We start from the raw sequence: 72,089 nt of genomic DNA on the forward strand, positions 1-72,089 counted from the left end.
AGTGATATGATGGCTTGTAATCTGAGTGTATTCTTATGGAATCCGTGAATAACGGCACGGGTTTGGGTTGAATTATGCAAGTTGCAGATGACTGCATTAACTTTAGCTGGTCTTGCAATGTTGCTGTATTTATGAACTTTCATGTGATTCAATCTGTTATTCAAGTAATAAAGTAATACAAAACATTAATGCCTGGCAAACTGATCCTACAACTCTGGATCTCATTTTTCTTGCTCTCTCATAATGTATACTATTTCTTTTTTGTTTTTTAATTCTTCTTTTAATTAGGTTTTTGTTGTTAAATATGGTTGTCATTGTCACTGCTACAGGACATTAATAAAATTTTCTTGTTTAACTTCTTAATAATTTTTTTGAATGAGTTAATATGACTACCGCGAAATAGTGGTCTTATTAACGTGCACATTTTGTATTCCTCTGTGATACTCAGTGAAACTACTGGACTGGGGGGAAGAGGGCCACAGAACAGATGCTGAAATAGCATCGCTAAGGGCAGCTTTTACACAAGAAGTTTCAGTGTGGCATAAGCTTGACCATCCTAATGTTACTAAGGTGACACTCAAACTCTAACCTTTTTATGTGGGAAAGATTTAAGACTTCTTAGATGCTACTGCTTCTGCATGAAACTTAATTGTCTTAAATGCTTGGTCACAACATATCAAAGGGGCTAAAAATTTTGTGGTTCATCTACTAGTAATTTCCAGCATATGCTACCTTTTATTCAGCTTATACTCTTTTCACTACTTCACTAACAAAGTGCGAACATATTGCTGGTAGAGCAGTTCTGTAACGGCTAGTTTGGTGGTGATTTAAGTATTGCAAATCATAGCTTACTCAACATTTAGACGTAATTTAGAAAAAAGATACCTAATTAGTAATATCCAAATTAAAGTAAGATAATTTGTTTTTGATAACAAATATGAGAGATGGTGGCTTCTAAAGCAGGAAAGTAGATTGTGGTCGAGAGACCAATTTAGCATGTGGTTCTTGAAGTCAGTAGTGAGAATATGGGCATAATTTTCGAATTCACCCTTTTTGATGACCAAGATAGATAGCAGGTTCTGATTAGTAGTATTGAGAACTATGCGTGTCATTCTCTTGTGACCTCCTGAATTTGAATGATGACAGGCTTTGTACAAAAGTGTTCTTATCTTTGTGTTAGAAATTTGAGTGTTGCACCATTCTGTCAAATTGCTGAAGCTAATGCTTTCTTTTTAATTCAGTTCTGCAACTTTGGCATAATGATATTGTTGAGCATCTATGTATCTGTTTAATTTGTTGTCTTGGAGCACAAACTCAAGCAGTTGTCATTATTGGTATTAGTAGCTGTTGATACTAAATCAATCAACAATGTGATACCTTCCTGAAAAGAGTAGAGCAAAGGAACCAACTCATCTAATTCTATAAGCGCGTAAATAACAACATAATTCTTTGAGTTGATAATGGTAGGTTGAGATGACTTTTCTATAATGAAGATGGAGAAAATGCTGATCTTGGGAAGTTTTGCAAATTTTTGACCAGCAAGGTTGATGGACGGAATTAGAATTTCATATCAACAAGGTTGTTAACAGTACAATATGCAAGGCGCCACTACCTAACTTTTCAGTGAGAAAAGAGAAGGCATATTACATGTTAGGTCAACTTGAATGGATGAACCTTAAATTCCAACTATCAGGATGCTAGGTGGTCAGGAATTTGCAATAATATCTTCTTGAATTTTGTCCCAACAAGATATAATTTGATAGTCAAGTTCTGCTCTCTGATATTTGATGTGCTTTAGCTTTCTCTTCGTATGCAGAACACAAATATCTTGATTCTCAAAACATCTTTGTGAGGATAAAAAAACATCATATGTGTTATTTCTGGTTTAAGCAAATGAAATACAAAATTCATTCATTGATTACAAGAGACCTTTATAGTGAAGGTGAAAGAATGATGCCTGAAGGACAGTTGAGGGTGATGCGGAGCATGCCTGTATCTTTTGTTGGCTGTAACAAACAACTGCAGTTTCCATTTACAGTTAATTTTACAGGCTGCTGTTTACAATGATTTACTATGTGCCTCTGCTGTTTGGATGTCTAATCTGTAGTGCTGTATTTCTTACACAACATAAAGACCATTGGATTATGGGCAACTTCAAATGTCCAAAGTCCTTCCTCATATCTCAGCATACTAACTGATTTTGCTTAGATGTACCCATATCTTTCTAATAAACTGTTTATTTCACATAAAACATCTAATATCTCTCCAATTTAATGCAGTTCATTGGGGCAACTATGGGCTCTTCTGGGCTCAATTTACAAACAGAAAATGGTCATATTGGCATGCCTAGTAACATATGCTGCGTTGTTGTGGAATACCTTCCGGGTGGTGCCTTAAAATCTTACCTTATAAAGAACAGAAGAAGGAAGCTGGCATTCAAAGTTGTTGTGCAGATGGCACTCGATATGGCCAGAGGGTAATAGGAACTTTGACTGTCTCATGTCTTTCGAACACCCCTGAAATATATATTACCATTTACCATTTATCTGAGTAAAGGTCAAACATTTGAACTTTGTAGGTTAAGTTACCTTCACTCGCAAAAGATTGTGCATAGAGATGTCAAGACAGAGAATATGCTATTGGATAAGACACGTACAGTAAAAATTGCTGATTTTGGGGTTGCTCGCATTGAGGCTTCTAATCCTAATGACATGACTGGGGAGACCGGAACCCTTGGATATATGGCTCCTGAGGTAATTTTGGAAGTGGAGTAGGATTTACTTTTCCACACTATCCTTCATTCACCGTCAGTAATCTGTTTGGTCATTTTCTTCTTTTGATGGATTAACCAGACTCAGCATACATAAAGCTTTTTCCTGCTACTCTTACTCGCAAAATGTTCCCTCTTTTTCGCCAAGATCCATTTCTCCTTTTGATCTGTATAACTATACATACTACAGAACACAATTTTTAGCATTAATTGTTCAAAATAAGCTAAATCTTTTCCTAGCATCCTGGGTAGGGTGATGGGAGGCTAGGGGAAATAACTCCCCTAAATCTAGTCAATTGGTGAAAGTGTTTCAAAAGAAGGAAATATAATGTTCAAGAATGAGAACGTTGAAAGGTAATAATAGTTGTACATAATCACTATTACTGAATTGTTGAATGCTAAAATTATAGGTTCTCAATGGCAATCCATACAATAGAAAATGTGATGTGTACAGTTTTGGCATATGTGTGTGGGAGATATATTGTTGCGACATGCCATATCCTGACCTCAGCTTCTCAGAAGTAACTTCAGCTGTGGTTCGCCAGGTAAACTCTCCAACTTCCTAGCACTTCTTGGACATAAGTAATGACATATGAAGCAGACAGATAGATCATGGAAGAATATATAGTTCTTGGTTTCTTATTGCTTATATGCTTTTGTCACCTTATTTAACTTTGGTTTCCCTTGTCCCACGCAGAATCTAAGGCCAGATATACCAAGGTGTTGCCCAAGTTCCCTTGCTAATGTAATGAAGAGATGCTGGGACGCTAACCCTGACAAACGGCCTGAGATGGATGAGGTAGTATCTCTGATAGAGGCTATTGATACATCAAAAGGCGGAGGAATGATTCCTGTTGATCAACAACAGGGTTGTTTCTGTTTCCGAAGGCATAGGGGACCTTGAAGCTTATATCTCACGCAGACATACAAAAGTAGGTAAATTCCATCTCAATTTCCAAATATTTGACTAAGGAAGTGAACTTGTAGAGCCAGAGTATTTGAACAGTTCTATTGAGAAGCTATGCTGAATGCATTTTTCTCTTGGTTTGATGTAAAGCTTACACATTTCTGTTTTCTTTTTCCTTATAATACATATTCCCAATCTTTCTTTTTTTTCCTCTTCTTTTCTATTTGATTACTGTTTTTTGTTAGTCTCTCTGTGTTTTTCCTTCCATTTTTTAGTCGCGAGTCGATATCATAGTAGCCTAGTTATATTCTGTGATTGAACATAATTCCTAAGAACGTTAGAAAAAAAATAATTAGCCAAAATCTAATATTCACACAATGAAATAAGTAGCTTAAACTGTATCTACATTGAGATAACACTCTCTAATAAATGTTGTCCGGCAACTTACAGAAAAATGCTAAGTGACCTGCCATAACGTGTTAAGTCAAGCTGGTCCTATCAGTGCATCAACCTTAAAATTCTAAATTAAACTAATCTAGAATTACAATTTATTTTTATTTTCCATTTAAGAGGTCAGTGGGAGAGTGATCAATCTCCAACTTAGCCACAGTGGCCGTATTTTAATGAAGAATCGAAAAAAGCGCGGGCTGACTTGACTTGACTTGGAGATCTGGGACCTTGGGTTAGTAATGCATGAGGTTTCTTCCGCCAGCAGCTTTAGGCTGTTCCCTGATTTCTTGGAAGTTCAATTTCACTTGGCTTTCCATCATCGTCCCAGTTGGTGGTTTTGTAATATCTTGCATAAAGGAAGAGCTGAATTGCTCCAGATAACATTCCCAGACCATTGGGTATCTATCATTAATTTGAAGGGGGAAAATATACAGATTAATTCAAAACGTTATTACCAACCATTACAATAATATCTAGTGTAATCTCACAAGCAGAGTCTTGAAATAAATAAGTAAGAGTGAATATAATTAATTACCAGGATGTAAACATCAAATTTGAGGAATGCATAGGCGAACCAAATACCTCCATTGCAAAAGTTAGCAAGTGACAGGTAAAATGGCATGAATTTCACACTCTTGGTGCTGATCACTCGACGCTATATATAATTCATATTGTCAGTGTATATAACATAAATTGTTTATCGTAAACTATATCTTAGAAGAAGAGAGATGGATAGATTAATACCATGACGGTGAGGGGCGAAGCGTACATAGCAATATTCATAACGACAGCCAATATACCGACTAGCATAGATCTGTTCTTGGTTCCATGAAGGAAAGTAAGCGTAACGAAAACGAGGATCCCAAGAAGGATTATTTCAATTACCAAAAAAACAACAATCTTCTTCTGTTATACATAATTAAAAAAAAACATGTTAGTTCAAATTACAGTAATTTACAAGGCAATAATATGAGTAACATTATATTGATGAGTACGTACACGCTTTGGCCACTCGGAATAGATGAAGAAGGCAATTACATATACTAATTCAATAAAGAGACCAATGCCATTAATAGTGACAACAAGAAGGCTGTCAGGATGAACAAATGGCATTCCATAAAATACCCAAACTGCACAATTCAAAGCAGTTACAACATAAGGATCTGGTTTGAATTGCATCACCGTCTTTGCTTTCCATATTTTTATGAACGTTGGCCTGCATGCATGTGCACACCTCGATTAATTTAAACTAAATTGATCGCTAATTAATCATAATAGTGCACATTATGCTAGGTGATCGACTTACATGGGGGATAAGAAGAGGAAGAATGATATAACATTTCCTGCATGAAGAATTATTGAATAGATTAGACATAATATTAGTTAGAGATCATTATAAAGAATTAATGAATAGTATGATAAGGCACGGACCGATAATTCCAACAATCGTCCGTACTGTCTCTGTATTCACCATTTTATCTAGATATCTAATTAATGTTGAAAGAGGAGATTAATTAAAACGATCGACGAATGCAACTTAAAAACTAATTGGTGAATTCCAAGGCATGAAGATCATATTTAATTTGTAAATGGATTTGAAACCTCAGTTGGTGAGGATTGTTAAAATCTTATATCTTGATGAATTATTAAAGGAAAGCTATGGAATTCTTAAAGGAATTTATACATGAAGAATGGATGACCAAACATTTCTCAGTTGGTTACTAGTGAGAAAAAATAGTAAGAGGTCAGGTGATAATAGCTTATTTTGTGGCTATATACATGCAATTTTATCTACAAATTTAACAAGAACCATGTGACTTTTCTTTGTTTGAGGATTTTGTGGTAATGCTAGTGAATAGTGACCATAATTTTTGCGGGTATTATCCAATTATTTATCAAGTAATTAATCTTACTACCATAATTTATGGTCACTACACTCACTACTAATCACTACTAAAAGTAGTGACCATAAATTGATTTATTCTTCTCTTATTTATTCCATAATTGAATACCATAATCTAGGAAAAAGAGGCGAAACCACCGATGATTAAGGAAAATGTCATCTTAACGACGTTATTTAATTTACTATTCAAATTATTGTGTGTTCTGAAAGTGACAAGGCTATTAATGTCTTTGATTTAACCCTTCTGAGAAAAGATGTATATAGACTAAATTATTCTTTATTTTAACTTGCACATTAAAATGCTAAACAACATGTAGACCAAACATTGTTTGTGGCATTTCTAATTTTTTAAAGTTTGCCAAATTGTGTCTACGTTGATAGTGTCTTTGATTTAACCGTTCCGATAATAGATATTTATTGAATAACTTATTCTTTATTATAACTTACAACATTAACAAGTTAAACAACATGTTGTCACGACCCGAATCCGGGTGTGATGGCACTCATCTCAACCCACCGAGATAAGTCAGCCTAATACCCAACGAAAGTAGATGCGGAAGAAAAAGAAAAGAATCAAAATTTAACTTAAGCGAAAACACGTAAAACAAACTCAACATCCCTCAAGATTGGTTGTCACGTGTACAAGCCACTAATTTATTATCGAAATACGAAAAGAAATACAGTCACAATGTCTTTGTCTCTAGAATAGGACTAAAACATAAGAAAAGAGCAAGAGGTGTCCGCTAGATAGATGTGACAGCTACCTCGACACTCGGAATGATAGCCTCGGATGTAGTAGAAAATGCTAGAAGATCAAGCAGGTCCGGGCTCACAACCTACACAAGTGTGGAAGCAAGGGGTGAGTACCAAACAACACGGTACTCAGCAAGGGGATAACTAAAACTAAGCAAAGCTTAATAGATACAAGTACTCCTGTCCTCCCAACCGAACCTCCTTAACTACAACCTGCATAAAATCAGCCCAACTCTACACTTGTACAATAACAACCGTAATACAGTCCACAAATACTCATCAATAGTCTCGTCAATGAATCATACCAAGTCAAGTTCAGCACACAGAGCAATATGGGGGTAAGCACAAAGTCACAAATATCAGAAAGGTGCAATGCAGTGCAATGAAATGATGCATGTCTGTCCTATCGGTACACATCCGCTGAATCACAGTCCGGAACCTATGGGGGACATTTCTGTCCATGTAACCTGCCACGGAGCGTGTGGCCCGTCCCCTCAATACATATATCCTGCCACGGAGCGTGTGGCCCGACCCCTTTATTTGATATCACCTGCCACGGAGCGTGTGGCCCGACCCCTTTGTTTCATAATACCTGCCACGGAGCGTGTGGCCCGACCCCTTTTGTTTCATATCATTTTCAGTCTCAACACAATATGTCAGAACCAATGCAATCAATTCATGTTCATATAATTCACGATAATAACATGACAACAACAATAATTGTTTTCCTATCTCACATCAACATAGTCATTTCACATGTCCAAAATCACAACATATCAATTCCATCAATACATGTCATTAGATCACCATTTTATACCCCTCATCTCCATTTTTTTAAGGTCAATCATACAGTCAATAACCCAGTCCAATTTTCATTACTCCCTAATATATATGACACGGAAATACAAGCATCTATAAGCTTAAACTGAGGTTTAGAAATTCACTTGCCTCAAATAATCAAGCAATTACTTCGGTACTTGAGCCTTCCCTTTTCGTTGGGCCTCCAAATAAACGTAATCTAGTCAAATAAATAATCTCAATAAGAATTCAAAACTACATTACCCATATACTAAATGTCTGGCATAGGCATAAAAATCCACCCATGTCGATAATCAAGTCCTAAATACCAAATCTAGGGTTATGTCTCAATTTCTTTAATTAACATAACCCAAATGGTATTCATGTACTATAATACTCCTAATATTTAATTACCTAACTTAATGTATCAAAACTTAATTTGTAACATGATGATCAAAAGCAAAAAAAATAAAAAATCTAAATCGGAGACGAATTGCACTAACCAAAATGTTGTTCGAGCAACTGCACACTACATCACTATAATAATACATTTTTATTTTTTTTGCTTTTACATTAATCCTAATAATAGAAGTAATCATTGGCCATCACTAACATAACTCAATGATGCCACTATCATCCAAATTTTTTTCCACAGTCCAAGACATATATGAATCCGTACACATGTTTTTTTTTTTTTCTTTTGCAACTACTTTCTATTCTCTTTCTTCCAAAATCAAATATTATTATACTAACAGTATGACATTCTGAAGCCATGTACCAAACAGAGAAATTTAAGCATGAGTGATGAAGTACCTGAAATTTGATTTGATTTTTTTTTTTTGTTCTGTGTTCTAGGTCGCGCCGCACAGGAGTTACTCGTTGTTTTCTTTTTCTTCTCTTTTCTAATAATTAATTACTAAAAGTGATATAAACCTACTAACTCTAATTTAATAAATATGGAATAAGTGGTACAGGATGTTAAATATATTATCACTTCAGTCCATTAATTACATGAGTTATCTAAATTCACCCCTCTATTAAATAACCATGGTTATCAAATAGTCTAAATTTGTAATTTAAATTTTTGCGGAGAGAGTATTTTATGGAAGAGAGATGATTCATTCTTAAAATGACCAAACGGGTCATTACATTATCCACCACTAAAAATCATGTTCGTCCTCGAACATAAAGTAGAAGAAGGTACCTGAAGCTTCGAAAAGCTGGGGATATCTAGCGCGCATATCAGCCTCTGTTTCCCAAGTCGCCTCTCCGACGGAACGGTGCTTCCATTGTACCTTCACTGAAGCTATCTCCTTGGTTCTAAGCTTACGAACCTGCCTATCTAGAATGGCTATAGGCTCCTCCTCAAATGTCAAGTCTGGACCCAATTCCACTGAATCGAGTGATAACACATGAGACTCATCCGGAACATACTTCCGAAGCATAGAAATATGAAACACGTTATGCACAGCCGATAATCTAGGTGGCAAGGCCAATTTATAAGCCACCTCTCCAACTCGTGCCAAAATCTCAAATGGGCCAATGAATCGAGGGCTGAGCTTGCCCTTCCTCCCGAACCGCATCACGCCCTTCATGGGAGATACTCGAAGCCAAACATGATCACCCACCATAAACTCCAATGGTCGAACTCTCCGATCTGCATAACTCTTCTGCCTACTCTGGGCTGTCAAGAGTCTACCCTGAATTCTACGAACTTGCTCCATTGCATCTCTAAGCAAGTCTGTGTCTAAGGAGTCCATCTCAGCTAAGTCAAACCAGCCAATAGGAGATCGACACCGCCTACCATACAAAGCCTCAAATGGAGCCATCTGGATACTGGAGTGATAACTATTATTATAGGCAAACTCCGCTAGGGGCAAGTGCTGATCCCATCTAGCACCAAAATCAATAACACAAGCTCGGAGCATATCCTCCAACACTTGGATCGTCCGCTCGGACTGACCATCAGTCTGTGGGTGAAAAGCAGTACTCATATCAAGTCTAGTGCCCAAACCATGCTGTAATGCCTGCCAAAAGTGCGAAGTAAATACTGAACCTCGATCCGAAATGATGGATACTGGGACACCATGAAGCCGAACGATCTGACTAATATACAATTGGGCTAGTTTATCCGCCGTGTACCTTACCTTGACCGGAATAAAATGGGCGGACTTGGTTAGTCTGTCAACCACCACCCATATAGAGTCGTAGCCACCCACGGTGGGAGGTAAACCCACAACGAAGTCCATGGTGATCATTTCCCACTTCCAGGTGGGAATAGGCATCCTCTGACTCACACCCCCAGGCCGTTGGTGCTCACACTTTACCTGCTGGCAAGTCAAACACTTGGATACGAACTCTGCGATGTCCTTCTTCATTCCACACCACCAATAGTGCTGGCACAGATCATGATACATCTTGGCCGCTCCTGGATGGATGGAATACCTTGAACAATGAGCCTCTTCCAAAATCAATCTAGTCAGGTCACCCACCTTAGGCACACAAATTCTGCCGCCAATCCTCAATACGCCTTCCGAATCAAGTACCGCCTCCTTAGCTTCACCTCTCAATACCTTATCTCGAATGATACATAGCTTCTTATCCTCAAACTGTCTTTCCCGAATCTGCTCAACCAAGGAAGAACGAGCCTCCACCAAGGCAAGGACACCACCATCCTCTGAAATCTGCAACCGGACAAGGTTATTAGCCAACCTCTGAACATCTCTAGCCAATGGTCGCTCCTCAACTCGGATCGCGGAAAGACTCCCCATACTAGAGGACTTCCTACTTAAGGCATCCGCCACTACATTGGCTCTTCCTGGGTGATACAAAATAGTCATGTCGTAGTCTTTCAGCAACTCGAGCCATCTACGTTGCCTCAAGTTCAGATCCCTCTGACTGAATATATACTGAAGACTCCTATGATCGGTGAAGACCTCGCAATGCACACCGTATAGGTAATGACGCCATAACTTAAGCACGAAAACCACAGCCGCTAACTCCAAATCATGAGTAGGATAGTTTTTCTCATGGGCCTTTAACTGTCTCGAGGCATAGGCAACCACTTTCCCCTTTTGCATTAACACTCCACCTAAACCAACACCGGAAGCATCACAATATACAGTAAATCCCACACCTTCCTCGGGTAGTGTCAAAATAGGAGCCGAAGTCAATAAAGTCTTGAGCTTTTGAAAGCTCGCTTCACACTCGTCGGACCAATGAAAATCCACAGCCTTTTGAGTCAATCTAGTCAATGGAGCTGCAATAGTGGAGAAGCCCTGCACGAACCGTCTATAATAACCGGCTAACCCCACAAAACTACGAATCTCAGTAGGAGAAGTAGGCCTTGTCCAACCTCTGACTGCCTCAATCTTAGCTGGATCCACTCTAATCCCCTCTTTGGACACCACGTGTCCTAAGAATGTAACAGAATCAAGCCAAAATTCACACTTGGAGAACTTTGCATACAACTTTTCTTCTCTCAACTTTTGAAGTACCAACCTCAAATGGCGGACATGATCTGCCTCGGTCTTGGAATATACCAAGATGTCATCAATGAATACTATCACAAAAGAATCTAAGTATGGGCGAAACACTCCATTCATCAACTCCATAAATGCTGCGGGGGCATTCGTCAACCCAAATGACATCACCAAAAACTCGTAGTGACCATAACGAGTCCGAAAAGCTGTCTTAGGGATATCTGATGCCCTAATCTTCAACTGATGATAACCGGACCTCAAGTCTATTTTGGAAAACAATGCCGCTCCTTGTAGCTGATCAAATAAATCATCAATACGGGGAAGAGGATATTTATTTTTAATAGTTACCTTGTTCAACTGCCTGTAATCGATACACATCCTCATAGTCCCATCCTTCTTCTTTACAAACAGAACCGGTGCGCCCCAAGGAGACACACTAGGGCGAATAAACCCCTTACTCAACAAGTCTTGCAACTGATCCTTCAACTCCTTCAACTCAACTGGAGCCATGCGATATGGAGGAATAGAAATGGGTTTAGTGCCAGGCTCTAAGTCAATAGCAAAATCAATATCCCTATCCGGAGGAATACCAGGAAGATCAGTAGGAAATACATCAGAAAACTCCTTAACCACTGGAACAGTATCTATAGGAGGTGACTCAATACTGGTATCCCGAATAAAGGCCAAATAAGACATACACCCTCTATCAATCAACCTCTGAGCACGAATATATGAGATAACCTTATCGGGATAGGAGCCACTAGTACCCTTCCACTCAATCCGCGGGGCACCAGGTATCGCTAAGGTAACAGTTTTAGCATAACAATCGAGGATAGCACGATGGGGAGAAAGCCAATCCATACCCAATATCACATCAAAATCTACCATCCCCAGAATAATCATATCTACCCAAGTATCATACTCGGCCAAGGAAACAAGACAGGATCGATATACTCGATCCACCACTAAGGGTTCACCCACGGGTGTAGAAACATGAACGGGCACAGACATACGATCACATGTCAAATCAAAGTTAGATGCAAAATAGGCAGACACATAGGAAAATGTAGAACCTGGATCAAATAATACAGATGCAGGTCGATGACAGACTGGGATAATACCTGTGATAACGGCGTCGGAAGCCTCAGCCTCGGGTCTCCCTGGAAAGGCATAACACTGAGCTCCCCTACCACCTCCGACCTGCCCAACACCTCTACCTCCTCCCTGAGGGACTATAGCACCACTAGCACCCCTACCAGGAGTACGACCACCTCTACTAGTCTGGGCTCTACCTCGACCTCTGACCGACGACGCTGGTCCTCTAACTGAAACTGAAGAACTAGGCTGGGTTCCTCCTCGACCCTGAGATGTACACTGCCATGAAAGATGATCTGGATCACCACAAGTATAACATACTCTTCCGTGCGAAAACCTCTGCGATGAACCTGCAGAACTTGTATAACTACCCCGGCTCATCGGCCTCTGTTGTGACCCCGGGTAACTCTGACCTGTACTGTAGGACCCACGAGGTGTCTGACCATCCTCAGAAGCTGGCATAGATGCATGAACTGGTCCTCTACGCTGAAAGGAACCACCTCCTCTATAGGACCCTCTACCTCCAGATGAGGTACCCGAAAACTGACCAGAAGCACGGACCCTCTTGGGGTCCCCGAACTCCTCTCTCTCCATCAACTCCGCCTCCTTGGCAGCACCCACAATGGACTGGAAAGAAGCGCCCTCCCGGGCCGGTCGAAAAACTGCTGTACGAATAGTATAGTTCAGTCCTCGCACAAATCTGCGAATCCGCTCTGTCTCATCAGGAAGGACAGCCATGGCATGTCTGGACAACTGGTAGAAACGAGTCTCATATTCAGCAACTGTAAGTCCTTCCTGCCTCAAATTCTCAAACCGTAATCGGCTCTCTTCCTTCACACTCCAGGGGATGAAACGGTCATAAAAGGCACTAGCAAACTCATCCCAAGTCATCTGGAATGACCCAACTGGTCTGGAACTCGTATATACTCTCCACCACTCTCTGGCTGGTCCACGCAACTGTAGTGTAGTATAACGAACTCCATGAGTGTCAGCTAACCCTACTGTCTCCAACAACTCTCGACACATGGTCAAGAACTCGTGTGCATCCTCAGTCTTTCCACCCTGAAACTGTGGGGGGTCCATTTTTCGGAACCTCTCATATCGGCGTTGCTCGTCGTCAGTCACCATGAGCACAGGTGCAACTTGGGCTCCTCCTACCTGTACTCCATCCTCATCCGCTCTAGGGCCCGTAGGTGGCTGGTCCACCGGACCCTGAACAATTGGAATCTGATGCTGCCGTGGGGTCTGAGCTCCTACTCTAGTCTGAGAACCCTCAGGTGTACCATTCACCCTCACACTCTGATTAAATCCTTCGAGTGCATCCAATACTCGTATCAAAGTGGCCTGAAGCAATGGTGCAGTAGCAGACTCTGGAGGGACCTGTTCCTCTCTACCCTCAATCTGTGGCTCAAGAGAAGCCTCTCTAGCACGACCTCTAGCTGGCGCCGCCCCTCGGGCACGACCTCTGCCTGCCGCCACACCCCGACCACGGCCTCTAGTTTGGCCTCTATCCCTACCCCTAGTTGGGGTTCCAACATCAACCTCGGGAAGTGTCTCCCTTCCTCTACCTCTAGCTGTAATTCTGGTCCTGGCCATCTATCAGAAAGGACACGCAAAAATTCAGTACCAACACAACACGCATGATACAAAGTGAAAGAACAAAGGGAAAATTTCCTAAAAGTCCTCATAGCCTCTCGAAGATAAGTACAGACGTCTCCGTACCGATCCGCAAGACTCTACTTAAACTTGGCTTGTATACACGTGAGACCTATGAACCTGGGGCTCTGATACCATCTTTGTCACGACCCGAATCCGGGTGTGATGGCACTCATCTCAACCCACCGAGATAAGTCAGCCTAATACCCAACGAAAGTAGATGCGGAAGAAAAAGAAAAGAATCAAAATTTAACTTAAGCGAAAACACGTAAAAGAAACTCAACATCCCTCAAGATTGGTTGTCACGTGTACAAGCCACTAATTTATTATCGAAATACGAAAAGAAATACAGTCACAATGTCTTTGTCTCTAGAATAGGACTAAAACATAAGAAAAGAGCAAGAGGTGTCCGCTAGATAGATGTGACAGCTACCTCGACACTCGGAATGATAGCCTCGGATGTAGTAGAAAATGCTAGAAGATCAAGCAGGTCCGGGCTCACAACCTACACAAGTGTGGAAGCAAGGGGTGAGTACCAAACAACACGGTACTCAGCAAGGGGATAACTAAAACTAAGCAAAGCTTAATAGATACAAGTACTCCTGTCCTCCCAACCGAACCTCCTTAACTACAACCTGCATAAAATCAGCCCAACTCTACACTTGTACAATAACAACCGTAATACAGTCCACAAATACTCATCAATAGTCTCGTCAATGAATCATACCAAGTCAAGTTCAGCACACAGAGCAATATGGGGGTAAGCACAAAGTCACAAATATCAGAAAGGTGCAATGCAGTGCAATGAAATGATGCATGTTTGTCCTATCGGTACACATCCGCTGAATCACAGTCCGGAACCCATGGGGGACATTTCTGTCCATGTAACCTGCCACGGAGCGTGTGGCCCGTCCCCTCAATACATATATCCTGCCACGGAGCGTGTGGCCCGACCCCTTTATTTGATATCACCTGCCACGGAGCGTGTGGCCCGACCCCTTTGTTTCATAATACCTGTCACGGAGCGTGTGGCCCGACCCCTTTTGTTTCATATCATTTTCAGTCTCAACACAATATGTCAGAACCAATGCAATCAATTCATGTTTATATAATTCACGATAATAACATGACAACAACAATAATTGTTTTCCTATCTCACATCAACATAGTCATTTCACATGTCCAAAATCACAACATATCAATTCCATCAATACATGTCATTAGATCACCATTTTATACCCCTCATCTCCATTTTTTTAAGGTCAATCATACAGTCAATAACCCAGTCCAATTTTCATTACTCCCTAATATATATGACACGGAAATACAAGCATCTATAAGCTTAAACTGAGGTTTAGAAATTCACTTGCCTCAAATAATCAAGCAATTACTTCGGTACTTGAGCCTTTCCTTTTCGTTGGGCCTCCAAATAAACGTAATCTAGTCAAATAAATAATCTCAATAAGAATTCAAAACTACATTACCCATATACTAAATGTCTGGCATAGGCATAAAAATCCACCCATGTCGATAATCAAGTCCTAAATACCAAATCTAGGGTTATGTCTCAATTTCTTTAATTAACATAACCCAAATGGTATTCATGTACTATAATACTCCTAATATTTAATTACCTAACTTAATGTATCAAAACTTAATTTGTAACATGATGATCAAAAGCAAAAAAAATAAAAAATCTAAATCGGAGACGAATTGCACTAACCAAAATGTTGTTCGAGCAACTGCACACTACATCACTATAATAATACATTTTTATTTTTTTTGCTTTTACATTAATCCTAATAATAGAAGTAATCATTGGCCATCACTAACATAACTCAATGATGCCACTATCATCCAATTTTTTTTCCACAGTCCAAGACATATATGAATCCGTACACATGTTGTTTTTTTTTTCTTTTGCAACTACTTTCTATTCTCTTTCTTCCAAAATCAAATATTATTATACTAACAGTATGACATTCTGAAGCCATGTACCAAACAGAGAAATTTAAGCATGAGTGATGAAGTACCTGAAATTTGATTTGATTTTTTTTTTTTGTTCTGTGTTCTAGGTCGCGCCGCACAGGAGTTACTCGTTGTTTTCTTTTTCTTCTCTTTTCTAATAATTAATTACTAAAAGTGATATAAACCTACTAACTCTAATTTAATAAATATGGAATAAGTGGTACAGGATGTTAAATATATTATCACTTCAGTCCATTAATTACATGAGTTATCTAAATTCACCCCTCTATTAAATAACCATGGTTATCAAATAGTCTAAATTTGTAATTTAAATTTTTGCGGAGAGAGTATTTTATGGAAGAGAGATGATTCATTCTTAAAATGACCAAACGGGTCATTACACATGTACACCAAGTTATACAAATCTCAGTTTGTCTTAGCATTGTTTCTCTATGGAGAGGCTATGGGTGTGTTAATGTCATATCTTGAATAAATAAAAAAATATATGTAGTTTTTAGGTGTCATCTAGAACAAAGCACTAATATCTTACATATGGATGTTCTGATTTGTGTGAACATTATCATATCATTTCGCCTAATCAAGCATTCAACAATTGAAAACCCTTTAAAGGAAAAGCAGGGATGATAGCATTCCCTGCATAAGAGAAATGGCGGATTTATGCAGTCAATTTGAGTAACATGATCTTTTCCAGTACCATATGCGAGTAGACACTATTGGTACATACATACTATTTTCATGCGCTTTCAAAAATGTTCTTAAACTATTTGAAATGAACAAAAATATTTTTCGTTTATAGTTTGATCCAAAAATGTCTTTAAACTATTTGAAATGAACAAAAATGTCTTCAGTTTATAGTTTGATCCAAAAATGCCCTTATCGTTAATACTTTGGTCCATAAATGCTCTTATTGTTATTAAATGGGTCCAAAATGTCCTTATTGTTATAAAATGGGTCAAAATGCCATTTTTTTTAGAAAAAAACAAATCTTGTTCTTTATAAAAATATTACTTTTAAGGAACGTTGTTCTTGTTTTCTTTCTTTTTAAACCACTTTGAGTAATAAAAATGCAGAAAATTATTTTATTTTTCGTAATCTCTTTTATCAATTAAAAAAGAATAATTTCATGTACTCTAAGTTTTAAAAGATAATGTATGCCATATATATAAAATTATAATAAATTCATCATTAATTTTTATTCAAATAACGATAAAAATAATTATAATAAAATAAGAAATATTTTTATTTTTTATTTTTTATTTTTTTCTAATTGAAGTCAAATAAAAATTTGCTAATAAAAGAAATATTATTAGGAAAAATATGTGTTCAAAAATAAAACAAATAATATATTTATTTGAAAAAAGGCATTTTTGACCCATTAAATAACAATAAAGGCATTTCTAGACCAAACTATTGACGGTAAGAGCATTTTTGGACCAAACTATAAACGGATGACATTTTTATTCATTTCAAATAGTTTAAGAAAATTTTTGACCATTTTTCCTTAAATAAATAATAAAGCATATATCGTTCCAAATAACAACTTAAAAGTTCACAATCTAAGGGCGGTAAGGATTAAGAGAGGATAAATTATTGCAAATGAGAAGTGTTTGAGGTTCCTTATACAAAATAATGAATTATGAATGTTCTTCAACCATTTCAACTTTAACATGGTAGCTGCATTCCTCACTTTGCGGCAATATATAACATTTCATACTTGACCTCAATTTTAACCTTCATATAAGCTAGTTAAGGCTTCCCAAGAGTTGTTGAATGCTTGTAGTTACATTTTGTTGACGAACATGACTTGCCACCTGACCACTTTCCGTTTTTAGCTTTGTTAAATATGATCGAAAACTCCTCGGCAACTAAAGGGACTTCTTTTTCGGGTTCCTTTAGTTGTCTCTATGTTCATGCATAAGGAGGTCGCCCTAGCGGGCTGCGATTTCATAAAAACCGTAAAGTTGGGTCATTGACATGATAGGAGGGTGTGGAGGACTCATATTAGGGTAGAAGGCTAGTACATAGTCTCGTTATTCTCCCGTATTAGTAGGCGCATTAGCGCACTATAATTTCTTGTGCTCTGACTTCTGTTATTATCTCTATATTACTTTCTGTACTTTGATTACTCTATTTTATCTGTATCACTTTCGTTATTTGCGTTATTCGTTATTTGCTTTCCCATATCGCTTTGAACTTCTTGGCCTTATCTGGCCTCTTTTTATGCTTCTTTTGAGCCGAGGGTCTCCCGCAAACAGCCGTCTTACCTTGGTAGGAGTAAGGTCTGCGTACACTTTACCCTCTCTATACCCCACGTTGTGGGATTTCACTGGGTTGTTGTTGTTGTTGTATCCATTGCCGCTTTGGATTGTAATCTTTTGAATTATCAAAATCCTTTATGTTAATGTTAATTTGTCACAAGTAGTTGTGTTATATTATTATGTTCATATATAATGTGGTTTGATTTTTTCTTTATCTTATTGTTTAGGATGTGTTTTTGTGTATCAATACTAACATAATTTTGACTTTGATATTAATGATGAATTTTGTTCACTATATTTAATTTTTCTCTTAATTGTTAATGTGATGGTGAGTTATCATATTCCTCTTTAAGTAAACTTTTTATCTTAGACTTTTTATGTTTTTTTTAAATGTACTTAATAATATAACCTACACACAATAAGTTATTATTTTTATATATATTTACTATCAATTAACGCAACACAAACGTGCAAAGCACATATACTTAACTAGTTGTTAAGTATAACGATGAAACTCGATCACTACCGAAAAGATAGGAAAAATCAGATAAAAAAAGACAATTTAATTTTTTTGGTGTATAAATATAATAAAACGCAGATATAATTATCCAATTTCTGCAAAATCAAATCGTCAGAAATAAATATATTGTTAGTCCTGTATCAAAGTTTGCAAGCCAGATATAATAAAGTAAAAAAACAGTATTCAAGTTCACAGAATTCATTGTGTGACTATTAAAGAAGTAGTGATACTTCAAACTTCAATAATTTCAGCGAATTCAAAAGCCAGCAACAAAATCACATAAAGACTCAACTTTGTTTGTAAGAAAATATATATAAAAGAGAGAGAAATTCGATCTTTAAAAATGAGAGAAAAATTCTCTATTGATAGACAAAAAAAGTAGTGTGAACAAGTGCTTATTGTGGCTTATCGGAAAGGTCACAACTCCTTGGAAAAGTTATAACTATTTGCAAAAGTCACAACCTTTCAGAAAAATCGCAACTCTTCAAGAAAGTCGCATCTTTTTGGAAAAATCACAACCTTTCGAAACGGTCACAACCTTTTGGAAAAGGCTCAATCTTTCGTAAATATCACAACCTTTTATTTCTCATTCACACCTTTAAAACCCAAAATATATTATCATTTAAAAGAATATCTTGTTGTTTTTGATTAATTATTTGGACTAATCATATCTTGCTGTTGTCGGTTGTGTAGAATCTTCTTCCATCTTTGTTAAGTTTCCATATTTTTATTCATTAATTAAACGGCTGTATCTATCAGGTTATCAAAAAGTATGACTATATATATAATTAAGAAAATTCATAAAATATTATTTAATTATAGGTATGAAGAGAAAGTGTTGAAGAAATGTGCTATTACTGATGTTGAACCTTTTAACTTTTTTGGGCCAGGATATATTGGTTTAATACGGAACACTTGATTGAAACTAGTTTGGGGAAATTTTGGTTTTTGATAATTCAAACAAGACAAATCTCAAGTCAATTACTAATACTCATTTCTTAGAGAAAAAAGAATTATGCTCAATTTTATTTTTACATAAAGACAAGACCCTCCAATCTCCATGCCATTCTTATTTGATCTAATAAAAAGGGCAGCTCGGTGCACTAAAGTTTTCGATATGCGCAGGGTCCGAGGAAGGGTCCGACCACAAGGATCTATTGTACGCAACCTTACATTGCATTTCTGCTAGAGGTTGTTTTCAAGACTTGAACTCGTGACTTATTTGATCTAATAGTGTAATAAAATTACTATATGCTCAACACATTTGAGTGTTAAAAGTTTTCGAGAATCAATAACCGATTCATTTATTATCTCCAACATATTTGCTAGTATATATTTCTTAATAATATATATGTGTGGAGGTCTCTCACACATAATGGAGTGTGACTTATAATTCTCATTGTTCCACTACTCCCTTCCACTTCCTTGATCCCTCAATGCAGGCGACATCTAAAGATCTGATTATATATTCAACACAATTTAGTAGCTTTGTCCAAATTTCTACTTAATGTAATAGAAAATATTTTCCTTAATAACCATTAATAGTGCACCATATAGACCATCAAAAATTTCAATCTGTCTAATAATTAAATATTCAGTATAATTTTATATAATATTATATCTAAAAAGATAAAATATATATAAATTTTAATTTTATCTCGAAAATAAAACTTGACTTGAAAAAAACCACTCTCGCCCAAGAGCGATAAATCAGCCCCATTAACGATTCAAATTTTAAATTTGCATAATACAAAGTAGTAAACAAAAACAATAAACTACAAATTAATTTGCCTACAAATTATGGCATTACTTGACCAAGAAACGCAAGGTTGTTGGTGTGTCACCACCACATAAAACAAAAAGAAAAAAAGGAAAAACTTAAAAATCTCAAAGAGCATGAGTAGTGTCAAGTGTGTATACTTCCAATAACTCTGGCTCCTACTTGATGCTTTTCATCTCCATTAAACTCATTTCCCCCTTTTTATTCCGATCGAAAATTCAAAATCATGTTCTTCACTATGATTGATCAAATCGAATTACTGGCTGATTCCGTATAAAAGGTAATTGGGGAAAATTGAAAATTGGAAAAGACTATGATAATGGAAGTTGTGGTCTCGGTGATGTTGTTGTTAGTGGGTATAGCTGTTTTGGTGTTCATTCATGTTTGTATAGTTGGAAGAGCTTTCAGGAACAGAAATGGAATCAACGGTACCATCTTTAACCCGAGAAATGTGAACAGACATACAAGTATGTGTATGTCACAGGAGGATATAAAAAAATTGCCCTGTTTTGATTACAAAGTGGAAGCTGTGAAAGGGAGCCCTCTGGATTGTGCTGTGTGCTTAGAGAATTTCAAGGTTGGTGACAAGTGCAGGCTACTACCAAAGTGCAATCACACTTTTCATGTTCACTGCATTGATTCATGGCTACAGAAAACAGCTGCTTGTCCAATATGCAGAGCAAGTGCTAAATCAACATTAGAAACAGAGGAACAAAGCAATAATTCTACTCAAGTTGCACTTCAAATCACTTAAAGATAACATTTTATTATTATTTTTTGAAGTTGGGACTGGGAGTAGGTAGTATAGTTTGAAATTTGCTCCCTTGCTTCTGTTCTCTTCTGGAAGAGAGCTAAAAAGTGGCTGATTTATATCATAAATTGTGGAGAAAATTAAGAGATGTTTTAAATCCAGATATTTCTTGCCAGTGTTGTGTGGTTCCTTTCCATAGCCATGTATTTATTCTTTTTCTTCTTACAAATTGTAATGATTTGTTTCATTGTAATTAATGCTATCAGCTATTTAATTGCTATTGTTATTCTCCTCCTGGAAATAAAAAGATAGGGCCCGGAGAGAGTGACCTTTCCCATTAGTTGCCATTTGCCAAGAAAAAAATGTTGAAAGACCACCAATTCGCGGTTGCTTCATTCTTAATTATAGTTTTGGGTTTGAATTTTAGATATTAAAATTCAAATCAAATTAATTGGGTTTTAATATGAATATCAAACACTAAATAAAAAATAAAAAAATTCGCACTATCAAGTATCAAATTAAATAACTTACCAACAACAAATATATTTTGCAGCAAGTTTGATATAGTAACATAAAAAGTAAAGTAATACCAATTCTACATTATCAATCCACCAAAAAGAAAAAAAGGAAACTTTTTTTCATGTAACTTAAATTCATATTTTATTATTTAGGCATAATACATAAATTTGTCCCTAAACTTGATTTTAAATTTTAAGTATGGCCTTCAATTTTCATAATAGACAAATAGGCATTTTAACTAATCGATTCTTAAACCAAAAAAGCACGTGGATTTTTGAGCCACTCAGTGCCTGCCTGGTAATTAAAAAATTTATATGTATTTTATAATTTAAAAAAATTAAAGAAAATGGGATTTTGATTTGAAAAATGAAGATATATATATAAAAGAGATTCATTAAGGGTAAAATTGTCATTTATGCTTTGTTTTAACTGTTGTGGGCCTCGAAAATTATATTTGACGGGCTTGAATTGCGTCTCGATCACGCGTTTTGCCATGTTGAATTCACGTGTTTTTTTGTTTAAGAAATGTATAGTTAAAGTGTCAATTTGTGCACTATGAAAGTTGAAGGTCATACTTAAAATTTGAAAGAAAGTTTAGGGGTCATTTTATGTATTATGCCTATTATTTAATCGCATTTAATTAGTATATTCTATCTAAATTTATCACTTAAACGTGACAATTTGGTGTATACATCTCTAGTTGAGTTATTTTAGTCAAATATGCAATCGAATAAAATATTGGATGAGAGATGTTTCGAAAGTTATATCGAATTTTTTTGGATTGTTTGGGGTTGGGAGGTTAAGATTTATAATCTAATCGTTAGTTTTGTTGATCACACAACGGGGCCTATCATAGCTTTCGTTCTGTGTGTGTGTTAATGTCTAGCAATTGATAATAATTAGTTATTACTTGTAATAATACTATAATAGGCACATAACTTCAGATAGGTGTTTTATGTATTTACACTATGTGCCATTGCGCATGTTTGCGAGAATGTGCATGTTTTCATGTAAGGATCTTAATAGCATAAAAAAATTTCTACACCATCATAAATATTGCTCTATTTTCCATTTTTCATGTCATACTTCATTTAAAGGGTTATGTGTTATCATGAATTAACTGAACCAGATGATATAAAAATTTACTCAAATTCAGAAAGTAAATTTCCAATTCTCAGTCAATGCCTTTTTTCAAAGTTAACCAGATCAACTTTTTTCCAAAATTTATATACCAGGACTGCTTTTATGTTTGTAGCCTCTATAAAGTGAGGCCTTGTGTTCAGCCCATTCTGGGGGCTTCAGAGACATTAGCCCACCTAAAAGATCCTTTTTAGCAAAAGAGTAATGATTGATGGTTAAAATGGCCCAACTAAAATAAGGGTTTAGCTCTGGGTTGTGAAGAGGCCCATTTCTGATTATACCATAGCCAACTCATCATCGTAAAGTAACATGATTTGGTGAAAAAGATATATTTCCAAGCAAAAGTAGAACTTAAAAGCTTCTATATTGATATGAGAAGAGTTGTAACTTATTGTACTTTTTATGTAGTTTTTAAATATTTAAACTATAATTTTAAAATATCAAATTTATTTAATTCAATTCTACTTCAAAAATTAGTTAAATTGACTCTTGAGAAACAAAACATGACAACTAATATGAGATGGAGAGAGTATATTTAAGTCAATCACGGTTTGAAAAAAAACTAAATTACTTATGGTAAGGCAAAAAATGTGTTAATTTATATCTTGTCACAATTTATGATCTATTAAAGATGAGATATGTTTTTGTTTGAGTTGATTTATAGGATAGTCAATCAACTAATAGTTATTATATCAAAAAATTACTTTTTTTATTCCGATTTTTTTCAACAATTAATTGAGTGGTCATCTAAAAAATCAATCCGTTTTTTGCCTCGTCTTAAAATGTCTTCTAGTTTTAAGAGTTGAATAACAAGAGAAATTAAATACGTGGTCATAGTTGTATAAGAAAATATGTTGTCGCAAGACTAAAATCGACTTAACAAAGATGTACAATTGATCTAAATTAAATAGATTATCCATTTATGAAGAATGGTAATATTGACGTAAGAAAATTCTAATAGATAGTGTTGAAAGAAAGAAAAAAATGAGTCAAATGTCAAAATCCTTTGGCACTATTTCCCTACGACATTGAACATTATTATTTGGTTCAAAACAATGCTTAGACAGGGGAAGGGGCCTCCGTCAGAACTAATTGATGGAGAAGTATCTTTATTTTAAATATTTGGGCCATGTTGGTAACAATATCATCTTGACTTGGGAAATTGTGTTATAAGTTTGACTATCTCTTCGATTAGGGGCTTCAGGAATGAGAACACAGATGATGCAGAATTATTATCAGCTCATAATGTGAGATATTGGATTAAGTTCCAAAACCAAAGCAAGCCACCTGAGAGAAATAAATGAATTCCAAAGATCTTTGGTAAATTCAAAGAGGATTTTTCTGTACGTTCATCACAAAATATTTTTAGATCTCAATACACCCAATTCCAGATAGCTGTCAAAAAACATAAGCCAATAATAAGCGCAATCCTCATGTTTAATTGGGAATCACCAGTGCTCCTCTCTTCTCCTCTTGTCTCGACAGTTATACATCATAATCAGAAACCAAACAATGACCATTTTAATAAGATGTCATAAAATCACTGACGCTATTATTATTATTAATATAAATCGTAAGCGACAGATAACATTAAAACCAGAATAGTGTGGACATGTGGTTGCCATAGTCACCATGCCTAGGCATTAACTCCGAAGAGATCTGACTGCATATTAAAGTTGACAGTATGTTCCTTGCATATCTATCTTCTGTTATTAAAATACATTCTAAAATAAAATAATACAACACTGTTTTTGGATATATGTTTGTTTAGTGCTAAAAGTCTAAACAGTAACACTCGATCATCTTTACATTAAATTAAAATTACATAATTTAATCACAAAAATTGCAAATTAAAAAAACACTTATTCTAAGACTTTTTTTTTAACATGACATTTATTTTGAGACGAAAAAAATAGTTGAAAACGTACATAGGTTAGGTGAATAAGATTGATGAAAATAGATTAAAGCATTTTGCGGAAAGTCCAACATGCTGTCAGTTTTACTCACGGAGGATTTGTAAATGTGACTAATATTTGCTCTATCATCCGTGTGGCGTCCGCTTTGTAAATGACATAATACAAAAATCGTGTTATTCAGTTTGGCCTTATTTAATATTTATATTCATTAATTTTGAATATGTATAAATATATATTTAAATTTATATAGAGTTAATAACTAGACACATGTATCCTACAATATAAGTAGTTACGAACATCATTAATAGGAAAAAAAAAATATGAAAAAAACCCCAATAATTCTTTTGAATTTTAAAAAATTCAATTATTTGAACCATGAAAAAAATCCCAATAATTTACTTCATATGGACTAGAAAGACTCTTTTTATATATATAAGAGGATCTTCAATTAGGTGATGTAGCAGTTTCTGATATGAGAAAACACATTTTCCTTTTTTCCTCCTTTTAATCTTATTTTTCACTCTAATAACTTTTATTAAAAACCTGAAAAATTGTGTCTTTCCAATGAAAAAACGTCTGTTAACCATGCAACCGTTCGAATAGTAAGTGGGATTGCAACCGTTCGAACAGTCAGTGGGATTATATAAATAAATTCTTCACAAATATAAATGGTGCAATGTGAAAAAACAGAAAATGGCATAAAATTGACACACACTCATTGATGGCTTTAGCTTTGTTTCCTTATTCTCTCCTCATTCATACACCAAAGCATTTTGAAATTTGATTCAAATGAAAACTGAATCTTATCAGTCTACAATTTCTGGGCATCAAACTTTGGAAATGGATATAATCCGCCATGGTAGATCAGAGAACCAATATTCTACTACAAGTCCTTTTTTTGCAATATAGAACAAAAAGTGCAGTCACTACATACTACTTTCACTATATTTGTGTCAAAAATATCAACGGACAATGCTTTTTCATGCTGGAATAAAAAGTGTCACCGAGCATGGGAATGATACTTTTGACGAACAGAAGACATGTCAAACTCAAGGAGGGTATTTACTGACGAGTTTTCAGGGGTTGCAAAATGGACTTTCAGATTAGTACTTCTAATAGCCATTTAAAAGTGAAGTTTTAAAATTTTCTATTATCATGATACTATTTCTCTTTAATTTTATCCGAATTTTCTATACGATTTTCCAATAGTTGTCATAATAATAAAAATATAGCAGGAGCAAAAAAATAGAAAGCGAAATGTTAGGATTAAAACTGGCAATTATCACAATAGGTAATAGCGGTAACTTGGGTAGCCAAAATAATTGTATGATACATAATGATGACTATTCTCTCTTTTAAGTACTAGAGTATTTTTTCCATTGTACCTATCTTTTACCCTTTTCAATGATCCTTACTATTTTATTTCTACACAAATTCAATTTCAAAGCACTGTCATAGCTATATTACATATGAAACATATTTTATATTTACTTGTATATTCTTGTACGAATAAGACTTAAATCTTTGTTTGACCATTTTTCATATAATATACTAACGGAATTTACAAAGATAAAGTTTATCTAAGAGAGTTGCATCCGGCATCTTGGCCTAGATTTGTGATGATACGAACTTTTATACTATATTCTTAATCTACATTTTCTGGTCTTTTTCCACTCAATTTCTATTAAATTAAATATATTTCCTCTTCTTTTCAAGAGGAAAGTGAAACAATTATAATAATGGAAATAATGAATGCAATTTAAACTTCCACAGATAATTTTGTTGGATATGACTAATGCAATGGTAGGAGGAGCTATTCAAAGAAATAAGATAATTTGTTATTTATTAGCAGAAAATTATGAGGAAAAAAGAGGAATTGGTTTGGTTATTTAGTGGTCAGTGGGTGAACAAGTAGGAAAAAAGGGGTAAAAAGGAATAAACTAGAGTTAATTTCTTATACGGTCACTTAATTTTACTTTCTAACATAAAAGTCATTTAACTAATTATAATTATCTTAAATAGTTACTCAACTATTTTTATTTCGTCTATAAATCACTCAATGACTTTTTAAGATGATTACTATTATTTGAGTGATTTTTCTGATAACAAATAAAGTTGAGTGGCTTTCTTAAATAATTTTCATTAGTTGATTGACTTTTTTGTTACAAAATAAAGTTGAATAACTTTTTGAGATAATTATCATCGATTTAATAATTTTTATTTTATAAATAAAGTTAAATAACTTTTTAGGATAAAATTATTCATTTAGTGATCGCAGAAGAAATTTGCTCGAATAAACGATAAAGAAGGAAGAGGAACAAAGGGAAAAAAGAATCCAGGAAGGAGGGGAGAACAAGAAAAGAAAAAAAGAAAAGAGAACTAAAAACTTTGAAGACGGTAATTTGAAACTCATTATTTGACTCTCTAATTAAGGACACAAAAAAAATATATATTATTAAATATACAGGAGAGAAAAATCATTTATTCAACTTATGTTTGTCAAAATAAATATATTGTAACAATATAGATAATAAAAATAAACTAACCATTGCAAAAATTCTAAATCAAGTTAATGAATTTGTAAAAAGTGAAATTATGTAAACTAGGAGAAAATAGTGTTATGATGTGAAATTTTGCCTTTTAAAAAAATAATAAATGGTAAAATACTGCAAAATCTTTGTACTTTTTTTTTAAAAAATATTATACAGAAATACTATAACATCAAAATACAAAAAGAATTATATTCTAATCAATCTTAGAGAGGATTGCTCGAGTTTTGGTTGTAGGGGCTATTTCGAGATCGAATTTTTAAATGATATCTCTTTTTGATCATTTATTTGATCATTAAAAAGTGAATATAACCTTCAATTATAAAATCATAAAATTACTTATTTATCCGTCTTTTAATTTATTTGTATAATCGCAAAGTGCGGACATCTTTACTAGTAGTACTTAAAATTAACAACCTCCACAGGCAATAGTTTAAATATTATAAGTAAATTATTTTCGACCAGTCGTCATGCTTTTCGACCATTCACGTCGTCGTCATGCTTTTAATCCTTCAAACTATCAACAAATAAACTATACATCATTTGATCTTGCTACCATTCACAAAATATTGTTTTTGATTTAGTCTTAAATTTTTGGAGTTATTATTTTTAATAAATGTCAGTTATATTTCTTTTATATTATTTCTACTTGAATTCAGTATAATTAGGGGTGTGCAAAAATCGAACCGATCAATAAATCGAACCAAAAGAAATGCTATTGGGTTATTGGGCTCTTAATGATTTTATAAAAAAAATTATCGGGTTATCGATTCATTATTGGTTTTTAGTATTGGATTATTGGGTAAACCGAAAACTCATTAAGACAGTAGTGTTGTACTACTTTATTCTTCATAATTATTAAATATTAGTAATAATTTAACATTATAGTATGCTACAGTCTTCACGGTACTTCTACTTCACACTAGGTCGCTTTAGTCTTTATACAAAACCTAAAGATTAAAGAACTAAGATTGTTCAAGATTGTCTTATTTGATTGCTTGGTTTTAGTTTTAGTTTTATTTTGTAATTGTAGCCTTTACAAGTTCGTAAACGTATATAATTTGGTTAACATCAGAAATTCCATATTATGTTTTGGTTGTACCATGTAATTGTAGCCTTCGTACTACATATGCTTTTATTGATGCAATTTCTCATTATCTTTTTTGTTTCAATATATCAAAGCATTTACAGGTTTATCAAAAACTATTAGAGAAGTGTGAACTCATATATTTATTTTATGACCATTTTCTTATTGAGTAAATCGAAAATCGAATCGTTAACGACCAAAAATCGATAAATCAAAAATTGATAAAAAAATATCTTATTAATTTGTTATTGATTTAGCGTATTTAAAACCCAAAAATTAATATTCAAGTCCCATGTTCACAATTTTATGGCCGTGTTAGCTGTGCTAAATGCCAAAGCCGCCTATCCACTACTATGAATGGGTCATGCACAGAGTATTGACTTAAATTATTGAACTAAAATCTCGTGTACTTTGATTTAAATTATCACACAATTTAGAATTCCAAATATTAATTTGTTTCGCCGGAACTCCATTTATTTGCTTACCCAACTTGGAGACTTTGAATCATTACTCTAATTTACTTCATTCGGTTAAAAAAAACAAATGATGTTTTAGGTTTGGGCAAATGAATTAATTCACTTATTACTAAAAGTTAAAGAAGAATTTGACTAAAATATTTTTAATTATGATTTTCCCCCTTTTTTGATAAACATAATTATCATTAATTTGTAGATTGAATTAATAATGTGTGAATGGCTAATTTAGAAAAAGAATTAAATACAATTTTGATTTTATAACAATAACAACAATATATCCAGTAAAATTCCACTAAATGAAATCTGAGATATGAAATAAAGAGGTTATTTTCAAAAAATATTAAAAAACAATAAAGACAACATAACAATAACTATGAAAATCCACAAAGGAGAAACAACACAAACAAACAAAAAAGTACCCCCCTTTTAAAACCAATTTCAAAGGTTAAAACATTAATTATTTTTAACATCACTACCCCCCTTGCTTAGATATCGAAGAGGACGGCCAAAACACGTGCTTGCTATATGTATATATTTAACATCACCCCTGTCTTAGACACATTCAGAGTGAAAATTCAAAAAACCAAAACAAAAAAATGGGCACAGTAGCATCACCACACTTTGTCATATTTCCTTTCATGTCTCATGGTCACACCATCCCACTCCTTCACCTCGCCACCCTTTTACGCCACCGTTTCATCACCGTCACCATCTTCACCACCCCCGTTAACGCCCCCTCCATCCGCAATTTTCTACATGACGTATCCATCTCCGTTATCGAACTCCCTTTTCCTAAAAACGTACATGACATCCCTCCTAATATCGAAAATACGGAGAAGCTTCCTTCCATGTCCTATTTTTATCCATTCGCTAGAGCTACAAAGCTGATGCAGCCGCTCTTCGAGCAGGCTCTATCAGCTTTGCAACATCCGCCTACGTGTATTATATCTGATGCGTTTCTTGGATGGACTCAAGAATCGGCCCAAAAATTTGGTATCCCAAGGTACTTTTTTTTTGGTATGAGTGTTTTCGCAACGACCATGTATCAACTTATTGGTATAGAACGTCCTCATGCTGAACTATTTCACGAGAATTTTACGTTTTCAAGTTTCCCATGCTTGAAGCTCACAAGAAATGATTTTGAACCTCCATTTGGAGACCTTGAGCCAAAAGGTCTAGCCGTGGACTTTATGATAGAACAAGGTACGTATTTTTGCTGATCATAGTATATGATGTTTTAAAATTTTACGTGCTAATATACGTTTTGCGTATTCCAACATTCATACATCCTCAAATATATGTTGAAATTAGGTGATCCACTCTTAAAAATTTAAGGCATTAGAGAGAGATACACTCTTAAGGATCCTTATGTTCCAATTTTTATGTCATTATTTGACAAGGCATAGAGTCTCAATGTTTGACCAAAGACTTTAGAAGGAAAAAAAATATGTATTTTTGAGATTCAGAAGCTAAAATTAATAATTTCTCCTCACAAGGAATTTGGGATTTTGATCATCCACAAATTGTTGTTTCAATATGTGGAGCGTTTTGAAATGAATTAGCCAAACACAACTGAGCTTACTTCTCACAAAAACATTTTTCAAAATAAGTAAATATAAAAAGTTTGATCAAATGAGGTAGTGGACATTTATGTGACTATAATTTATATCACTGTGCATAAATTAAAATTTTTAAAATTAAATTGAAATATTGTAAGGTAACATTTCTTTTAAACCGACTTAAAAAAAAAATAGAAGTTTGAGACTGAATGAGGATATTTATGTTGAACAGCTATTTCCTTTACAAAGAGCCGTGGCATGATCACCAACAGCTTTTACGAAGTAGAACCAAGATTTGTAGACTATTTCAACCAACACCTCGGACCAAAATCATGGTGTGTAGGGCCTCTTTGCCTAGCTAAGCGGCCCATGACAGCAACACTCTCACAAACCGACGAAACATGGATTCAATGGCTCAATAATAAATTGACAGAAAAACAACCGGTTCTGTATGTAGCATTTGGTACTCAGGCAGAAGTTTCCGCCGAGCAAATACAAGAAATCGCAAAGGGACTTGAGTTATCCAACACATGTTTCTTATGGGTGACAAGACAAAAGGTGGTGGAGCATTTACAGGGGTTTGAAAACAGGGTAAAAAACAGAGCATTAATAGTGAAAGAATGGGTAGATCAGAATGAGGTGTTAAGTCACAAAAGCATCAAAGGGTTTTTGAGTCATTGTGGATGGAACTCTATTTTGGAAAGTATATGTGCTAAAGTCCCTATTTTGGCACTACCCTTTATGGCTGAGCAGCATTTAAATGCAAGAATGGTGACAGAGGAAATTGGGGTGGGATTGAGGATTATGCCGAGAAATGGATCAGTTAGGGGTTTAGTGGAAGGTGTAGAGGTTGAGAAAATGGTGAGAGAGTTAATGGAAGGTGAAAAGGGAGAAATGGTGAGGAAGAAAGTGAAGGATTTGGGAGAAAATGCAGAGGAAGCTATGAAAGAAGGTGGATCATCTTGGTCCACATTAGGCCTCCTTATTGATGATGCCTGCGCCGGAAAACTTTGAAATCCCAACTTACTACCTGGGGCGGAGCTAGAATTTAGAGTCTATGGATTATTAATTTGCTATTGAATATATATATTTAATAAATCTTCTAATACTAATACGACTATAAATTCGTACTTATTATTGTAGCTTCATGTTCTCCCCCTGTTGATGTTTAAAGCCTTTGTGCCTAATAATTAATAGCCGTTTGCTTTAATTTGATCATCTAATAAGAAGTTTGCAGTTTATCAATGTTGTATGTATGGTATAGTTGATTATTTATCAGTTGTACAAGATAGGTGGGGATTAAATCTCCCCCTTAGGGATTCTACCCTTCTCACCTTGATTGGTGCGAAGTGGAAGGTCAAAATCTTATGTTGTTAACTTAAGGGTTCTACCCTACTCACCTACATTTAAGTCGAGTTGAGCACTTATTTGAAAATTTCAAGGGAGACTTGAATACTGCCACAATACCACTTGACCAATCAGAAATGCTAAGCAGACAGAAAAAAATAGACACAGATCAGGAAACTGCAGGTAGACTTTTCAACGATTTAGCTCCTCGCCGATTTTTTCCCAATTTGAGCTACTAAATTTACTTTTTAATTTATTATCATTTACTTGGTCAAAGATTCAAAAATATGAAATATTTTCTTTTCGTCTTCTCTTTTTGGTTAGAGTTCTTTATTTTTTTCTAGTTTTTTATATTCTCATCAAACATTAGAGAAACAGCCATTTAATGCTTAGTGAAAACCGTTAGAACAAACTAATCAACGCATGATGCTAAATAATTTAAAAAGAATATTTGCAATTTGGATTTAAAAGAATCTGCATGATGCTAGTTTTTTTTGGGCTATAACTCAGAATTCCAAAGAATTTCGGAACGCAACCTAAGGGACGGCAAGGTGGAAATATTTACACAACCTTTATTTGGTTTCCAGTAGGAAAATATTCTCGCTTCCCAAACCCCACTCCTTTTAAACACATCATGACGATGACATTTTGCTAAGAACACAAGGAATTGGATTTAAGTTTGTGTGCCACAAGTCTCATACTGTCAACAAAAAGGGTGAAAGCTAAGTTTTATCAGTAAAATAAGGAGTACAAACATATGGAAACATCTGAACCCAGAATGGAAATAACGCGGTCCAATGTTGAGAAGAAACCGAATACATGTGCAAATGTAGCTCATTTCTTCTCAGTGTTGCTTTCCAATTCCTTTCTGAGCTGCAGAGAGAAGTCATCGTTCACATCATCATCATCCCAATCATCTTCCCATTGTTGGGTTACTTCTTTGCCTTCCTCTTTGTCCTCCCACTCTGAATTTTATTATATGAAAATCATGACCAGATGTTACACAAAAATTCAGTAGAAAAATAACAGCAAGTTGTCCTAGAGTCCTATCAGGATAACAGATTTTCCAACAAATACATCAACGGGAAAAGGAGAACATAGGACACTTTTAAAGAAATGAAACAAAAGGATTAAAAAAATAAAAATAAAACTCTATTCCACAATAGAGAAGCCCATAAAAAAGTTTAAACACCAAGGTTTTCAGGACTCAAGTGTGACCACAAAAATGCTACCAATATCTAAAAGATGTTACGGTCAACTTTACAAGGCATCTAACTGTTTATTCACAACATAAAGGATATGGGTAACATGGTTAAAGACTCTTTTAACTTAATAAGCTACTTGACTCTCAATTATATCCGTGGAAAATATGATATAGCATGCTGAAGTTTGTGAGGAACATTAATGACAGAAAAGAAAAAGAAAAAGGACCAGATCAGAAAGTGTATTAATTGTCAAGCTTCCACAGAGATAGGTCGTTAAGGAGAATGTTACCAAAGTTTTCATGCAAATCTTTCAGCAAAAACAGAGCAATATTAGTTGATCCATAATGACTAACATTTTTTCCCTTCCAGCTCCATTACCTCACTAGTTTTTTTTCTCATAGCAAACACAAGCATTTATCAATATATTGTTCAGCCAAAGGAATCTTAGAAACACTTGCAAGCAAATATACCACAGCACTAAAAATTCTTTACTTCATTAAGAAAAGAACACTTGCAAGCAATGACCCTCAGATAGCTTAAAGAAGAGACCCATCCATAGCATTTTAATAGGACAAAATAAAAATGAGCACATTAAAGGTGGAAATCAAACTCACAAATCATCAAGAAGGCCCCAAATCCATCTGTCTCTGGGGACCCCCTTCAACGTTAAACCTTAAAAGTCAGCTCCTCCAAACATTACTTAGATGGCAAGCTACTAAGATCATGTTAATTCATGTGGTGGCATAATATTTCTGATCCTTTCTGTATGTCTTTCCCATTAATGATAAAGGTTTACATAAGAGCTCCATGTGATAGAGCTCTGATAGGAAATGTGCAAGTTGCTCAAATTTACTTGAAAAATAAAGATATTATTACTTCTATTCGGTTTTATTTTAGCAACTTTCAATTTCAAGAATCAATAGAGTTGATATATATTTGATGGTACAATTCTCTCTGACATATACCATATGGTTCTTCTTTTTTTTTTTTTTGAGAAGAGGAGAAATAACATATGGTTCTTCTTTTCCAAAATAAGTTAATCAATAGAGAACAGAGACAGGGACTTGGTCAACACATGATCCTCATAAAGAAAATCAGGAAATAATTTATTGGAAAAGAGGGATCATTCTATTTTACTCTGAAATGAGCAAATATCTTGACCAGAGAGAAAATAAACAAGCAACTACATTATAAACTAGCATTACTTATTATTCTACAATAGTTGCAGGAAACTATGTCATAATGATCCTTCAAAAGCCTCCAGCAACACCCATGTTGACAACCAAGATTTGAATCTGGGTGAGCGACATGTACCGCAATTTAGTCACCTCACCTAGAGTCGGGGGCGGATCTATGTGCATCCGAGGGGGTGACATGCCACTCTGTGGTTTCGGTTGAAAATATGTATATACATGTATATTTGTATATATATTTATAAGAAAAGTATAAATATTAAACGTGGCACCTGTAACGACCCATTAGGTCATTTTGAGAACTACAGTTTTTTATTTCATAAAAGACTCATACCATAAATTGTTAATAGGTATTTAGATTATTCGATAACAACAGTTGTTTAGTAGAGGGCTAACTTTAAATAAAATTTAGTTGATGGGCTAAATTTATAATTTAATTAATACCCTATACTTTATACCATTTATTAAAATAGGTTATTTGGAGTTTGTCATTTTAATACCTAAGAATTGTAGAAAAGAAAGGAAAAGCATTGGTAAATTAGTTTGTTTGGCTTCGGTTCTCCGATTGAAGTAGGTTATGGTTTATTCTATATCATAGATAGACTCTTAATAGCGATTGATAGTCATTAAGTAATGTGTGAAGTTTATTATGCATTTAATTATTGTTGTTTGGATGGTTGGTATGTTGTTGTGATTAGTCTGAAATTTCAAGGCCGTGAAATCCATAATCTTGAACTTGCCATATCAAAAATAATGCATTAAATAAAGAAGGCTTGATGAAATGTTGTTAATGAAGTGGAATGTAATAATAAAGAATGATAAATTAATTATATTTGGATCGGGTGTCACGAGCCGACACGTTATATTTGGATCGGGTGTCACGTTCCGGCACGATATGTTTGGATCAGGTGTCACGTTTCGACACGGTATATTTGGATCGGATGTCACGTTCCAGCAAGGTATATTTAGATCGGGTGTCACGTTCCGGCACTGTAATATTAAAGAAAAACAAATTAAAATGACTTCATGTTACCCAATCTCCGATAACTCATTTCCCAAAAGAATGTGATGTGGAGGCTTGAGTCCTTATGTGCGATCTTAATATTGTTGATTGGTTATGTAATTGTTCATTGTGTTATAACTTGATCTTGATCTTGTTGGTTGTCACTTGTTAAGTGCTATGGTTGATTTTCCGCTATTACTTTATGCATATTGATTTCTATTTTGAATCGTCCGATGATACCTACTCAGTACATGTTGTCTTGTACTGACCCCTACTTGTATTTTTCTTGTTTTATTTTGTGGAGAGCAACGAGTGTTCTATAGACTTCGACTCGACCTCAGCTCTAGCCAGTGTCCAGCACATCAGGTTTCAGGGTGAGCTATTCCTTCTAGCTCGTGTTGGATTCTCTCGGGCATGGTATGATGTCCTTAGTTTGCGGACACATTAAGTTATTTATTTATTCTAGTGTTTGATATTTTCAGACATAGTATTTTAGAATTAGATGTTCTTGAAGTGATGACTTTCAGGTTTTGGGAAGGCGTATCCAATAGACTTTAGTGGTTTTATTGTCTCTTACTCTCATAAATTAAGCTTCCGCGTTATTGTCATATTTTATAAATTGGAGTTTGTATCGTTGGTTCTCCCACCTAGGAGGTTAAGAGTGGGTGCCACTCATGATCCATTTTGGTTCGTGACAGCACCCTTAGAAATAATGAGCATTGTGGTGCCAGTGGTTAAAGCTCAGGTTTACTACCGTAGGGATGCAAGTTCAAGCCTTGATGTGGTGTATATTTTCTTAAAACTTCTTTTTTTACCATACAAGACATCATTAGCGAATTTATCATAAAAAGAATTGTGAATAAGTATATTAGAACCCTAGACCTTTTGTAAGTAAAATCGTAACTAAACGAACAGAACAAGTCTAAATTCTGCATGCAAATTTGCTAATGAATATTAAGTATTTTCTTACTCTATGTTGGAGTTTTGGCGACAGGTTACCGTTCAAAATAATATGGCACCCAGAGATTCAAAATCCTATATCCACCTCTGCCTAGAGTATGTTGACTATAGCTATTGCTGACACACACTGGTGACTGAACATTTTGGTTTATTGCATTGATAGAAAGTTATATACTTTTACTTAACATATATGTGCATACACACACGCATAGACATATAAATGTACATCTAAAAAACTTCACTATTGTAGGAGACACATGTGAAATAAATCTTTAGTACTTAAAAAGAACTTATTTAACTTGCTATAATTCAAATTCACCTCAATTTAATTACTGAAATGTGTATGTATTATACTATATAGTTATTAGTCATACCTCTAAACTTGTAAGCCTGCGCTCCTACATCGATCCACATCTCTAAATCCTAAGATTAGGTAAAATGAATCTGACTGTAAGATGCATGCCCATAGATACCTAGACCAACATTCATGTAACATAGGCTGGCAAAAGCCCCACCATTTTACATGAGAAATGTAGCTATTCCTCCAAAAGACAAGTCTGGTATTTAAGTGGAAGAGGGTAGAAAGGCAGGTATAAGTTTACTATTCAGTAAGTCTAAATGAATACCGACTGTGTGCTTTCTCACTTGCTAGTTGGGTGAATAAATAAGTAGTAGAGGCTTGTATGTAGATAGGATAAACCATAATTGAGTAAAGTTATTGAATTGAAGATCTGACCCGGCCCGTGCCCAAGTCCAAGTACAAGTCATTTAGATATATAATTAAATATACATATATATGTACATTTACTCAAATTATTAGACTAAAAATAGATAAGCCTTGTAAGGCCTTAACGGCGGCAAGAAGCCACCGATGTGGGACTTTCTCCATATTACAGCTATATAACAAGTCCCATATCGGTGACTTGTAGCCATCCTTAAGGCCTTATAAGGCCAAGCCCATTAAGTCTAATAAATTGAGCAAGTGTAATATATATATATATATATATATCCAAATAACTTGGACTTGGGGCTTGGGCGTGGGCTAGGTCTTTAATTAAAGATTTCATTTTCGTAATTTATTTTGAATTGTTTTGTTTACTTGAAATAATCAAACAGAACAATTGCGTCTGTTTAGAAAATGAACGACTTTTCCTGAAAAGTCTCCTTGTCAGATTCTATCAATACGAAGACATCTATGAAGTAAAGTATTCGATTTGCATTATATGATTTCAGGCTTTGTTGTATCTTGATAGAGAATTGCTTGTAATCCCTAAAGTATATACAAGCAATAACTCTGGAAAGATAATAATCTTTTACGCCTCAAAGCATTAATTTCTATGATAATTATCTTTAATTTTCTAACAATTTTAAGCCAAATCACCGCATCCGACCTCTAGATCTTCAACTGTATCGGACACTCAAAATTGAATCCAAACAACTTAGATTTTATCTCAAGTCTCTTTGACATATCATATATGGTTCCTATCTTTCAAAATAAGTTACTCCCTCCATTCCATTTTATATGAGTTAGTTTGACTTAGCCCGAGGTTTAAAAAAGAAAGAAAAACTTTTGAAACTTGTGGTTTAAATTAAGTGATAAATATTTGTGTGGCTATAAATCATTTTATTAAGGGTAAAAAAGACATTTTAAAGTTAAAATATTACTAAATATGAAAATGTATCATTCTTTTTCGGACTGACTAAAAAAAAGTGAATCATATAAATTGGGGAAAAGGGAGTAATGAATAGAGATGGAGAATTAGTCAACATGACCCTTATAAAAAAATCAAGAAATAATCAGTAATCTATTGAAATGAGGGATCATTCCATTTTACTCTGGTCTAAGCAAAGATCTCAACAATGAGAATATAACCAAGCAACTACTTTATAAACTAGCATCACTTATTATTGTGCAACAGTTGCCAGCAACATGTCATGCTGATTTTTCAGAACCCTCCCAGAACATCTGTGTTAATCCAACAAGATTTGAGTGTGGGATAGCACCACAATTTGTCAACTCACCTAGTGTGTGGTGACTACATCTATCGCGGAGACGCACTGGTGGCTGGATTTTTGGATTTATAAATAATTACATATTTTTACTTGCTATATATGAACACACACATATATGTACATCTGAAAAACTTTAACATTGTATGAGATATACATATGAACTAAGTTTCCCTTAGAAAAGAAAAAGAAAGTCATTCAAGACCTTCCACCAACTCTCCTTACAGATCATTACTACTGTCTACCATAAGTCGGAACACAACTGCTTGAATATTTAGTATCTCTTTGTTTGGCTAGAAACATGAAGCAACGAATATTGACCAAGAGGAAAAGTATCTTGGTCAAAGTATCTAATGTGGGTTGACCAAACCCCACACGTATCCCGCACCCGCACCCGTCTGATGTATTTGATGTGGGTTGTCCATGGACTCTTGGTCAAAGTATCTGATGTGGATTGACCGAATTCCACACGTATCCCGCACCCACACCGTCTCGTGTCAACATGAGTGCGGCAGCAAAAATGAAGAATCCGCGCAACTTAGCATATGAAACAAAAACTTAGTACTTAAAAGAACTTATTTATACTTGTATAGTTCAAATTCATCTCAATTTTAATACTGCAATGTATATGTCTATTATACTATACATTTATTAGTCATAACTCAGCACCTGCACTCCAACATCGATCCATAGTCCCGTATCCTAATATTAGGTAAAAAGAATCCAACTTTTAGACGCATCTCCCTACACCAATGTCCATGACTCCATGTAACGGAGGCTGGGAAAAGAATGGAGAGAATTGTTTTCTTGGGGAATATTTATGTTTGTATAGAATATGGTGGGTCACCATATTATATAAGATTTGCAGTTATTCCTCAAGAAGACAAATCTGGTACTTAAGTGAAGAAGGGTATAGGAGCAGACTCATTATCCCCAAGCTCCGTAGGCTGCAGTTGGTCCAATAGGTTGGCTCCAGATGGAATCACTCGGTCATCAATATATAAATATGGAGGGCAATAAAAGTTAGCTATTGGCAATAAATGAATATCATGTGCCTTCTCACTTTCTAGTTGGATGAATAAACAAGTAGTGGAGGCTTGAACATAGATACAATAAACAAAAATTGAGTAAAGTATCATTCTTTGAGAATTATGTCTTGTGTCTACATCGCTAAATGTACCACAAGATCAAAATTAGTACGACACTTGTTTGGGACTGAGGCATAGTTTTTGTTGTTGTAGTAGTAAAGTTTATATGACAGCTAATCTAAGAACAGGCCGCCTTGATCAATGTGCTATTCATCAACTTTGTAAAATCAACAATACCAACCTAAGAAAATACTTGCACTCCTCTCCTCACTCCTTCCTATTCAAAAGAAGAATGTAAATGTTCAATTCCCAATAAACATGACCTAATTCACTAGGAAGGTTTGTAAGTCAAGATTTAGGGTAAAAGACTAGTAAGTAGCCAAGTGTTGTCACACTCTATGTGCGAGAGGTAGGGGTCATTTACTCCTTTAGTAGTCGTGCAATCTCTTATTCTTCAGTGTGTATTACTACGTGTTGCCTCATTTGCTTTGTATCTTGTTATTTTGTTGTCATATTATTCTTGCTTTAAAAATAATTTTTTTTGAACTAAGGATCTATCAGTAATCTCTATCCCACAAAAGTAGGGTAAGTTCTGCGTACATCCTACCCTAGACCAGCAAAGCCCACTTGTGGGATTACACTGGGTATGGGTGAACGAAATCACTAGGGCTGGAGACATTGGGATTTCATTTGACTTGCACATCTTATTCATATTTCTAGAAGGGAAAAACTGCACAAAATAACAAAGTTCTAATAAATTTGGTTTGACTGGAGATGGTATGAGATGGTTTAAACTTTAAACATTAAATATAACCTCTTATCAACAAAAGTTACACTAGACATTTTGAGATACCACAATTGAAAATAAATCACATGGAGCTCAAAAGCAACAGCAATAATACAGCCTTGGAAGCAGATAGCAAGGGATGTTCTACCTTATCTACAATTAAACTCTTTCGGGATTCAAAGTGCAGGTGACACCACATATTGGAGACTCTCAAATATTACCTTGTATTTGCAGAAATTCTAGCTTATATAATACAACTGATGCCTCTCTAGAATGTAAACATTAGAAGTGGTACTTCATTTAATTTTCTTCTATTTTTCACTCTTAGCAAGAAAGAAGAACCATGCTTACTCACCTTGATCAATTGCAAACTCCTCAAATTCGTCATCGTCTTCGAATAGATCCATCTTCACGTCTTCAGCCGCTGGCTTTGGTTGTTCAGTCGCCATTGTCAATTCCTACAAAAAGAAGAAAGACAATAAACTATAAACAAACAAATAACTTGGAAAAAGCATAATTGTGACTATAAAAGACGAAAATAAGAATGGTAAAACCCTAGCTTCGTTCGATGAAGAACAGAAGTGCATACACAAATTCTACCTGGAAATTGAAAAGTTACGGACAAAGAAGATCAAACTTGCAGAGATATGGAGAAATTTGATTGGAATCTGGATTTTTTGTAGTGAAACTTTATAGAAGCAACTGCGAGGTTTCTCTTGGGACTGGAGGCAACTACTAAACGGCGTCGTTAATCATGTGTGATGCTTCTGAAAAGCTCCTGCCTTCTTTTCACTTTATTCCCCCTATTGTTTGTTTATATGCATTTTGCCCCCTCCCCGCACCAAACTTTTGTTTTGATTTTGTTTTCTTACGTGAGTAAAGGGAAAGGTATAAATTCATCTTTTTACTTGCGGGGAAAATTCAAAAATATTCTTAACGTATTAAAAATGGTTTAAAAATATATTCATTTTATTTATTGAATCAAAAATGCTCTTAATCTATTATAAATGATTCAAATTTGTCCTCTTTCTACCTAAAAGTATGTTTATCAACTATTAAATACTATTTAATATGTCCGTATTTCATGCGATCTTAATATATTTTATCAATAAATATAATAGTTTTATAAGATCAAAATATTTTTTAAAATTCTTTTTAGCCTTCAAATTTGAATAAATTAAAACTCAACTTTTTAATTCATTTTTCTATTAGCATCTTAGTTATATATGTTTTTTCATTGTCTAACAATTTTAGTATTTTTAAACTACTGAAATTTTTGTATAAATTATGTTAACTGGAACTTTATTTACACTCAGAAAAAATTTCAACAAAAATTATCTTTTTATGGGCATACATGATGAAATTTCTCTTCTCTGTGACTAAGATGATATTTTTATACAACATACATTCGGGTTAATTCACACGTTAGTTCTTATATTTTGTTTAAAGCAAATACTTCTATTAGGTAAGATAAACAAGCAAGAATTTTTCAAAAAAAACAGACAAATAAAAAAACTAAATTGTCAAAGTATTGTTAAAAAAATTATTGACATATATAATTAGAATTAGTTGATTTTTGAGTCATTTCTAATATGTTAAGGAATTTTTTTATCTGATAAGTAGAGAAGGGCAAATTTGAACTATTTCTAATAGGTTAAAGACATTTTTGATCCAATAGGTGGAAGAAGGACATTTTTGAATCATTTCTAATACGTTAAGTGCATTTTTTACCCAACAGATGGAAAGAATGGCAAATTTGATCAAATAGGTGGAAGGGGACATTTCTGAACCATTTCTATTATGTTAAATTGTTAAGGGCATTTTTGAACCTTTTCTCCTTTTATTTATTCCGAAAAATTAATTACACTTTAAAATTATCATAAATATTTGTCACACACATTTATTATTCAAAAGTGAATTTATTTATCTCTAAATCTGACGTGGCAAAAAAATTAAAAATATATTTAAAAAGCGCGTTTGGAAAAAAATCAAATACAAAAAATAAATCAAATTTGAGGCGTTTATATTTTGATGGTGAAATATATAAATTTGGTACTTATATGGTATCAATGGTAGTGGTTCCATGGTGGTGTTCATTGAAGAAGTAGCAATTGAATGAGAGAATTGATTTTCGAAATTTGATATGACATTTGATGTTGCAGTGAGATGACATTGATGTGGCACGAGTGTAATATACCTGTCATTGTGAGAGTGGTGTTATATGTCTCAGGGAATAAATAAAATCACTTTTGAATACTAACAGTGTGTAATAGATTGTCATGATAGTTAAAGCGTGTAACTGACTTTTTGAGACAAGTTCAAAAATGAATATCGCCTACCATGATTAGATCACATCAACACATGTACATTCATGTCATAGATTGAAGATGTTAAAATTGAAAAATAATTGAATAAGGACATATTAATATAAAGTTGTGTGACTTTCTAAAATAATTATATAAATTCAGTGAATTTTATATTTGTTTAAAAGTTTCATGGTTGTTATAAAGAGGTATTGTTAAATATATATCCTAACATTTGTCTTTTAATTCTCATTTAGCTATTATAAATAAAAATACATAAAATTAGAAATTATATGAATATAAGAAAGACTAACATCAATAGTCTCTCCTTTTGAAGTTATGACTTATGACCATAATTGATGAACATTATTTAAATACAATCTTTTTTAGATCAATATTTGTATTTAATATTTATTATGTGCAAGAAAGTAATAATAACTATTATAAATATTTTTATTTTTATTTTATACATAATATATTTTTTATAAAAATATTATTACACAATATTTGAGAATGACTATTATAAAAAGGTAATTTTACAAAGATTATATTGCTATAATGAATGTCAATGTTATTATAGAAAAATAAAATATAACATGAAAAATTAATTCTAAAATATATAATGAAATGTCGGTTATAATGAGATTTGAATTATTTGATTCAATGGAACCAATAAGTTGCAAGAGTAAGCAATATATAGGCCTATAGTTTCTAACACAATTAAAAAGTTGATGTAAATACTCGTAAAGTATTTACTACTTAAGGATATTTTGCTGTTTGTGGTCATACATCAATCCTCATTGGTCATTTCTGTATCAAGTATCAACTAAACATTGACTGGCGATAAGTGCACCTTCTATATCAAATAAACCGCCTCCTAGTTAGCTGACCAAAATCAGAACAAATATTTTGATGATCCAATCTTTTTTCTAGTGATTGTGCACAACAAAAGTATCTATCTACTACATGAGGAAGAACAACATTAACTACCATTGATGTCTTGCCACTGATCTTGCCTCGTTTGGTTATCATACAAGATAAAAATCACACAACAAAGAATTGTATACCAATTTATTCAAAGTATAAGTTCCCAAATCCAATGGCCTAAACTGCATTTAGCTCCTGGAAAAAAAGTGAGCTAAGCATGACACAAGTAACTACCACTATCAGGATTCAGGACTCTATATATATATTTACATGGAGAATCAGATGATTCAAAAATTAAATCTTTCGACCTTTCACCTTACATCAATAAATTGTTCTTGTGGAACTTCACTCACAAACCTAGAAGTGCTTGTTTCACAAAATTTCTGTAGAATCTTGATAAGAGACTGTGTCCTCTTCTTTGCTTGGTTGGTTCCTTCTGTTAAAAGTGAATAAAGAAGCCGCATAAGCGCCTTTTCTCTTACCAGAGCAGCTATTACCTCAGCGCCACTATTGACACATAACGATAACAAAATGGAAACACAATACTCTTTTCCCGCTCTAGATGTTGTGTTCTGTAATTGAATCAAGATTACTGGTAATGCCGAAGATTCTAAAATCGCGAAAGACCCTTCTGTTCTTTCGGCTAATGTAGCTAGAACCGCGAGTGCATCTGTGTTTACTTCAACTTTATCTGAAGATGCTAAAAGATTGACTAGTGCGGGAACTGTTCTAGCTGCAAGTGCTCTTTCATGGTTCCTGTGACTCAACAGTAGCCCGAATATTGCAACAATCGCGTTCTTTTTGCCACAACTTGTTCCGTATTCGATTAAGTCCACTAAAGCTGGAAATACTTCTGGATTTTCACCTATTACCTTGCGGTATTCGCGAGGAGAAGAGATGTAAAAGATTATCGCAGCTGCAATTTGCTTTGTTTCTACCTTTAGGCCATTCTTGAGAACTCCCAGAACCGAATTCAGACCCCCATTTTCCATGATCGCTTTCTTTCCATTGGAATGTTTTGATAGTTTGAGCAAGGCGGAAATTGAATTCTCTTGCATAGATGGATCATTTGTACTAAGCATTTGTAAAAGTGCTGGGATGGTTGCAGCTTCAATTAATACGGACCGGTTGAAAATATTTGATTTTGCCAGCAAACGGATTTCATGAGCAGCCTTGGTTTTCTGCTGATCAGAACCAAAATACAGCCTGCTTGAGAGAAACTCGGAGAGGAATTTGATTGCTTCAGCAGCTGCTGGATTTCCTGGCAAAATAGTTCGCGATATATCGCGATTCTTCTTCCTTGATTTAGCAAGGGATATTCCATTATCAGCACAGAATTGTTGTATCAGGTTCCGCAGAGAGGAATTAGGTACTAATTCTGTGCTCTGTAGCGTCTCCCCTGTTTTGGGACAGAGGAGGTTCCCTGACTTGAGCCATTTCTGAATCGAAGCGCGATCATAGGTTTGTCCCGTAGACACTGTCACTGGATCCGTCATGAGTTCCAGGGAAATGGGACACCTGAAATCCTCAGGATTCAAGCAACTCAGAGTTTCCAGATTGGATGTTCCATCTGATTGATCAGTGTTCCCATAAACAGAGTCCTCAAAGAGAATTCCTCTGCAATAGCTCAAGAATCCTACTAAACTGCTCAACATAGGTACTTCTCTTTCGTAATTCTCCGAGCATTCATAACTAATCTCATCGTCCAAGAATTTAATCTCCTGGTGACATTGTACCCATGTGGTGATATCAAGATAATCGAGAAATTTCTGGATTACACAGGGGTCAGGCTGAAATTTATTCTCAAATTGGTTCAAAAGCAAAATTACTCTCTTCACAGCTTCTTCGTCTTCTGGTTCCTGCTCCATTTTTGCCCTCTGTGCTTGATTAGCCACCATTAGAACCAACTCCTTGATTTCTCTGGAAACGTTAAGAGAATTCAAAGGAAGAACATCAAGTGCAGTAGCCACAGTTCTAACCAAAACTCGAAATTGACTCGCAGCAGAGTGGGATTTCATAAGCATCCAAGTTTTCGCCCCCTCACGCGTACAATCATCTAATAAAAACTTAATCTTTTGGAATGTTGTGTGGAGTTCTGCAAAACAAAGAACAATGGAATCTCCATTACTAGGTAGATGATCCCGGATTTCCTCGAAAAAAATCAAGAGGATTCCCACTTGCCTAATGGTTTCGCGAACATTTCTCCGTTGAGTTGTAAAGAAATTCGATTTGAAATTGCATATGTTCCGAGATAGAGTAATCAAAGAATTCAAAAGGGTAGCCGGAGATATCCCCTCACAGGGATGTACCGCCGGGAATGTCAAAACCCGGCGATCATTCCGATCAAATCTTTGAATCATCGAACGAACTGATTGTTTAAGGTATAAATTTGAAGGTTCTTTAAATGTGCTCTGTTTTCTTCATTTGAGAATGCTAACAATTTGGAATTAGGACATGGGAATCGGTTAAGGATACCGTTGTTCAATTTATAAGAAAATCTTTGCCCCAACAATCTTAAACAACACGTGGCACTAATCCCAACCCCTTAGCAATTTTTGGTGTTGTTTGACTGGAGTGATTCAGTACAGTGGAATGTACTTGAATTAACGGACACGTGTACTGGACACTTGTGGTGTATGTATTGGGTATTGATGTTTCTTGGACCTTGGGTTTTGCCCGTAAGGGGGCGGGTGGGCTGAGATATTTATCTTATTATGGTGGGATCCACTGTGCCGACTCCCTGTCCACGTGGATAGGAAGAGAAGGTGACGTGTTGCCAGGGTTAAGGGGAAAGTGTGAAACAAGTCGAAGCAATTGGATGCTGATAAGAACCCCTTAATGGTTACTGAACCGAATGATAAACAAATCAAGAAAAGTGTTATTAATTTATTGTTATTAGATTATTGGATTAATAGTTATTTAATAATTTTATAAAAAATAATTATTAGGTTATCGGTTTAATATTGATTTTATAATATTGAGTTTTTTACCCAATAACTCATTAAGACTATAATAGTTTACTAATTTAATTTTTAATTGTTTATTCATACACAAATATCAAATAAAAAGTTTTAATATAAATATATAATCAGTTAATAACTATATAATACTATTTAGTATTTAGTATTTTAGTATTTATCCTTTAGGCTTTGCCACTTTAGGTTCAGCAACAAGGATTTGCAAATTGCTACGACTACGGCTCCAGAATTCATATATCCGTTTTAAAAGTTTTTCTAATTGGTTAAACCGAAAATCGATAACAAGTATCTTAATTATTGATTTGGTTATCGTTTTAGCATATTTAAAAATTAAAAACCGATAAATTAAATTGATAATACATAAAATCAAACCGAACTGACCGATACACACCTCTATTACTATGTTACTTCCTTTTGTGGGTATCATTTCACCCAAAAGGTGCTTTAAAAACATAAATAAATTTTATAATTTAAAATAATTCTTATTTATTTGTGTGACTGCAAAATATTTCAATCAAGAATAAAATAAAAATTATAATGTTAAATTATTTTTAATTATATTAATATAAATTTTTAGATGAACTAAAAAGAAAAATGTGTTACATAAAAGAGACGGAAGAAATAGTAATTTTATTAAGCCTTAAGCTACGAAGTGAACTTTATTTTTTTGTTTTTATTATGCGGTAGTTAATTTGGAAGAAGAAGATGGGGAACGAAGAATTTGATTTTAAAAGCACACATGAACAAGCAAATCAAGTCTAATTTGAGCCAACTCAAAGTCCGATTTAGTACTAAGTCTTTTTGGATATTCGAATTTTTTATGCATTATATGCTACCTATATCCAATTTAAAAGTCCACTAGATTAATACCCTATGATTCTATTCATTATAGGATTAAGTCCATCCAATATGGAGCGATAGAGTGGCTTCAATTTTTATTAGCGGTAAAAAAATATAAATTTTAAGAAACAAACTATTAGGTGAATTAAGGATCTTAATTTTCCCTACTCATTATAATATTGAGTCAATCCAATATGAAATTACACGGTATATATATGTGCGATAGAATGACTTCAATCCTTATTAGCGATAGAAAGTTATACATTCTGAGGAGCAAATTATTAGGTGAATTAAGGATCTTAATCGTTATAGCCTACTTTAAAAGCTCAAAATTGAAATCTTAGATATCTAATACAATTCAAACCTAGTTCAAAATTCAAATACTCACAAAAAATAAATACAAAATAAAGGAATATTTTCTCGTCCAAACTCTGAATGTTCATATTCTATCTTCTTCTTTTATTTCTTTTGGTTTATTTCCTCTTATTCCAATTTATTTGTCACTGTTTTCTTTTTATCTGATCGGTAAAAAATGATTCAATTCTATATTTACAAAATATACATTTCCAGTATATTGTGCATATTTAATTTAATGTGTAAAAATTCTTTTTTCTTTCTTAAAATAAATACACTATGTGGTCCATTTTTCCCAAACAAATTAGAATATATACAAGAGATATTTTCTTTCTTTAGTTTTGAATGACCAATAAATCAAATTTCTACAATGTAGTTTCAAGAGCAAAGGGCCATATCAAAAGACTAAAATCACTAAAGAAATGAAGAATCTTCATGTGAACGTCAATATCCTATAGCCCACATTGAAGCCTTATCTAGAACTTTCCAAGCAGGAATGTAGTATGATGAATTAATCATGAAGATTTGGACTACTCCATTTAGGTGACCATCACTGACAGTTCAAAGGTACCAAATTGCAGGCCATGCAATGGTGTCACTCACCCAAACCTATTTTTTTCTTTGATTTTGCAACAAAGTTGTGATGCCAATACTCTTGAGAGAACAATAAATTTGGCATACATGTGCAAATGTTAGCGGTGTGCGGTGTATTTCCTTCTTAAGTAAGTTTGTGTATATTTTTAGAATGTACAAATAACTTCACACTAAAGAAAAATAGTGCTACAGGGCAGAACTATCCTTGTTCAAAAGAAATTCTCTTCTTTGGTTAGAAAATAATTACACCACGTACACAACTCTTGTGGATATACCTTGCAGTTGCACCAAGTGGTGTTATGAGACGCTGCTCCGTGAAAGGTTTTATTAGATATGTAGGTACATATAAATAATAAATAAAACGAAATCACTTGGTATAAATGTCATCGCTTACATTATTATATATAGTGATTTACTAATTTGTCCACTTCTTTAAATGTTGACATCGCTCATAAAAATATTGCGTGCTCGACCTAAATAAAATAGTTTTTTTTTTCTAACTTATTGCGTTTAGACTTTAGAGTTGAAGAGTATTATTTTAAATATTTTGGAAGGTCGAGTTATATGAGATTAGTCAAAGAGCAACCCCACATCTTCTTTTCTTCTCCATCCATTAATTAGTTGCATGACCAATATAAGCCTACTAGGGTGTTTATGATTCGATTTGGATCGGTTATTGATTAAAATCATAATCAAATCAATTTAATCAGTTTTTAAATATCTAAAATCATAATCAAATCAAGTAAAATAATAATCACCGGTTTGGTTATTGTCGGTTTGGTTCAATTTTTCGATTTATGACTAGTCAAGACAATTCAAATATTCTCTCTCTACATTCTTCAAATTTCTTATGAAGCTCTTTTTTCCTCACGGACTACAAGGGCGAACTTTGCTGCATATTGAGGGAAAAACATGCTGATGGCAAATCAGGTGGACCAAACTTGCAACGCAATTTAGATTTAAAAGAACAAGTCAAACAGATGTTCCAAAATACAAACAACTTTGTCTATTAAAATGAAAAAATTACATATTTAAACTGAACTAACTAGATAATCCATAATATAATCAAAATTACTTCGACCATCTTAAATTAATAATTAAAAGGTATAAAATATCTTTAATTATTTATGAAAAGCTAATATTATACATATAAATAATTATAAATTTTATGTATATAATTATCGGTTTGGTTCGATTATTTTTTACCATAACCATAACCAAACCAAATATTATCGGTTTTTCAAATTTAAAGCCAAATCAAACCAAATCAAATCAAATATCGATTTTTTTATTCGATTTGATTAAATTTTCGATTTGATTTTGATTTTAATCAAAATTGTGAACATCCCTAAGCCTGCCAGATCAGAGAAAGCATTAGCATATAATTATCCATCTTAATTAAGCATATTTTATGTAAAACAAATTAAGGAAGTTCCTCGGAATGAACGAAGAAAGAGTTAACAAGTATTATGATTCATGAATGTGATGCCACTGAAATGGACGTAATTTAGGGTTTTAAACTCTAAGTAATCCTTTTATTAATTAGTAACGTATGAAATTAAGGTTGACGGCAACTATAGGAAAGGATTAACGTGGACCAATCAAGAAATGACTAATCTAACGCGCTTAATCTCTCTTTATAATTTGGTAATAACACGTCTTTAATTTAACTAATTCATGAATCTATTATCACCACATATAAATTAATATAAGCATGAAAAATACAGATATCAAGCTGTATTCTCATCAGTGGAGGAAGGTCAATCAAGCAAAATTACGTACTAATAAAGACTGATTTATTTTTAAAAGACATTCGAGTAAACTTGTATGCACCTAAATTATTTTATTGTGTAGTTGTTATTTATTTTTCACTAAAATAATTTAAAATATAGAAAATTAAACATATGCAAAAAGTCATACATAAAAAATATAATTTAACATATATATACTAGCTTATTGGTATATAAAAAGGTATGCCGATCGCGGATAAGAATAAAAATTAGTAGGTAATTAAAAATTGTCTTATTACTAACCTATTTGTGTCATTGTTTGGGTGGGAATATAGAGCTCCATGTTGGTCTTAGTATTAGCGTATTCATGTCGTTTTTGACTTTTGATGTATGATTTTATCTGTGGTTTACTATGTTTAGGTGTCCACGCCTAATTGTTATTACGGTTCCTTGCATATGTGCTCTGCCTGTTTTGATATTAGGTGTCATGTTTTTCCTTTGATTTGCTTGAATCGAGGGTTTTTTTGGGAGAGAAAATGGTAAGACCAGCGCATACTTTACTCTCGTCAAACTTCACTTTATAAGATTTCATTGAGTATATTATTGTTGTTGATACCAACAACGAAAAAGAGGGTTACAATGACCCCCCAACCTCACCCACTCCCCTATTACTAATACTAATAATAAGAATACTTAATGTGAAAGCGTCGCCCTTGGATATGAATAATACAAATGAAAATGATTATTAGAAAGAGTGATGTATAGGAGATTGTCATTAGCGTTGTTGGTTTTTATTTACTTTGAAGCAACTATTTTATTGATAGCTACTAGTATATAGTATGTCTTTCTTCAAGGACATCGACCTTTTTAAATAAAATTAGGTCACCTATCTCGTCGCAAGCTGTCAAAATTATACCAGTATATGTTATGTCCTATAATTATAATAAATGGTATACTTGATTAGTTATACCATTGAATGTTACCGCGAAATGGATATAATATTTCCATCTTTGATCAAAAGGCTGAGTTTTGACCCTTGAAAATAGAAAATGTTGGTAAAGAGTGTTTTTTTAATAAGCTGCGAATACCATAATATTGAACTTTCAAAAAGTATATCGAACATTAAATAAAAAACAAAAAAAGAAGAAGACTACTTCTTCCGTCTCAAATTATTTCTCCTTTTTTTTACACGTCTCTTAAATAACATCAATTAGGAATATTTTTTTTACTATTTAACCTTTATTATGTCTTAAAATATATTAATCCCTTTTCATTTAATATTTATTCTATTTATGTGTTATCTACAATTGATAATTTCATCCAGAGGTGTTTGTAGTTTTCAAAAACAATTACTCATAGGTAAAATGAAAAAAAATAATTTATTATATGTTGAACTTCTAAAATAACAAATAATTTAAGATAATTATTTTTGAAAATCACGATAAATAATTTGAAAGTGGAGAATAACACGGGGAGAGACTTTGAGAAAGGGGAATTTAAACAAGGGTTCTCTCACTGATAAATCAACTTGAACATGGCTGGAACCACCTTCGTTAAGACTATAGATAAAAAATTTCAATCCCTTCGGTAAAATTCATGCTTGTGATTTAACATGTAGCGTTACATGAAATAGGGATGACACTACAAGAAAACATATCCTACCTAACTCGCAACATTTGACTTGACATATAGGGTAAAATACTGTTTTGCCTTTGGGCCACGAGATTGATACCAAATCTAGGCAACTCTAAATATTAAATATGACATTAAAATAACAAGGGTCAAGTCAGATCACACTAAGGCCTCTAAATGACCGAACCTAAATTTTAACTATAAAATGATGTCATCCGTAATTGTCCCCAATTTAATCATTTTACTTCTGAAGAATATATTAATGCTATGTGACCACATGAAGCAGGGATATTTGTGGTTTATATCCAACATTGATGATCTTTAAAGGGCATCCAATAGAGGGAAATTAATGTTTTCCTACACGAGAACAATAAAATGAACAATCTGAAGAGTTTATTAATTGATAACAACAATGTCATGTAAACAACCATGTGCACCATTTTACAAAAACAGTACTATTATTTAACATCAAGGGTGGGAAATCTATATCCACGCCGGATTCTTCAATGGAGTAACAACAGCCTTCACCTGTAAGTAGTTGTTAAGGCTGTAAATACCCTTTTCCCGGCCCATGCCACTCATCTTGTACCCTCCAAACGGAATCCCAGCATCAAATACATCATAGCAGTTAATCCACACCGTTCCAGCTCTCAGTCCTCGGGTCAAGGTGTTTGCTGAGTCGATGTTCTTTGTGAAAACTCCTGCTGCTAGACCATAGCGCGTGTTGTTCGCCCTCTTGATCACTTCATCAATATCCCTGGCAATAGAGTAGATAAGACAAAAAGTTGTGTCCTTAAAACATATATTAGATCAAACTTTCCAGCGAATACAAACAGTTAAGAGGGACCGGTGACAATAAACAAAGTTAAATTCCTAGTAGAGTAGACACTAGAAATTTTAAGTTGAGCAGAAATGTAACTAGTAAAACACTGCATAAATGTGCTTAGAACGCGAAGCTTATGTCAAGATTAGCAACTTTCAGCCACAAAAGGGAGCATAATTTTCAAATAACCCTTTTGCCACAAAAGGATCATATCATAACTTACTTGAATTTGAAGACACACTGCACTGGGCCAAAAATCTCATCCTGTGCTATCGACATGTCCTCCTGATTCAACCAAGTGTCAAAGATTATGTCAACTTACTTTCTCAAGGAATTTTCGAAACATTATTCAAGGACTTTAGAGAAGAAGGAATCAAGCATATACCTTGACATCTGAGAACACAGTGGGCTGAATAAAGTAGCCTTTGGAGCCATATCTATCACCACCACATTCAAGGGTAGCAGAGCTGTCACGGCCTTCTCTTATGTACCTAAGAATCTTCTTAAATTGCTCTGAGTCGATCTATGATGTAAATTGTAGATATGATATTAGCTTCAGAACATGAAACTTCAAGTTATATGCTAAGTCATTTACTAAATTTTGTCACTTAGGAGAAAGATACTTTAGAAAACCTTATGTGGAAGTAGACAATTTAGATTCTTGCATTTCAGGAGCTCATTACCAAATCGAGTTGTCACATGACGAACAAGAAAAAGAGCCTCTTGGGAGGACTGTTTTTCACTTGATGAATGAGGAGAGACAGACAACATACCACAAGGCAGTGTGTTGAAATTGGGAACAGAATAGATTCTTTACGAATCAGTTTAGGGCCCAACTTTACGTCGGAAAATGCAGAGAAATGTCAAATGTGAAAACAGAACACAAACATAATGGGACAAGAAGAGAGAGAGAGAAAGAGAAAGAGAGGGGGTACCTGAGGACCTTGTTCAACACCTTTCTTGAAGGGATCACCAACTACACGTCTCATTGCACGTGCCTTTGCCTTCTCTATAAATTCATCATATACTCGTTCATGCACATAGGTACGGGAACCAGCACAACAACATTGGCCCTACAGACACACAGAACTTTAATCATGTGCTCAATTATGATTACTTAATTTTAGAAGAATCTGCCTGACCTGATTAAAGAAGAGTGCAAAATGTGCTAGCTCAACGGCATGATCAACGTCAGCATCCTCGCATATAATGAAAGGTGATTTCCCTCCTAGTTCGAGGGTAACTGATTTCAGATTGCTTTTGGCAGCCAGTTGAAGAACTGTTTGTCCAGTTTTCGTTGATCCAGTGAAAGCAAGCTGCAAGAATGAAAAGGAAAAATGTTAGGGGAGTCAAAATGTCAATCAAATATGCATTACATATTATCCAGATAAAAATCAAATCAGAGGTCCATCAATCCAGCATAGATGAAGCTCTCTCTTTATCATCTCGGGCTAGATAAGCAAAGATCCCCTAGAAAGATAATTGTCTTGCTTCTTTGCTTGATTATAGGCATTAGAGAAACCTGCCTTAACGGAATCAGAAGGTTGGCAAGATGGTTAAACATTCTGTCTGAATTTGACATCACGTATGTAATCAAAAAGTAAGTTAAGTCCCCTTCATCCTTTCTTATTCCAGGAAAATATGTAGTTGCAAAAACAAAATGATCTCTTATATATATAATAGTGGTACATAATTCAAAAAACAGAGAAAAGTTATTTTTCCTCTCCAAGAATAAACGGAGAAGAGTTTCTCATTGACCTTGTCCACATCCATATGACTAGCAAGTGCTGCACCAGCAGTTGGTCCGAAACCAGAAACAATATTTAGAACACCTGGAGGAAGACCAGCCTGTTAAAAGTCAAATGGCCATATGTCAGATACATGGAGTGAAGGGTCACTTAATCTTGCAAGAAGAACAGGACTCTTTTTCAAGTAACCTGTCCAGTTCAAACATCTTGAAGGATGAAGACTCATAAAAAATGGGAACAATTATTTTCCTATGCTATTGCTGAGTAATTTATGCAATGTAGGACTTATACCTCAGATCTAATATACTGTACATGAACCAACCTCGTGGAATAAGTTTGCAACATAAAGAGCAGTCAGTGGAGTTTGCTCTGCAGTCTTCAGGACAATAGTGTTACCGCATGCTAGGGCAGGCCCAACTTTCCAGGCCATCATAAGAAGGGGAAAGTTCCATGGAATTATTTGACCAGCAACACCAATTGGTTCATGTAAAATTTGAACATGGTGTGGCCCATCAGCTGGAACGGTTAGACCATGGATTTTATCCGCCCAACCTATGTTGTTTCGAGAAAGCAAAATTTCAAAAGATATGTACATACACACGGAATCTTGAACTGTATTAATAACTAGCAAAGTTTAATTAAATTCCTTGTCTGAAATGTGTCATTACCAGCATAATACCGAAATAGTCGCACAAAAGAAGGTACTTCAGCTTGGGCAGCCTGCAAATAAGGCTTGCCATTATCCCAAGTTTCTAAAGCTGCAATCTCATCATTGTGTTTCTCCACCAAATCAGCAAACTTTAGCATTATCCGTGACCTTTCCTGAAGAACCACCCCCACAGAGATAAGGAGGTATGATACAACAGCAAAAAGTCTTCTAGAAACCCATAGTTAACAAATTGAGCAGCATCAAAGCAAATGACAAAGTAGAGATAAAGCTATCAAGCTTACATAAGCACTCATTCGGGGCCAGGGTCCCTCATCAAATGCCTTGCGAGCAGCAGCCACAGCGCGATTAATATCTTCGAGATCACCTTCAGCAACATTTGCAATGACTTCCCCAGTTCTTGGATCCAAAGTTGGGAATGTTTTTCCTACAAAATATATACATATCCAAGTTTAATCACTAGCAGCATAGCTAGTAATTAAAAAAATAATGAGTTGAAATTCGTACCAAACACTTACCAGATGCAGAATCAACAAATTGCCCATTGATTAGGAGCTTGGTGTAATTAACTTGAACAGGTGGAGTGATTAATTCCTCAACAGCTGCAGCTGTACTAAACCTGTTGATGTGCCTTGCCACACCATGGCTCCTTCCTGATGATTTCAGTTAATTAAAAACCATAAGCTTTTGTACTAATCATTGTATTTTATTCCATTTGGAGAAATCATTATGCATCAATTTCATAACAGATGTACTAGAAACAATCATGAAAATTGTGCACTAGATGTACTATAAGGTGTGCCCACAAGCCTCTGCTGCATTAAATTTCATGGTAATTTGGGAACGAGGATAAAACATGTCAAATTCCCTGTCCCCCCTTAAAAGTAACTAAGAAAAGAAAAACAGAAGAATTTAATTCTCTTCAACTACCTAGTTTCCATCATAACGATGACTAAACAGTAGTAGTTCATTAAATACCCTTTTTAGGCTTCAATTAATTCAACCTCCCAGCAATAAAAGCTTAACATACTTGAAGAAAGGAAAAAGGTAAAAGTACCAAGTTATTCACCCTGCATCAACATCAATTGATTTCAGACTCAAACAAGTACATCTACCTCAAGAACCACCCTTCTTTCCCTTTTCAGTTAATCAGAGCCAAACCCAACATTAAAGAACCAATCTTTACCATCATGGTCAAAGATACAAGCTTTAAAAAAGAGAAAAAAAGAAACTTGGCAAATAGTACAGATTAAAAGAGGAAGCAACCTAGAGGAGCAGAAGCAGAAGGAAGACGGAGAGAACGAGAGAGTAAAGTAGCAAGTCTGCCAACTGCCATGGTTTCGCTGTGCCAAGTTAGTGGGAGTTGTTGAAGATAAATTAGAGGTGTAGAGATAGAGGCCGTTTGTATTTTCTTATGAGGTGTTTATAAATTGTTTTGGATTTTTTTTTTATTATTTGAATGCTCAATTTAAAAGTCATTTTGTATTTAAAATAAATTTCAATAAATAATTGGATTTATTTAAATAAATTTATTTTAATTAATTTATAAATTAAAAATATCTTATAAGTCAAAAAAAGTTGGCCTTCATACTTTTTTTTTTTTTTAACTTACGAGTTACTTGAAAATAGGTTAATTGAAACGGCTAATAACTAGTGACCAACTACACTGTTAATGTGCCAAATGACATTCATATGAGCTAAACAGCATTTTGTGTATTTGGCATCATGCTTTCCCTTTTCTACCTACCTTATCAGAGTAACTCTTTTAACTTTGTCTTATTTAATTAATACTCCATTTGTCCATCTCTAATTTGTCCATTTTATAAAAAGTATACTTAAAAACAAAAGTGTATTTTCAATTTCATAAATTCTAAACAAAAAATATTTAAATCTATAGCAAAAAGGCTACTTAAAATTCTAAGATTTAAGAAGAGTTTTTGGTCAAAAATATTTTTAAACTATACATCAAACTTAGAGCTTGTATTTTAAATACTTAAATGATGTTTTCTGCTAAGAATAATATTTTAAGAATGTAATCTAAGCTTGGAGTATAGTTTAAGAATGATTTTGGTCAAAAACTCAATTTAAGAATATTCATATATTACACGCATCTTTTAACTTCACGTCAAAAATCAAAGTTATTATCTCTTATTATTATATTTAGGGGTGTCAAATGGGCGGATTGAGTTGAAATTGAGAATATTAAAATGGATTGAAATAAAAATTGGATTGGGTCATGACCCGCCTAAATTTACTTTGGACTTAAATGGATTGGACACAATTGGGCTAAAATTTGAATTGGATCATGACCTGCCAAATTTAACCCGCTTAATTTCAATAATTTTAACATATTATTATTAACCTTTTATAATCACAATTTGAATTTCAACTCAAGAAAATAAAATTATTTTTTTATAAATGGATAGATTAATCCTAAAAGATATAAAATAGAGAGTAATTCATACATTTAATATGAGAACATATATTACACCAGCAAATAAAGAGCCTTAAAACGGGTTGAAATTGGATATTAAGTTGGACTCGATTGAAGTTTTTTTAAAATGGGTTAAGACTTAAATGGTTGAGATTGAACTCAATACAAATTATCTTGAGTCCAATCCATAAAAAATTGAGGGAATTAAACGAATTACCTATATTTGGGTTCATTTTGACGCCCTAATTATATTATATAAGAGAGAGTTAGAGTTTGAGGTAGCTATCAGTCCATGGATGTGCCTACTTTCAGTAAGGTTTTTTTTTTGGAAAAAGAAAAAATATATTTTTCTATTCTAATTTAATTTAATTAGAGTACAAGTTTTTCAAAATTGTGGGACCACTTTAGTTACCTTTTTTTGTTTTAAATTCATACTATTTTGTTCTAGCTTTATTACTTTAAATATTGCTAATATTTGTGTAAATTTTGTAACTATTTTGCGTTAAAAAATTGACTGTTGAAGAAGAAAAATACTTCGATTATGGACATTCCAATGGCCTCCCTCACGTTAGGTTTTCGAGAAAAAATAATAAAATAATTTACTACCACATAAATCTATAATATATTAAAAGCATGAATACCCCTAAAAATATTGGTTGAACTTTTTGCTCTTCATTAAAAAATTTACTTTAGATAAAATCGTCTTTTCATATTTTTCTTCAATTATTATATTATTATATTATTATTTTAATGATATTAAATATTGACTATAATAAACATAATACAGATTGAATGGAGAATATTGTCTTATTATGGTTAAAGTCCTACATGATTTGGGCATGTGAAGAGGAGAGATACAGATGCCCCATTGCAGAGGTGTGAGAGGTTGACCATGGATGATTTCAGGAGAGGTAGGGGTAGGCCGAAGAAATATTAGGGAGAGGTGATTAGACAAGACATGGCGCAATTACAGCTTACCGAGGGCATGACGCAATTACAGCTTACCGAGGATATGACCTTAGATAGGAGTGTGTGGAGGACCCGCATACCAAAGACTAGAAGGGAAGCCTTGTGTGCCCCTCACTGGAAATTAAGGTAGATGGCTAGTTCATAGTCTCGTTACTCTTCCTTATTAGTAGGCACATTAGCGCAAGATAATTTCTTGTGCTATAATTTCTGTTATTATCTATTACTTTCATTACTTTCTGTACTTTGATTACTCTATTTTATCCATGTCGTTCTCGTTATTTGTTTTTTCATATATGTCTTGTCTAACCTCTTTTTATGTTTTTATGTTTTTATGCTTTTATTGAGCCGAGAGTCTTTCGAAAACAGCCGTCCTACCTTATTAGGAGTCAGGTCTGCGTACACTTTATCCTCTCCAGACCCCACGTTGTGGAATTTCACTGGGTTGTTGTTGTTGTTGTTGTTGCATGGTTAAAGTCCTACATGGAAAATCTTTTTTCAATTAAAATAGACTTGATAAAAAAAATAGTTAAAAAAATCTTTCAAAATAATAGGCAAAAAGATTTTTAAAAAGTTCAAAAAAATATCCAAAAAAATAAATAGGCAAAAAGGTTTTTTTAAAATGTCCTAAAATGTATAGCCAAAAAAAGCTCCAACTAATTATGCAAGAGTTTTATAAATAAAATTCAAAAAAATAAGCAAATTTTTTTTTAGTAACACTTGAATAAAAAAAAATAGTCTGACTAGAATCAATGTTATATTTCGAAAAATTTCAAAAAGAACATCATACTTTTTTTCCAATGTTGAGATGTTATTTAATGTACAATTGATATTATATATTATTTAGGTTATCACTATTTATTTATTTTTAGTTATAATTGATTTAGGAGTCTTAATTTTTCCAATTATTATTTATAATATTAGTTTCTATGATTTCGGTGTTCTTCTTTATTAAAATTACTTTTACTTTTTTAAAAGACTTTTAATCTTTTTATATTATATTTAAAGAATTTTCATAAATTATTAATTTAGTAAGTGATGATATTTTTTGAGTCATTTGTCCGTCCTATTATTATTGATGCGGCACACACGCGCACTTCCGCTGAACTAGTATATATATAATTTATTTTAAAAGCAAAAGGTTGAAATTATTTAATCAACATCATTTAAAATTTCTCAATATTAGTAAATATTTGTCAACTATTCATTTTACACTTAATGAGATAATCTACTACTACAAATATATATATAACTTATTTTAGATCAAAAAGTTTAAATCATCCAACTAACACCAATTAAAATAGGAGAAATTAGCTAACTACACAAATATTATATTTACTAATTCTCCTTATAGTTTAAAATAAGTATATTTTATATCACTAATTAATAATTTTATACCAGATTTTAAGTCAGATATACCTATATACATGTTTTTTGTTACCAAATACACTACAATAGGGAGAGAGACAAGCGAGATTTATCTATGTATCTCAAATACATGTGAATCATACTAGATACATATCTATATGTATTGGTGTGATTCACATGTATCTGAGATATCAGATACATAGGAGAGTGGCAACCGAGATTTGTCTGGATATTCATATACGTGTAAATCCACTTAGATACAGTATATCTAGAACAAATTGCACCTAATTTTTGACCATATGTGTCCCGAGATACATGTATCTGAACGCACCAAAATTTGATAAGATCCATAATATTGCAAACTAATGTGTATCTAAGTAATTAGCTCATAAACTAGTGAAATTTCCACAATTCACCATAAAAATAAGGAAATTTTATGAATAAAATTGAGCCCGTGTACAACACAAAATTGTTTTTCACTAATATAAACTAAAACGAAGGGAGTGATTCTTACTATACTTTAGTAATTTAATCATTTTATGATTGATGGTCTTTTTTTTTGCTTGCTTTTTATTTTGTCAATGTGTTTGATTTTTATTTGTGATTTGATTAATTTAAATTCGTAAAGATAATTACTTTTAGAACAATGAAGTTATGTCCGAAATGATCAGTGTGTTTACTGTACGATTTAATTAAATTATTCACTAATATTCTCAAAAATGTTGTTGAACAATCTTTTCATAAAAGGAAAACTCTCAAATATGCCATTGAATTTTGAAAAAAAAACTCATTTATGTCATCCGTTAAAAGTTTGGCTCATTTATGTCATTATCGTTTGAGAAAAGGCTCATTTATGCCATTATTTTTTAACCCTAATTTTGCAAAACCACCTAAACAACTTTTAACATTTTTCTATTGGAGTTTTGAATCAAATGTACTTTTTTTGCTTCTTATCCTTCAAGAATACCAAGAACACATGAAGAACACCAAAAGTCCAAATTTTCAACTTCTTCAATTTTTCACAAAATCACCTCAAATTTCAATAGTACATCCATCTGAGCTAGACATCAAAACTCAATATCTTTTAAGCTCGAATTCAACCTAACCCAACAAGACACACTTAAAATTTCTTCAAAGTTTTAAAACTTTAATCTCTTTTAATGGTAGAATTTTCTTCACAACTCCAAATCACTTGAAATTTTGAACATAGACATAATGAACTTTAAAATAGTATTTTTTGGGTCTTCGTTCAAAATTTCAAGTAATTTGGAATTGTGGCAAAAATTCCACCATTGAAGGAGGTTAAAGTTTTGAAACTTCCAAGAAATTTTAAGTGTGTCTTTTAGATTAGGTTGGATTCAAGCTTAAAAGATATTGAGTTTTGATTTTTAATTCGGAGGGATGTTACTATTGAAATTTGAGGTGATTTTGTGAAAAATCGAAGAAGTTGAAAATTTTAATTTTTAGTGTTCTTCATGTGTTCTTAGTGTTCTTGAAAAAGAAAAAAAAAAGATATATATTTGATTCAAAAGTCCAATAGAAAAGTGTAAAAGTTGTTTAGATGGTTTTGCAAAACTGAAGTTAAAAATAATGGCATAAATGAGTCTTTTCTTAAATGATGATGATATAAATGAGCCAAACTTTTAAAGAATGCCATAAATAAGTTTTTTTTCAAAATTTGATGATATATTTGAACCTTTTTCCATTCATAAATGAAATAATTTTGTTTAGGGCGTTCAACATTTGGCAACCTTTAAATTTGTCTTATTCGTGCCCCCAAAAATATCACTCCAAATAGTTTATTTTTCTTTTTGCTACCCAATAAATAAATAAACGCAATATATAGGTTCCATATCTCGGCAAAACGCCCACTCCTAAGACTTAATAAAGTCAAATTTGATGATTATTCAAAAATCTAAAGCAGTTTTTAAATCTAAAAATTGTTATGAAAATAACTAACTTGGTTAAATTAATTAGAGAGAGATAATGAGGAAAAGAGGAAAAGAGAAGAATTGTGCGTGTTTTTGTGTGTGTATATCTCTTTTCCTCTGCCATTGTACATATATATATATATAGGCAAAGAATTGATTACATACCAAGTGGGCAAGTTGCCCACTTATAAGTGGGGCCCACTTAGAAAGCATCCAATACCTAACACTCCCTCTTGGATGTTCATGTATAATGTGCCTCCATAAAAACTCTATAAGAAATAATATACATATTTGGTAATACGCTTTGATTGCTGTCTCATTAAAAACCTTACCAGGAAAACCCAGTGGGACAAAACCTTGGTTAAGAAAAAAAGAGTGCAGCGCATATTTTACTCCCCTAATGAAAGCTTCATTTGATATTTTGGAGACGGCGCATTCCAACTTTATATCTTAATTTCTCAAAAGTTGATGTTGGCAATGCCTTTGTGAATAAATCTGCAAGATTATCACTTAAACAAACTTGTTGTACATCAATATCACTATTCTTCTGAAGATCATGCGTGAAGAATAATTTTGGTGAAATATGTTTCGTTCTGTCTCCTTTTATGAAGCCACCTTTCAATTGAGCTGTGCACGCGGCATTGTCTTCGAATATAATTATGGGTACTTTGACATTATTTTCTAGGCCACATCTTTCTTTGATGAACTGTATCATCGATCTCAACCACACACATTCTCTACTTGCTTCGTGAATTGCTATTATTTCAGCATGATTTGAAGAAGTAGCAACAATGGACTGCTTTGTAGATCGCCATGATATAGCAGTTCCTCCGTGTGTAAATAGATAGCCTGTTTGAGATCGGGCTTTATGTGGGTCCGATAAATAACCTACATCTGCATAACCAATAAGGTCTGCGCAACCTTTATTAGTATAAAACAAATCCATATCAATCGTACCCTTCAGATATCGCAAAATGTGTTTGATACCGTTCCAATGCCTTCGCGTTGGGGAAGAACTATACCTTGCTAGCAAATTAACAGAAAATGTTATATCAGGCCTAGTTGCGTTAGCAAGATACATAAGTGCACTAATAGCACTGAGATATGGTACTTCAGGATCAAGAATTTCTTCATCCTCTTCTGGAGGTCGAAACTGATCCTTTTCCACTTCAAGTGATCGAACAACCATTTGAAGTACTTAATGGATGTGCTTTGTCCATGTAAAATCTTTTAAAGATTTTCTTAGTGTAGGCAGATTGATGGACAAAAACTTCATCTGCTAAATGTTCAATTTGCAGACCTAGACAAAGTTTTGTCTTTCCAAGGTCTTTCATTTCAAATTCTTTCTTTAAATATTCAATTGCCTTTTGGACCCCTTCAGAGGTTCCAATGAGATTTATGTCATCAAAATAAACGGCGAGTATAACAAACTCTGATTCCGTTTTCTTAATAAAAATACATGGACAAATGACATCATTTATATAGCTTTTATTTATCAAGTACTCACTGAGGCGATTATACCACATACGCCCTGATTGTTTTAAACCATATAATGATCTTTGCAGTTTTATTGAGTACATTTCCCGAGATCTTTTACATGCTTCAGGCAATTTTAATCCATCTGGATTTTTCATGTAAATTTCATTATCAAGTGAACCATAAAGGTAAGCTGTAACTACATCCATTAGATGTATTTCAAGATTTTTATGTACAGCTAAACTGATGAGATATCGAAAAGTTATTCCATCCATAACCGGTGAATATGTTTTTTCATAGTTGACTCTGGTCTTTGAGAGAATCCTTATGCAACAAGGCGTGCCTTATATCTTACAATTTCATTTTTCTCATTTCGTTTTCTAATAAAAACCCATTTATAGCCAACTGGTTTTACACTTTTAGGGGTTTGGACTACAGGTCCAAAAACCTCACGTTTAGCAAGTGAGTTTAATTCTGATTGAATTGTCTTTTTCCATTCTGGCCAATCACATCTACGTCGACAATCTTCGACGGATTTAGGTTCAAGATTTTCACTATCTTGCATGAGGTTAATTGCAACATTATATGCAAAAACATTATCCACCATAATTTTTGATCTATCTAAATTTATCTCATCACCGGTAGAACTTATTGAAAGTTCTTCATTCACTTGAGTCTCGGGTTCACTGATTTCTTCAGGAATATCAGGATTACTCAAACCTTTAACTTCTTCAGGAAGTTCGTGTGTAGTATCATCTTTATTATTTCTTACGCTTCTTTTTCTAGGATTTTTATTCTTTGAACCCAACGGTCTACCACGCTTCTGGCGTGTTTGGGATTCAGAAGCTATGATACTTGTAGATGGTCCTTTTGGGACATCAATCCGGATAGGCACATTCACTACAGGGATATGTGACTTAGTTATCCGTTTCAAATCAGTAAATGCATCTGGCATTTGATTTGTTACTTTCTGTAAGTGAATGATCTTCTAACCTCCTGCTCACATGTGCGGGTGCTTGGATCAAAATGAGATAGTGATGAAACTTTCCACGCAATTTCTTTTTCTTTTTCGCGTTCCTTTTTCTCTTTCCCTAATGGCGGGAAAAATGTTTCATCAAACCGACAATCTGCAAATCGAGCAGTGAATAAGTCTCCAGTCAACGGTTCAAGGTATCGAATTATTGAGGGTGAGTCAAACCCAACATATATGCCCAACCTTCGTTGAGGACCCATTTTTGTACGTTGTGGTGGTGCTACAGGCACGTATACCGCACAACCAAAAATTCTTAAATAGGCTATATTTGGTTCATGACCAAATACTAATTATGACGGAAAGTATTTATTATAATGTGTCGGTCTGAGACGTACAAGTGCTACCGCATGTAAGATAGCATGACCCCAAACAGTAATTGGCAATTTGGTTTTCATTAGTAGAGGTCTTGCTATCAATTGTAGGCGCTTTATAAATGACTCTGCAAGGCCATTTTGAGTATGAACATGAGCAACAGGATGTTCAATTTTTATCACAATTGATAAGCAATAATCATTAAATGCTTGGGATGTAAATTCTCCAGCATTATCAAGGCGAATGGCCTTAATTGGATAATCTGGGAATTGCGTTCTCACTCTTATTATTTGTGCTAACAACTTCGCAAACGCCAGGTTGCGAGATAATAACAAGCACACATGAGACCATCTAGATGATGCATCTATTAGGACCATAAAATATCTAAACAATCTACTAGGTGGATGAATAGGTCCACATATATCTCTATGTATACGCTCTAAAAAGCCAGGAGATTCGATGCCAACCTTCAGGGTCGATGGTCTGGCAATTAATTTGCCTTGATAACAAGCAGCACATAAAAATTCATCATTTGTAAGAATCTTCTGGTTTTTTAACGGATGTCCAGTTGAATTTTCAAGAATTTATCTCATCATTATTGATCCAGGATGACCTATTCGATCATGCCATAGCACAAATGTATTTGGATCAGTAAACTTCTGGTTTACGATCATATGTGCTTCAATTGCATTAATTTGTGCATAATATAGGTCAGATGACAAAGTTGATAATTTTTCCAAAATATATTTCTGGCCTGAGACACTCTTGGTTATACCAAGATATTCAGTATTTATTTCAGTTAGTGTCTCAACATGATATCCATTTCTGCGGATATCTTTAAAACTTAACAAGTTTCTAGGGGATTTAGAAGAGAATAATGCATCTTCTATAACAATTTTTGTCCCTTTAGGCAGAATTATAGTAGCTCTTTCGGAGCCTTCAATCATTTTGGAATTGCCAGATATCGTAGTAACATTAGCTTTTCTTCTAAGCAAGTTGGAAAAAAATTTCTCGTCTTTAAAAATAGCATGGGTTGTTCCACTATCAATTACACAAATATCCTCGTGATTTATCATTAATTCAAATAAGATTTGAGGCATTTCCATATTTTCTTCACAAAGAAAAAAAGTCAATATTATAATTAATACATAATTTATTATATAAAATTTTATTTTATTACATGAATCTAGAAAAATACAAACATAATATTTAATACATTTATTTTGTTACATGAATCTAGAAAAATACAAACATAATATTTAATACATTTATTTTGTTACATGAATCTAGAAAAATACAAACATAATATTTAATACATACAACAACAAAGAGAATTGTTTAAATATTATCGGGCTTATCAACATTCATATTTACTTCTGGAAAATTAAGGAAATCAGCTACATCCAAATGAATGAGCTCAATATTATCTTCAGAGATAAAATTTGTCTCTGGATTATTTTCTGCCCTTTTCAGAGATGCCTGATATAGCTGAACAAGGCGCTTTGATGACCGGCAAATTCGCGACCAGTGCCCCACACCTCCACATCTATGACATATTGTTTCTGAATTATTTCTTCGGTAAAGCTTCTGACTTTTTACCCTACCTTTTATATTGCTGATTATTCTCGGTGTCGCCGAGCATCATGATTAAAATTTCTTCTTTGACTACGACCACGACCACGACTGGGGCCATGACCTCTTTCTCGTTGGTTAGAATTTGCCTGATTCACTTCAGGGAGTGGCAAAGAACCAACGGGCCGACTATCATGATTTTTCATTAATAATTCATTATGACGTTCAGCAATAAGTAAGTGAGATAATAATTCAGAATATTTTGTAAAGCCTTTTTCGCGATATTGCTGTTGTAGGAGCATATTCGCGGGTGGAAATGTGGAGTATGTTTTTTCAAGTTTATCTTGTTCCGTGATTTCATTTCCGCATAAAGTTAACTGAGCTATAATTCTAAATAAAGCAGAATTATATTCAGTTATATTTTTAAAGTCCATCAGTTTCAGATTTAACCAGTCATAACGTGCTTGTGGAAGCATGACCAACTTCAGGTGGTCATACCTTTCTTTTAAATTTTTTCCACAATTTCAAGGGATCTTTTAATGTAAGATATTGTAATTTAAGACCCTCGTCAAGATGGTGGCGGAGGAAAATCATAGCTTTTGCACGGTCTTGACTAAATGTCGTGTTATCATCTTTGATGGTGTCTGCCAGACCCATCGATTCAAGATGAATTTCGGCATCTAGTGCCGATGAGGAGTAATCTTTTCCAGAGATATCCAAAGCAACAAATTCAATTTTTGAAATATTTGCCATTTTATGAAAATAAATTTAAATAAAACTCTTACCACTTTTTGTTACCTTAAAAAATTAGTCGGAGCCTCCTGCTGATAACGTGTTATGAAAATAACTAACTTGGCAAAATTAATTAGAGAGAGATAATGAGGGAAAGAGGAAAAGAGAAGAATTGTGCGTGTTTTTGTGTGTGTCTATCTCTTTTCCTCTGCCATTGTACATATATATATATATATAGGCAAAAAATTGATTACATACCAAGTGGGCAAGTTGCCCACTTACAAGTGGGGCCCACTTGGAAAGCATCCAATACCTAACAAAAATCACTTAATATTGTAAACTTTAGACATGTCATATTAAATTAAATTTATGCATATGTGAATTTAAATCATATGCTTATTTTGAAAAAATAATAACAGTATTTGAGATTTAATCAGTTATATTAAGATATTATTTATTTTTAAAGTTATAATATCAGATTTTTCATGTAAATTTATATATTGGAATAGACTATAAATAATAAATAATTAAATTGTCATTTGAATAATTCTTAAATCTCCACTATTCCTATTGAAAATGTTGATTATCAAAATATCTAGGGATATTGTAAATCATCTCTTTATTTTAAATAAATATATATAAAAAAACATATTAGTAAAAAAAAAGGTATTAAAAAATTTTAAAAATAAATATGGATAAACACGACAAGTAAAACAAACTTGCGGGAGTATAAAAGTATAAACTGTGACGTTTAAACATTTGGTCAACTTTCCCGTAAATATGGTAGTCATAGTTGCATACGGACAATTGAATGAAAATTAACGTGCTACACTTTTTAGTCTTTGCCATGATTTGACGTTGCTGACTTTTACTTTTACAATAATTAATTATATGTGTCGACATTTTCACGGAAACAAAAAGTCTTGATTTGCCTAACTCAAGCTTGCATTTTCCCTTTCCAAATATGGCATAATTCATCAAGTACATGTTTAAATATATTTTTTTTAATATATATATATATATATATTTAATTAGCATGAAATATAAGTACAGTACGTGTTCAACTACTAGTAACACAAAAAGGAAGAACAAAGATTAACATGCGTAAATTGTGACAAATTGAATCATAATCTGATGAAAGAAACAAACTCAAATTCATGGAATAATCCATCATCAAGGGAATTACCAAGATGAAACTCAAATTGGAACCAAAAAGTGTGTATTTCAATTAGCTGAGTCGGACTGATTAACTACGTACATTGATCTTTGAAAGTGACAAATAATTCCAAAAGGTCACCAAATAAAAAACAAAGCTTCATTCAAAACAAAAGTACATGCACACCTCTACGTAACATCCAAACTTTTTTTTGAACGAACTTTCATGGTATAGTATATATGTATATATATGTTTTGTATAATAGCATCTTGCTATAATAATTAGAAGAAAAGTCAAAACAAATGGCATTGGTATAATAGTATTTATAATTTATAAACAATTTATTAAATTTAAATAAATATGACCACCTGGAGTTATTTATTATTGGCATAATACATAAATATGATTATTTGTCTTTTTGAAACATTGCTCACTAGTAGGGGTGTTCATTGTTTGATTTGAATTGGCTATTTGTTAAAATCAAAATGAAATCAATTTAATTAATTTTTCAATTATTAAAATCAAACCAAACCAAATATATCCCCCAGTTCAATTTTTAAAATTTTTAAGAAACCTAATGGTATTTCTCTCTTTAATTTTTATCCTACAATTAGAAAAGAACTTTCCATCATTTTCCAACTTATAATCCCTTATTAATTAAGTTATCGGAAGAAATCTTGGACTCAATCTTCTCGGACAAATTTACAAGAACTTTCTCAATAATTATGTTATCGGAATTTTTTTCACCAAACAATCTAATTTTATTGGCAATTGATGTGAGTTTGCCAACATAATCTTTAATTCCTTTTTGAATCTCAAATTGTCTTTTAAGATTCAAAACTTGCATCAATCTTGATTGTTCATTGCCCAAACATTCATCCTTTAGAGAATTCCATATTTTTATTGGAGTTTCACACATCATAATTTTTGTGAAAAAAATCTTCGGATACTGAGGAATATAGACTATTCATTGCTTTGAACTTCTTAATTTTTTCTTCATTGTAACTTTTGATTTGTGCCAAAGTTGGATTGGCAGGCAGTGGTGGCGGTTCACCATCTTTTTCAATAACATCTCATAGATCTACAGATTGTAAATATGTCTTCATCTTTACTATCTATAATTGATAATTTTCTCCTTTAAACATAGAAGATGAAACTAGCGGAAAAATATTTAATGCCATATATGTTATTTGGTGGTGAAGAATACTGGCTCTGATACCAATTTAAAGGAAAATATTTTATTTCTAAACTCAAAATTTTTCTCTCTTGTTCTGCCTTTTCTATATACTAACCTAGTGTACATGCGTTGCACGTGTCTATCATGTCAATATATAAACTTATACATTTTTTCTTTTAAAGTTTTCTCAATATTTAGACCTAAGACTATGCATCAAATAATATGAATATTTAGGTAAAATACTTATATTATTAAATATTTTTAAGAGATGTGCAAAGTTTAAAGTGGACAAATAAAATAAACGGAGAGAGTATTTTATAGCCACAAAAATTTTAGGATTATTATGAAGGTGGATTGTCCACCTTATGAAAGTGGATTGCATGAAGGTGGATTGTCCACCTTATGAAAATGGATTGCCCACCTTGTAGACATCATTTTCTCATTGTTCTTTTCATCCCTATAAATATCATATTTTGGCATTGTAATAGAATGAACAAGAAAAAATAACTTAATCTTCCTCTCTCTTCTTCATATTTTCTACTTCTTAAATTGTGAAGTTATTTAATCTTTTGCTCCTTTATTCTCCTCCTACTTTCTCTAAAATATTTTGCCACAATAATTTTATAACACGTTACCAGCACGAAACTCTAATTTTCAGATAATTAATTTCTATATCAGGTATATCTACTGAAGAAATTTAATTTTCAGTTGTCTTTGTTATTTAAAAAAAATTTCATCATGTCAAAATTGGAATTTGTGGCACTTGATATTTCTGGCAAAAATTATTTGTCATGGGTACTTGATGCTGAAATCCACCTTACCGCTAAGGGTCTTGGTGATGCTATAATTGAAAGAAATACAACATCAAGTCAGGATAAAGCAAAGGCTATGATTTTCCTTCGTCATCATCTATATGAAAGCCTGAAAATGGAATACTTGACAGTGAAAGATCCACTTGAATTGTGGAAAGACTTAAAAGGGAGATATGACTATCTCAGGACAACAATATTTCCAAGGGCTCGTTATGAGTGGATGCACTTACGGTTTCAAGATTTTAAAACTGTAATTGAGTATAATTCTGTTGTATTTACAATTACTTCTCAATTAAAATTATGTGGGGAAACTATAAATGATAAGGACGTGTTAGAAAAGACACTAACTATTTTTTATGCCTCTAATGTAATATTACAACAACAATACCGTGAAAAGGGTTTTCAAAAATACTCTGAATTGATCTCATGCCTTTTGGTGGCTGAGCAACATAATGCCCTTTTAATGAAAAATCATGAAGCCCGTCCCACTGGAACTGCTCCGTTATCGGAGACAAATATGATAAAAGCACATGGCTAGTCTGAAAGAAGACAAAATAAAAATTATGGTCACAATAATGTGCGTGGACGTGGCAATGGTAGAAGATGATATAATAATCATTGTGGTGGTGATCAACATAAAAGGAAGAACAATATCAGTTCTCAAAATGGCCCTTCAAGAAGTAACTGTCATCGTTGTGGCATGAAAAACCACTGAAAAAATGAATATCGAACGTCTGAGCATTTTGTAAGGCTTTATCAAAATTCTTTCAAAAGAAAGGCAAATAGAGGTGGTGCCTCTTCTTCTAATGCACGGATAGAGTCACGCTTGACGTTCGAAAATAATGTTGAGGCAAGACCTTCACATAATAATAATATTGATGCAAATCTGGCTTTGAAGAATGACGATTTTAATGACCTCAATGATATTACTCATTTGGAGGTTGAAGATTTTTTTAAGGATCTTAATTGATGTTTAATTTCATGTTTTTTCAATATGTTGTCATTTTTATGTACTTTAAATTATCGTATTTTTATGTTTATGTATTTAAAAGAAAAAAAAGGAACTTCTGTTTTTCTAGCAATATTGTTACTTATTTTATTTCTTATAATGCATTTTTATTTTATGAAGATAAATAAAATTTTCAATCTTCAATTGGATTCAAGATGAATAATGGAGATATGTACCTTTTGGATAGTGCCACAACTCATACGATATTAAAAAAAAAATTATGTTATTTGATTATGAAAAAGGCCTATGTCAATACAATATCCGATAGTACAAAATTAATTGAAGGCTCTGAAAAAACGACTTTATTACTACCTGGAGAAATGATATTGGAAATTGCTAATGCATTATATTATAGTAAATCTCAAAGAAACTTGTTAAGTTTCAAGGTTATTCGCCAAAATGGCTATCATATTGAGACTGCGAATGAAGGAAAGGTTGAATACCTTTATATTACTACAATAAATATGGAGAAGAAATTATGCACGAAAAATTACCTGTACTTTCTTCTGGATTGTACCATATAAATATTGGTACAATTTAGCAGATATGTTTACCAAGGCATTGCCGACTTCAACCTTTGAGAAAATGAGATACAAAATTGGAATGTGTCGTCTTTAAGATGTTAAGTGATGTTTTCATCAGGGGGAGCAAAATACGCACTGTACTCTTTTTTCTTAGCCAAGGTTTTATCCCACCGGGTTTTCATGGTAAGGTTTTTAATGAGGCAACACTCAATGCGTATTACAAGATGTGTGTACTCTTTTTTGTTCACTAGGCTTTTTTCCATTGGGTTTTCCCTAGTAAGGTTTTAACGAGGCACAACATCTATGGATGTTCAAAATAACTATGTATATTATTCTTGAATTTTTTTACACGTGGACATCCAAGAGGAAGTGTTATGAAGGTGGATTGTCCACCATATGAAAGTGGATTGCATGAAGGTGGATTGTCCACCTTATGAAAATAGATTGTCCCCCTTGTAGACATCATTTTCTCATTGTTCTTTTCATCCCTATAAATGTCATGTTTTGGCATTGTAATAGAATGAACAAGAAAAAATAACTTAATCCTTCTCTCTCTTCTTCATATTTTCTACTTCTTGAACTGTGAAGTTATTTAATTTTTTGCTCCTTTATTCTCCTCCTACTTTTTCTAAAATATTTTGCCACAATAATTTTATAATAAGGATTTGTTTTAGATGAAGTTCAATTTTTTTTCTTTTATTATAAAATTGTATGCTTAATCAAACAGTTTCACGTAAATTGACACTGAAAGAGTCAAATAGATTCAACTAAAGATGACTAAGAAATTGAAGAGTGTAAATAATAAGATCACTCGAGTTTATTAAAATGGCTTAAAATATGTTGTGTTACTACATTTTATTTTATTTTATTTTTAAAAAAAGAATCATCGTGAGTATATTTAGGGAAAGTTGAACGCTCTTGTTTACTTTCAAGAAGGAATAAAATTATTTAATATAATATTTTATTTTTCTGCTAACTCACTTTAAGATCCATGCTTAATGCGCGTGGTTATCTCTATTATATTAGTTAGTTTAATAAAA

General features: G+C 33.5%; 8 protein-coding genes across 10 annotated transcripts in view; 3 read left to right on the forward strand and 5 right to left on the reverse strand.

The window, feature by feature from the left end:
• Positions 1-3,920, forward strand: part of LOC129895587 (serine/threonine-protein kinase STY13-like) — a 6,261-nt gene extending 2,341 nt beyond the window's left edge. The window contains exons 2-6 of the mRNA XM_055971313.1: positions 449-570; positions 2,280-2,476; positions 2,579-2,753; positions 3,181-3,315; positions 3,468-3,920. Coding sequence (XP_055827288.1) covers positions 449-570; positions 2,280-2,476; positions 2,579-2,753; positions 3,181-3,315; positions 3,468-3,674 — 836 coding nt within the window. The 3' untranslated portion in view covers positions 3,675-3,920. The remainder of the gene's footprint in view (positions 1-448; positions 571-2,279; positions 2,477-2,578; positions 2,754-3,180; positions 3,316-3,467) is intronic.
• Positions 3,921-4,394: 474 nt separating this feature from the next.
• LOC129893993 (bidirectional sugar transporter SWEET5-like) lies at positions 4,395-5,601 on the reverse strand. Its single transcript, XM_055969470.1, has 6 exons — positions 5,559-5,601; positions 5,434-5,470; positions 5,127-5,343; positions 4,872-5,033; positions 4,663-4,782; positions 4,395-4,529 (listed from the first exon to the last, which is right to left on the reverse strand). Exons 1-6 carry the CDS (start codon positions 5,599-5,601, stop codon positions 4,395-4,397), a joined length of 714 nt encoding a protein of 237 aa, XP_055825445.1.
• Positions 5,602-6,656: 1,055 nt separating this feature from the next.
• LOC129895586 (uncharacterized) lies at positions 6,657-15,197 on the reverse strand. 2 transcript variants are annotated; one of them, XM_055971311.1, is made up of 2 exons: positions 12,185-15,197; positions 6,657-6,866 (listed from the first exon to the last, which is right to left on the reverse strand). In XM_055971311.1, the coding sequence occupies exons 1-2, from the start codon at positions 13,752-13,754 to the stop codon at positions 6,844-6,846; spliced, it is 1,593 nt and encodes a 530-aa protein (XP_055827286.1). In that variant the 5' UTR covers positions 13,755-15,197; the 3' UTR covers positions 6,657-6,843. The 2 variants fall into 2 exon arrangements, with proteins under 2 accessions (XP_055827286.1, XP_055827287.1); XM_055971312.1 differs by lacking the exon at positions 6,657-6,866 and adding an exon at positions 8,742-8,974.
• A 5,483-nt stretch (positions 15,198-20,680) lies between these two features.
• Positions 20,681-21,115, forward strand: LOC129893994 (RING-H2 finger protein ATL13-like). The gene has a single exon (XM_055969471.1). It carries the CDS (start codon positions 20,681-20,683, stop codon positions 21,113-21,115), a length of 435 nt encoding a protein of 144 aa, XP_055825446.1.
• Positions 21,116-29,361: 8,246 nt separating this feature from the next.
• Positions 29,362-31,603, forward strand: LOC129895231 (UDP-glycosyltransferase 90A1-like). Its single transcript, XM_055970913.1, has 2 exons — positions 29,362-30,002; positions 30,591-31,603. Exons 1-2 carry the CDS (start codon positions 29,396-29,398, stop codon positions 31,370-31,372), a joined length of 1,389 nt encoding a protein of 462 aa, XP_055826888.1. The 5' UTR covers positions 29,362-29,395; the 3' UTR covers positions 31,373-31,603.
• A 748-nt stretch (positions 31,604-32,351) lies between these two features.
• On the reverse strand, positions 32,352-40,750 carry LOC129895712 (protein DELETION OF SUV3 SUPPRESSOR 1(I)-like). 2 transcript variants are annotated; one of them, XM_055971466.1, is made up of 3 exons: positions 40,552-40,750; positions 40,307-40,409; positions 32,352-32,670 (listed from the first exon to the last, which is right to left on the reverse strand). In XM_055971466.1, the coding sequence occupies exons 2-3, from the start codon at positions 40,398-40,400 to the stop codon at positions 32,540-32,542; spliced, it is 225 nt and encodes a 74-aa protein (XP_055827441.1). In that variant the 5' UTR covers positions 40,401-40,409; positions 40,552-40,750; the 3' UTR covers positions 32,352-32,539. The 2 variants fall into 2 exon arrangements, with proteins under 2 accessions (XP_055827441.1, XP_055827440.1); XM_055971465.1 differs by having other exon boundaries at positions 40,593-40,749.
• A 2,548-nt stretch (positions 40,751-43,298) lies between these two features.
• LOC129896739 (U-box domain-containing protein 19-like) lies at positions 43,299-45,641 on the reverse strand. The gene has a single exon (XM_055972702.1). It carries the CDS (start codon positions 45,539-45,541, stop codon positions 43,493-43,495), a length of 2,049 nt encoding a protein of 682 aa, XP_055828677.1. The 5' UTR covers positions 45,542-45,641; the 3' UTR covers positions 43,299-43,492.
• Positions 45,642-51,680: 6,039 nt separating this feature from the next.
• Positions 51,681-55,956, reverse strand: LOC129894284 (benzaldehyde dehydrogenase, mitochondrial-like). Its single transcript, XM_055969896.1, has 11 exons — positions 55,814-55,956; positions 55,066-55,200; positions 54,832-54,974; positions 54,549-54,702; positions 54,203-54,432; positions 53,891-53,980; positions 53,275-53,448; positions 53,068-53,205; positions 52,518-52,655; positions 52,356-52,417; positions 51,681-52,066 (listed from the first exon to the last, which is right to left on the reverse strand). Exons 1-11 carry the CDS (start codon positions 55,881-55,883, stop codon positions 51,793-51,795), a joined length of 1,608 nt encoding a protein of 535 aa, XP_055825871.1. The 5' UTR covers positions 55,884-55,956; the 3' UTR covers positions 51,681-51,792.
• Positions 55,957-72,089: the final 16,133 nt, after the last annotated feature.

Source organism: Solanum dulcamara, chromosome 7 (genome assembly GCF_947179165.1).
Source record: "Solanum dulcamara chromosome 7, daSolDulc1.2, whole genome shotgun sequence".
NCBI classification, from domain to species: domain Eukaryota; kingdom Viridiplantae; phylum Streptophyta; class Magnoliopsida; order Solanales; family Solanaceae; genus Solanum; species Solanum dulcamara.

Coding starts and splice junctions, on each gene's coding strand:
- LOC129893993 (XM_055969470.1), bottom strand. CDS start 5,601: ATGGTGAATACAGAGACAGTACGGACGATTGTTGGAATTATCG. Junction 5,471..5,558: donor GACGATTGTTGGAATTATCG/GTCCGTGCCTTA, acceptor TTCTTCATGCAG/GAAATGTTATATCATTCTTC. Junction 4,783..4,871: donor CTTCGCCCCTCACCGTCATG/GTATTAATCTAT, acceptor AATTATATATAG/CGTCGAGTGATCAGCACCAA.
- LOC129895586 (XM_055971312.1), bottom strand. CDS start 13,754: ATGGCCAGGACCAGAATTACAGCTAGAGGTAGAGGAAGGGAGACACTT. Junction 8,975..12,184: donor TTCCGACGCCGTTATCACAG/GTATTATCCCAG, acceptor CACTCGATTCAG/TGGAATTGGGTCCAGACTTG.
- LOC129893994 (XM_055969471.1), top strand. CDS start 20,681: ATGGAAGTTGTGGTCTCGGTGATGTTGTTGTTAGTGGGTATAGCTGTT.
- LOC129895231 (XM_055970913.1), top strand. CDS start 29,396: ATGGGCACAGTAGCATCACCACACTTTGTCATATTTCCTTTCATGTCT. Junction 30,003..30,590: donor GGACTTTATGATAGAACAAG/GTACGTATTTTT, acceptor TATGTTGAACAG/CTATTTCCTTTACAAAGAGC.
- LOC129895712 (XM_055971466.1), bottom strand. CDS start 40,400: ATGGCGACTGAACAACCAAAGCCAGCGGCTGAAGACGTGAAGATGGAT. Junction 32,671..40,306: donor GGAGTTTGCAATTGATCAAG/GTGAGTAAGCAT, acceptor AATAAAATTCAG/AGTGGGAGGACAAAGAGGAA.
- LOC129896739 (XM_055972702.1), bottom strand. CDS start 45,541: ATGATTCAAAGATTTGATCGGAATGATCGCCGGGTTTTGACATTCCCG.
- LOC129894284 (XM_055969896.1), bottom strand. CDS start 55,883: ATGGCAGTTGGCAGACTTGCTACTTTACTCTCTCGTTCTCTCCGTCTT. Junction 54,433..54,548: donor ACTATTTCGGTATTATGCTG/GTAATGACACAT, acceptor GAAACAACATAG/GTTGGGCGGATAAAATCCAT. Junction 53,206..53,274: donor TTGCACTCTTCTTTAATCAG/GTCAGGCAGATT, acceptor GTGTGTCTGTAG/GGCCAATGTTGTTGTGCTGG.